Source organism: Gopherus flavomarginatus, chromosome 9 (assembly GCF_025201925.1).
Source record: "Gopherus flavomarginatus isolate rGopFla2 chromosome 9, rGopFla2.mat.asm, whole genome shotgun sequence".
NCBI lineage: Eukaryota > Metazoa > Chordata > Testudines > Testudinidae > Gopherus > Gopherus flavomarginatus.
In genome coordinates, this window is record NC_066625.1 from 69160434 (window position 1) to 69232522 (window position 72089).

General features: G+C 45.1%; 1 protein-coding gene across 1 annotated transcript; it reads left to right on the forward strand.

Annotated features, from left to right (window-relative positions):
• The first annotated feature begins 20887 nt into the window (after positions 1-20887).
• Positions 20888-51104, forward strand: ONECUT1 (one cut homeobox 1). The gene is made up of 2 exons (XM_050966914.1): positions 20888-23098; positions 50619-51104. Exons 1-2 carry the CDS (start codon positions 22021-22023, stop codon positions 50909-50911), a joined length of 1371 nt encoding a protein of 456 aa, XP_050822871.1. The 5' UTR covers positions 20888-22020; the 3' UTR covers positions 50912-51104.
• Positions 51105-72089: the final 20985 nt, after the last annotated feature.

A 72089-nucleotide genomic window follows, 5' to 3' on the forward strand; every position in this document is an offset into this window, starting at 1 on the left:
GGGGAGCAGCTCCCCCGCTTGTTCCTGGGAGGCTCCATGCCCGGCTCTGGCGGCGGCTCCCCTCTCCCTGCTGGGATCCGGGGCGTTGCGGGTGGAATCCCCCCGGGCCGGCAGCAGGCGGGTCCGACCCCGGAGCTGAAACCCGAGCGCTAATGACCGGTGCCCTTCGCCCTGCTGCGCTGGCAGCCGCAGGTCCCCGGCCGCGCCCGGCGCCGCCCCAGCGCACAGCTTGTCCCAGCTGTACCGCTCCCCCTCCCCCGGCAGCAGGACGTTTTGTCCTGGGGTCACTGACCCCCGGCTCCCCCGTCAGCTGCCTGCGAGCCTTAATTGAATGACAGATGGTCAGCTTGGGGCCGCGGCGCCGGAGGGGGGGGGAGCGCCGGAGCCGGGGGTGGGCCCCGCTCCCCGCACACCCACGCGTGTCCCTCCCGCCCCCAGCCTCCCTCTGCCCGGCTCACGGGGCGCCGCTGGCCATCCCCCGCTGGCCCCTGACTCGGGCAGTTCCCTGCCGACCGCCCCTCCTTTGTGCTGCACCCCAGAGGCCACGGGTGCCCGGGGGCGAATCGGGCCAAGCGGAGGCACCTGCCAATGATCCCTTTGTCCATCCTCCCACACCCATGATGAGCTGCCCTCCCACCTCATTATTATCCCCCCCTTGCTGCCCTCCGCTGTTCCCTACCCCCCAAAAACCCCATCACTCGTCTGAAGCTGGGGGACTTGTCATGGAAGAATCCAGAGGCCACCCTGTGCTCTGCGCAGCGAGGAGGCTGGCTGCAGCTGGACGATGTGGGGCGGGTGGGGGGGGCTGTTGTAACAGACTAGAGGAGCTGGTTCTTGCTAAGCTAACCCCTCTCCAGTTTCCCAGCACACCAGCCCGGTGTAGGTAAAAACTCACTGGTCCCAGAACAGGGCAGAGCAAAAGCCCTGCGGCCTCCAGAGCCAAGGCCTGGCCATGCCAATGTTGTGAGATGTTCAATTTTCTCCAGCTTTTTTTCCTCTCTCTCTTCTCCCCACCCCTCCCCCAAATTGAGTAGGTGTGTGGCTGTTGGCCTACCTACTACGTTGGCTTTTTATCTATGTTCTTGCATCATTTCAGCTATTTCCCTTGTGGCAAGCAGAGACTCTTGGGAGATCAGCTCTCCGATTACTTGGGGGATAAGGGCAGAATGTTGCCGGGTGAAGGTGTTCTGGGCTCGCTTTAGCTTGCACTCTTTCTGATAGCTAAGCCAAGCTGGGAGCATAAAAGCCCCTTGGAGCTGGCTTTGTTGGACTTTGGGTGACACCACTGCTCTATACCAAGAAACCTAATGGCAAGTGAATAGGGAAATCCATGTGCTATAAACACCCTTCCCCATAGGCACCGGCATCTATTGGGCATCTTCCCGCTGCACTGAAACCTGAGGCCTGGTCTGCTAGAGGGAGCTGGCAGGGACCGAGTCCCGGGAACAGCAGGTAACAGCATTAGGAATCCATGGGCTTTGGGGATGAAGAATGAAACCCCATTGGGTGGCAAGAAGCAGGGGATTGAATTGAATAATTACAATTACCTGCAGTGGGGTTCTGGCCTTCACAAAGGGGCAGTTTGTAGCAATGTCCATCCGCTGGCAGAGAGCCTGCCCTAGAGTCCATTGGAAAGGCTTGGTCGGGCTGCACTAGAGAGAAGTGAAAGGGTTCAGGTGCTGACAAAGATACATATGTCATGAGGGCTGTAGTTACAAGGGGGGCGAAAGTTCCCTTCATAGGAGCTGAGCGATATGCAAAAACATGTAACTAGCATATTAGAGATACAATAAATGTTTCCTTACCAGAAATCTATATGTATCTATGCAAAACTCGCCATCACCACCACGTTAAAGACTCCTATCCCTTTAAAGTAAAAACGGTGAGTCCTACAATTACTGGGATTACTGTGAAAGGGGTATTGATTTGCAGCCTGCATTGTATGATCAGCACTAGGCAACCTCCCACCCCCAACATCTTATACTGTAAGCACTAAACCATTCATAAATGTTTTATTTCACTGCTCCACTAACACCTGCTGCATAATAATCACTCGCCCAGAATGGCGATACATTCCCGCAGCCAGCGAAAGGCAGCGATGTGATATGCAGTAGACACTGATTTGTGTGCGTGTTTTAATTACTGACTGAGAAACCAGTACACAAGCATAACGAAAGGGAGAGAGGGAAGGCCCACATGAAGCAGGCAAATGCAGCCTAATGCACAGATAGCTGACATCAACTTCCGTTAGGCAGCTACTTCAGATCGAACCTTTCGATTGTAACTGAAACAATTTGCATACTGATTCCCTTTCATAGCCTCCCAGATCCATAACAAGCCAGCCAGCTATTCAAATGCAAGTAGCATCCCTAAATGCAAGGCTAGACTGACCAAAAAGCGCTGTCCAACAAGCAAAGACGAAGAAAAGCCTTTGATGATGATTATTTTTTTAACCTTTAAAGATTTAGCTGAAAGCTGCTTGTTTATGACTGGGAATGTAAGGGAGAGAATTGATCCTTGCCTGGACTTAAAGATGGAGCAAAGGGCGCTGGAGAGATTTTTGACCTAGACCACAAACTGAGGCTCTTTTGAGGCGGGGGAATGGGACTTTGTCCACCCCCGTATACACAAAAAAATCTGCTTGCAACTCAGCTCCTGCAGACCTAAGAAATACACAAATTGCTGTCTGTGTGTCTCGTGTATATTGGGCTGATGAAGAACGTGTAACTCTGGCTGTAATTTTTGCTTTTAAATTGGTCCAATAAAAGGTCTCAACCACATCTTGTGGGGTTTTGTGCTGTATATTTTTTGAACGGGACTGGCGTGACAACCAAGGTGGTTTTTTGTTGTTTTTTTCTTCTCGTTCTCATTTGAAATTATGCAGATAGGGTTTTTTTTTTCTCCTAGGGGGCAAATCTAGGATGCGAACCTGCCTCGGATGTCAGAAAGGCAACTTGCCATGAAATCTGCTAATGTGCCACGGATCACGGGGGTAAGCATATCTAACCCGAGCATGGAGGGGGAGAGGAAAAAGGCTTTGGGGAAAGCTGCAGCCTGTGGTGATCAGAAGGGTTAGTGAAAGGGGGCCGGTGACATTTGGCACCCAGCTGAGTTTAGTGGACATGCAAACAAGGTTTAAAGCTCTGTAGAGGTCAGCAGCAGCGTCATGAGCTCAGAGAGCCTGCAAGCTCTAGTACTGCAGCGCGGAGGCTGCCAGCATCCTTTCCCTGCAACTCGCATTTCTCTCTGTCGAAATTAGCAAGAGATAGAGAATAGATCATATATACTGCACTGTACCAGTCTCCTATGGAGAGCAGTAATGCTGGGTGGGTGCGCGCGCAATATATACAGAGGGCGAAATCCGGTCTGGAGAAAAATTTCTTTCCTATGTTTCTTGAAGTTCCGTTCTGTCTCTTCTAATGGATCCCCGAATGAATCCGCTGGCTACAAACCTGGGTTTCTCAAATTCTCCTCATATATATCTCTAGATAGCTCTATCTAGATAGAAAAGAAGTGGGATTTGACTAGACTATTAGGAACGGCGGATTTATTAGCTATTTTCTGATGCAGCCATGTGTCATTTTAAAGGTCCTTTTTTTTTTAAGGTATGAACAATTCCCTCTTGTCAAATATTATTAATGCAGCAGCATTTTGCAGTTAGGAAAGAAAAAGGTCTTGATCTTAGAAAAAAAAAACACCACCGGGTTTGTTTAATCTTTTGGAGCATTCAGAATCCATATTTGTGTTTTGTTCTTTGCTAAATTTTAAAATCGATCCAGATACTTTTCTGCTAATAATGAGCACTTCTTTATTTTATTTGGACAAAAATAACAATAATACTATAGAGCAAGGCAAATCGATTATTAAATAGTTTCAGGATAAGACAATAAATTATATAAACTAGCGATGCAAATCCTAAGCATATGTTTGCTATGAACATGTATGCATAAATAAATATCTAAGAGAGGTGGATATTTGATTTATCAGCTACCGTTAAGGAAAGGCGTTTAAGATGGTGCGAAGATATTTACCTGTTTTCAGTCCTTATAAAATCCTCCTTTGCCTTTAGACATCACCGAAAATAACATATAATTTTCCTCTTTTGAAAAAAAAACGACAAACCAAACTGACAGAATTATTCCCTTTGAGAGCAGTATTTTCTGTTGAATTATTTTATTAATAGAATTCGGGTGAAATCAAATTAATCCTCAAATTATTCTATGAGAAAGGCAAGTACTGGTACGATAAGAAATGATCCCAGTGTGACAGATTTTCATTTTGATTTTATTTGAAGGCATTTGATGGTTGTAGATCTTTCTCTGGTTTGTTGAGTCACCACAGCTGACTTCTTAAAACAGTAACTCAAGATGTAAGTAAAAGTGTTTTCATTTTTATTGATCCTGCTAACATCTTTCATTACCCAACATGTAACCACAACAAATTATTGCTCATTTGATACAGAGAGTTTTATTGACAATCTTACTACTTCTGATCTCGTATTTACACGTATTAAATAAAGTTACTGTATATAAAATATCAGGCACAAACATGCATATTTTACACATTTTTTTAAATTTCCCTTATTGATGAGCTAGCTAAATTTTATCGAAGGAAGGTGATTTTATTGGAAGAGGCTCTTAACTTCTTTGCTAAACTTTTAGACGGGTTACCAGAGCGGAAATGACGTGTGAAATAATTTGTCCTACAGTATTTCATAAGAGATTTCCCCAAACGCACAAGCCCAGTCAGGAGTGAAATGTGTGGCAGGCTAGTCGATAAAGCAGCGCAGGATGTGTGTCTGGGGCAGGGTCTGATGTGTCCATAGGCAGGGCCCTGAGTTTAAGACCTGCATATCCAGAAAATCAGTGGCTCTGGCCGAGTGCAGAGCAGACACCGTGACTGTGGTGCTAAACTTGAGGCCAGATCCATCATCTCTCACTCTGACAAAACTCTCGTTGAAGTCAGGACTTTTGACGGTATCTTTGCTGGGTAAGGAGTGTAGGGCTGGACCCCAAAGTCAAGGGTGCTTTCTTGACTACAGATCACAGGATGGCTCCTTGGGGTACATAATTCCCAAGCACCTTCTATGCAAATGAACTTGCCTAAGCAGCCTCTGGTGGGCGCTTATGTGCCCTGCGATGGGCTTTGCAAATACAAACACCCAGGCTTCCCAGGAAGGACACTGTGGGGATTTAGGATGAGCTCTGGGAAAGTGAACAATGGTAGAGCGTGGAGTTGCACGGATGCTGATGCTGCTTCTGCCTAGGGAGAGAGCAGCACGTGAGATGTAAAAAGCCCCCTCTAGTCTTATCCCCTCTCCCTTGTTATAAATCCCTCCAGAAAACAGCAGCGCACTTTGCAGGACGTCAGCAAAGACCGCGCGATCCCAGGACAGGGCTGGAGGGGGAGAGCGCTCTGTGCTCAGAGACAGCTGATTGACTGATATCTGCCTTTTCATTAATGAAGGCACCTCACCAACAGTTTTTCCTTGTTTAGTGGAGGATTTCAAGGGCCTGGATTTTGCTACCCATCATTTGTATGTAATGGGAAAGCCGATAGGAGAAATGGTATGCAGACATACACCCACACAGTATCTATTTTACATATACCCGCTGTACAGATATATTACACATACAGCAAGGCATCAAAACACATACACATTGTAAATAGTCTAATAGGATTTTGGGCTTCATTACAATTACAATGTCTAATGTCATTGCAATATTTTTGTTTTCATAATTGTCCTCGAAATGGGATAAAGACATTATTATTCAGTGTAATTAGTTAACATATTGAAAGTGTAAAACTGGTTGATATTGGATTTTTTTTAAATGTAAACTTAAATGTGTCTTATGGAGAAGAAGAGACAAATAAAAGAAAACCTACCAACATTTATCTTGTACTTATATAATGATTCTCTATAAAAATATTATATGAGTAAATGTGTGAGTGTATACAGTGCACATCTACACACACATTATTTGCAAATACGTGTCCATATTACGTTTCCCACCTAGCACACATCTTATATCATGAGTACACGTGCATACCCAATATGTGTGCATAGACACACACATTTTACTGCTCGCACACACAGTGAGAGGTTGACTGCGGCTTGTCTTGGTTCATATATATGTATACGTATAAATGTAACTAGGCTTGAAATCATATTATCTTATAGACTTCCATTGAAAATGATCGCAGCTTCCTAAACATTGTGCGTTGATTACCCTCGTTGTTAAAGCCATTCTCCATGTGCATATACAGATCCTTGGTACAATCGCTGCTACCAGTGCAGAATGCATCGCCTGCTTTACTGAGACGTCCGAAGTCCATTAGGAAAACACAAATATTCATGTCAAGCCTGCTTGCCAGAAGTATGGTGCCATTACTTTAATGAATTGATCGTGTTTGTAGATGGGCCTCGAGGATATCGTTCCTGAGGCAAATAGTTTGTTTCTCATCTGTTCTATACCGTTGAACCCAATACCAAGAAATACAATGAAATCAAATGTTTGAATGACAAGGTACACACTTCCTAGGCACCGCTCTCCAGTTTCTCATCTTACTTAAAAAGAATTTAAAATCTAATGTCGATTCATTTGATGTAATATGTTTGAATATTTCTTTAAAAATAAAACAAAATCATTTTACTGTAGGGAGGAACTATAAGGAGTCCTACTTGTTGTTATGGGCGGTGCAATGTCCAATGTTTACAAAAGTAAAAATCAGGCTCTTTTATTTACATACATTAGTGAACAAGGATTTTGGACTCCTAAAACAAACCCCAATATGTTAATTTTCTTTAAAAACATTGTATTCTTATTACTAAAATACAATGTGATGTTTTCTCATAAAAATTGATGTTTTTTGATGCATGAGACATACGGTCAAATTAAAGTAGTTGGATTCTATAGTAAATTATTTTTAATCTTCCGCTTTTTTATGAAAATAAAAGGCAGCACTTTGTCATTTTTAACAATGTATGTGGCCAATAAATCTAATTTCAACATTGATTTTTGTAGGAATTAAGCGATCTCTGCATTATCTGCTGTGATTTGTTTTTGGAAACAAGCCTGCTGTCTCCTAGATTATGTAGTTTTTATAAATTGCTAATTACCGAAGGATTTTTCATTAATATTGCTTATATTTGACAGCTTTTTTATAGTATATATATATATTTGACCGTACAAATATATCATACCATCAATATACCTCTATAATGGAGTTTTATGAACTGCGTTAGGAAAGGCATGGAATATAACATGTTCAGTGAATGATTCCTATTCCTATAACTAGTTCTCAGAACAGTTTACGAAGTTGTCAGTCTCCTAGTATAAACAGGGGAAAGTGAGTGTTCACATTCGCTCATACATGTAACTAACAAAGATCTCAGCAACACAGAAACTTATTTTAATCAAATGCAGCTACCGTGCAGCCTCCAACTGATTAAAATGCACCTATGCCCAAACTGATTAATGGAGGTTCTAAAACGGCACGTGTTTCTCTCTTGCTTTCTTGTACAATCCAGTCTTTCTTTCGTTCCTTTTTGGGGGGACAGGGTTTTGTTATTTCTTTAAGGATCTGAGGGAGCATCACCTTTTAACAAGCAGAGGATTTTTAACGCCCTCCTTCCCTAACTGATCAAACAGATTAACAGTGTTCATTAAAGTGATATTGATCTCTATTGTATGACAGTCCAGGAGTGTGTGTATATTTGCATACATACATCTGTATTCACTCAGCGATGGTCTGTAATGTAATACTTGAAGAAAGATACATTTCATGTCATGTGATAGAAACGCGAGTGAGAGAGAGAGAAATTAGTGAAGCAGGGTTAGATCTAGATCACCTTTCCGGGTTAGATTTTGTGTAACAGAGTCCTGGGCATTCTTATAATACTTTAAATAGATATGAGTGAATTTACTTTCCCTCCTGGGCGTGGTAATGTAGATGGTGATTGAAGAAAACCGTGATGCCGCAAGCTGCTGAGTTCCCTCAATTGCCATTCAATTCAATAGGAAAAGGTGTTCAGCTCTGCGAGGATCTGATCCTAACTCACGTCTAGGGCGTATCAAAAGTAGGGAAATGTGGCTTAGCTACAGAAGATCTGAATGTGCCCAGGGCTGTTTTTTCCATGTGTTTTTTCTCAATGGGAATGCTTCGGGCCAGATCGTGCTGCCGGATTAGTCGAACCGATCTGACTCCCCCAAATATCTCCGACTTTTCATCTTTGAATGCTTCAAATTCGACCTCGTCCACTAAACAGTTAGCAACGCAGCTACGAGGGTCCAGGGCTGCTCCGGAGAATTAAACACACTCGCTCTGTCAATGGACAGCGGAAGCCGCAACATTAAACTTTAGTCTCGGGGTTGCTGTTTTTTCCCCCTCCCCTTTCAGACTCGGAAATAGGCTGGCGTCTGAATTTATTTTGGCTCAAGGAGCTCCGACATCTCTTCCATTGCAATGTTCACAAAACAAAATGTAACACGGTGTTTTCAACCAAACTAGATTATTCGCTGCACGCGGCTGACTCCTGTCATTGGCATATCAAACAGCAAATAAACCAAGTACAGAGTTCAAAAGGCTGGTGCCAGACAGTTTGCTTCGGTCCCCACCCACCAGCCCTCCCCAAAAGAAAGACCTAATATGTCTTTTACTTCATGGGCCTTAACTTGCAGCCCCTCCACAGCCAAACCTCCCAATGAAACCAGTCGGTAAGGAGTGCAGCATGGGGCCCAGCACTGAAAAATATTGTAATTAATTTTTGCCCTTGTGACCTTAAAGCTTTAATACGTTGACATGAAAGGACTGTGCAAAATGGGCAGCACTTTTGCACAAGTCACCCTTGCTTGGGCTTCATTTCCAGTCTTTTCCTGACTTTCAGTTGGGGGGGATACATTAACCTGAGAAATGTATTCAGTTATTAGCAAACCTAGCTCTCTTCCATGGGGGGAAGGGTCTATTTCAACACAAATGCAGAATCAGAACCAGACAGCTGTAGCTTAATGGCAGCTAATTCTTCAGCCTTGGCTTTAACCCTTTATTGCCTGGATGCCACAAGTTCAAACTTTTCCTTTATATGAAGGAGTTTGGAACGATCTGTCACGAGTTAAAGTTAAATTCAGTAACTTTAATATTTTTAGCTAATATTAATAGTCAGGTAATATTAATAGTATTCATAGCACTGATAACAAATAATAAAGAAGGAACAAAAAAAGCTGCACAAGAGAAGTAAGAAATCAGTCCAACCAGAAATTTCAGAAGCACGATAGACAATGTATTTTGCTGTACAAGCACTCATCACCGTATTTAGATGTTATGCTCTTCCCACCCTAGGAATAAGCGCATAGTTATTGCAATATCATTCCTTTGATCGGAGACAAGGGGATAATTTGTTTCGAACACACAAGCTTGGAGGTGAAACTTTGTAATGGTGGACTGTAGTTTCAGAGGCAGTCTCTCTTATCGGGGATCTTTTGCTTTATTTTAAGAAGGCTACTTGTTTATCAGGTAAACTTTCTTTGTGTGGCTGGGCAACATTCTTTCTTGCTGAATCCAACTCCTATGAGAATTAACTTTTTTCGGGAAAATACGTATGTGTTGGTAGCTTCCGACCCAATTCTATTAGTAATTTAGAATTTTCCAACCTGCGTATAAAATGGTTGGCTCTGACCTCCGGGCACTCTGTCTTCTGTTACGTGGGAGCACGTAGTGTGTGCCCTCCGCTGCTTCTGTGAAGTTAAAATAACTTTTTAAAGAGTCTTTTCAAATAAAAAAAAAACTCCACGTCTTGTTGGGAAACAAAAATCAAACACGTTTTCAGCAAGTATTATTCGTAAAGAACTGGCAGCATAAACCGGAATTTAGTAATGAAAACCTAATGCAACCGGACAGGATTCGGAATGAAATTAACGTTTGATTTGCATACGGGTCGATTTTTGTTGAGTGAATAATCTGCCAATAAACTACACGCAGTGTGAGACAGTTTAGACGTTTCTACAGTCTGTGAATTTGTACTTTCACTTCTAAACACTCAGGGTCTGTTTAACTGTTCATTCTCCAACCGAGGATCATCAAAACATATTGTAGAAATTAAACAACCAGCCCAACCCTCTAGCTTCCCTTTAAAACATTTTTTAAAATTAACGTTAGAGTAGATGTAAGATCAGCTTTTATTCAGAAAACGTCCACCTTGTGCTTTGGCCTGTGGTAACAAAGTTCAACTGGTTTTGCTAGCTGGATTAATGCTTTCATTCTCCACTCCTAGAGATAACCCTAGATGTTTACCATATCATTAGTTCCCATTGATAGATCAGGGGTTTCTTTTCAAATATAGGAATATTCTAAGTGACTGTCGAGTCACGTTGGTTTGAAACCTTCGGTTTTCTAGTTCTTGTCTCGATGGCGCTGAGAACAAAGAAGCCCCAGACTTTTTCTTAGTACCAGCAGTGGCAATAAAGCTGTGATATTATTTTAGTGGTGTCTCTAAGCCCTAACAGTGAAGAGTCGGGAGTAGAGTTCAAATGCATCAAACTATCAGAAGTAATTTATCCGGATTCATAAATAATGTTCTTATTACACTCAGCCCCCTTAATTCATGCTCCTGTCCGCTTTCTTGCGGGGTTTCAACAGATAAAAAGTTTATAAGTTGGTTGGGTTTTTGTTTTCCTTTTTCCATCATTAACATCATTAATATAAGCTATCAATAACCCTGTCGTTTGGAGCATAGCTTCACAGTATTGATCCGCGTAGCTATTCATCTCTGCCATAGAAGACACGGAATAATTTTCGCATTACAGCAGCTTGGATTTGCTTTTAATTCATATTTAAAGCTGCAACTGGCTCTGTGGAGCTCTCTTCGAAAGACTAGAGGCGCCTAATTAATAATAAGTTAGAAACGAAGGAAGGCACCAGCGGATAAATAATTAATACAGACATCTATGTCTCTTTGAATATTGCTACTTTAAAAATTTAGACTTACCAGGGCTATACTGTAAGTCTGCAATTTATATTGAGGAGATGATTTAAGAAAGCTATTTTTTTCTCTGAAATACAATGCTAAATTATTTACAGTGTTTTGCAAGCCTCCATAAGTTCCTTCATTATCAAACACTGCGGTTTGCTCATTCTGGCGGGGCGGGGGGGGGAGCACGAATCTAAAGACAAATCCGAAGTAGCAGCTGGATCTCCGCTTATATTTATGTATATACGGGGATAAAGCAGGCGAAGTCGTCCAAAGAGAATGTTAAGAGAGCAGCCGGGGAGGAGCGCGTCTCTGACAACTTATTTTAAGAGACGTGTCGTAGTGTTACCAAGGCTCTGCTGCATTTACAAAGTGATCTCCAGGAAAATAAACGTCGGGTTCGTATACCGAATGGCTCAGGGCTGAGAAACTGGACTCAAAGAAAATCAAAACAATAATCAACAACTTCCCTCCCGTTTCCCCCGTTTTGGGCCAGTGTCCAAACTCAATGAACTCTTACTTTTAAGTAAAACGATTTGGAATAAAAGAATGGAGGAGAAAAATAATTTGTTTAGCTGGGGGAATGGAGCGTGGGCTGGGACGAATTCCTAGAGATACAAATCTCGCTTCACCTGTTGTTGAGGGGGGGTAACAGAGTGATCCTACATTAAACCCAAAATGGGTGAAGTGATTTGAGAGCCCCTATGCCCATCATCGAAGGAATTAGATTCACCCTCTTGGGTGAAACACAGTGGTGATTTGGTGGGATGGGTGAAGGCTGCACTGCGGGTCTCTTGGTGTGAATACTGCGGGAGAAAGCAATTAACTTTTAGCACAGTATCTCCCCACCTAGCTTCTCCTTCACTTGCGGGTTTGACTGCGCACCCTTTGCGCTAAGCGCTCACAGCGCTTTAAGGCCATTTGCCCCTGAACTCCGACAGGCCAAGGGGAGCTTTGCGACCCGCATCACGGCCGCTTGAGTGCCTCCCAACAAAAAGAGTCCTTTCCCCCCTTGCAAGCCCGACAGCTAGGAGCGTGCAGGACAAATATCGACCACTCTGAGAATGGGAACAGATGTAGCGTGCTCTGCCAGCCCCACTTCGCTTTCATTCGGGTTCCCAGGATGTCTTTTTAAATGTTCATTAATGCCACTTCAGAATATTGACATTGTTTGGGCGGGGGGGGGGGAGCCTAGTGCATTAATGGGATAAAACCAATGGCCAAAATGGCTTTCCCCTCCTCCTCCCGTTTGGGATGGTTTAATGTACAACTGCACCGAGAAGAAGAGGGGTGGAGAGGGCCGGGGGAGGTCAAAAAAGAGTGTGCGCTTTTCAAAGCTGCTCAAATGCCTGATCAACAACCCCGGTGGGGGGGGGATTTGTGTTTATGGGTGGGTATGGATGTGTGGACGCGAGAGAGAATGGGTCTGTGTGCGTGGCCACGCGTGGGGAAGAGAGAACCTCTGAGCCTAGGACCTTCCCAGCGCTCCCTAGCTGTAGCTGCCACTCTGCCCATTTCCATCCCTTCCTTCCTGAAAATGCTCTCGGTAGGAGATTTTAAAGTCCGGAGAGAAATGATAGCCTCTAACTACGCTCCCCGGGTTAACACAACCCTTTCGCGTTTTGCCGCGCCAACAAACGAGCTCCACAAAGTTGTGTGTCGCTGAACTCCGAGCTACTCTGTGTATATCGGGGGCGTTTCATGACGGTGCCACCAGTTGTCCCAGCCTTTTAAAGCGCCCTTTTCTCTGAGCTCCCTATGACAGATGTATCTGTTTTCCTCACCAGGCAAGTTTCCAAGAAGCTCAACAGGGGAAAGTCTAGAAAAGTTAATCTCCTCCTGGCAGCTGTTGGCTTTTGGAGTCTTCAAGCGTCACCTTTGACATGTTCCCCTTTGGAACGGGGCGAGATCTCCATCCACTGACCACTGCAAGCTGTCACCAACACAAGGGGAGCAAAGGGGCCTTTTTATCATCTGACCACGACAGAGAATAAACATCGCTTACAAGGGGGAGAAGCAGAAAAGCCGGCCTCGTTTCAGAAACCTTCACAAAACACAGGCCTCTGTCAAATCCGCCCCAACATATTGTAATGGATTCCGCCCCACAGCCCCCTCCTCTCTGCTGTGCTTCAGCTTCCCGGGTTGTTTGCAATTTGTTTGTGCCGTCTTTAGCTTCGCTTCATTTGCACACACAGCCCCTCCTCTTCTGCCGCGGGTAGGCCCGGCCCCAGGGTCAGACCTGGCTCGCCCAGGGAGGTCGCATAACTGCCTTTTCTCCCTCTTTTCTTTCTCTCTTTTTTCCTCTTCTTAATTGCTACAGTTTACAGGCTACCAAATAATTATTACAACCCGCGCTGTATTTGTTAATGTCAAAGGGAGAGATGATGGATGTTTCATGGGGTTGTTCTCTTGGATTTAAACCACACACACACACTCACACCAGAATTCAAACAAGCAAAGTTGGGTTTTAAGTCCTCTCTGCTGATCAAATAAAGACTTAAGCGAGGTAACGATTTTTCTGTTAAATAGATGGCACTTGGCTACATGAAGTGTAATTGATTAGAGCGCCAAAATGATTTGTTTCCAGGGTTCTCTTGCACTCTTCCGCAAGATCCATCTGGGTTGAGGCTCCCTTAAACATCACAAACTTTAAGCATTTCAAAGATGAAACTCCACAGAGCAGGACTCCCTCAGAGTCAGATTCTGTGGTTTTCATTTAAGCCTCCTAAAGCCAGAAATGTATTCTACAACGTCAAACCCTTGGCAGGTCAGCCAGGGATTGGTAGGTTAGGATCTCCCATACCCAGGCTTTGCAGACCGCTGTAAAACAGGCTTTTGTCAAAGGAGCTGCGTCAGGTGTAGGCCCGGGAAATTCTCCGTTGTTGGTTTGTATGCTAGTCGATGGATTTTTGCGTTCAGTTTCCTTTTCACTTCGGGGGGAGGGGAGCGGAGAAATCGATCTCTGAGATTAATTTACATCACTTTATGATCCTTCCATGAAGAAGGGGACCTCAATAGACCCCCATCCAGCACTACCCGGACCCTAATCCATAGAGAGCTGACACCATACACTGTTGTGTGTTACTGAGAACTCTGAGCCTGTGGATTACTGAGACCAGAGTGGCTGTGTAACTAGGTTGTTGTAATCTGTGGATTATTGACACTCTAGATCCTTGGAGCTGTTTACACTCTCCCATGTTAACAGCACAAACACATGGGGAGTAAACTGTGTCCTGTATTTCTCTGGCACAGAAATCTTCATATAAAAATACTGACTGTACCCATACAGTACCAACCCTTCACAACTTTTAAAAAATCGGGGCCATTTCGTTGCATTTTTTTCACAAGCAAAAGAATAAATGTAGACTATGAATTAATTAAAATGTTCATATTTTAAATTTCAATCATGTTAAGGTATTAGAGTGTCAAACAGTTCTTGAAACCTTCGCACAAAAACATTCTCTCCTTTTTAAGACAAATTTGATCCAATAATTGACTGCAGGCAGGACAGAGTTTCATTATAAAATAGAAAAGTTGGGATCCAGTTAGACTGGTAACATGGCTATAGTGCTGCTCCTGTGAAACATCAGATTCTGCTTTTTTTTATTTATTTCGGCTCTGTTTATTTTTAAATAAACTTAAAAACTTTCTGAAATCATTAATCGAGCTTCAGATCCATTGTTTGTGCAACCTACAGCTTCGATAGTTCTTGTTCTCTGTTCATCAGTATTAGAAATGGAGATAGCTTTTATCTTAACATTACAGGTATTACAAGAGGTTTAGCAGGGGTTTTTTTTTAGCATAGATTCTGTTTTGGGGGGGGAGGAGGATAACAAGGTATTAAAGATTAAGATATTAAAATTATGTAGGACTGAGATGTAGGTACTAGCACAATTTATAAGTGTACGGAGTTTCAGACGGGAAGGAAAAATAAAACTGTCGGAGTAATTGATGGCTTTCCGCCATCTGTTGAAGTAGGGCTGAATTCTGACAAATACAATCTTGTAATCAGTTTTCCAGAGAATTAATAAAGCAGCCCCAATCACTTTGGAAATGTTGACTTTTTCAAATAGTTCTAATATTTGCCTTTGGCAGATGACTATTAAACATGTGTATCAGCTACTTGTCATTAGGAAAAGTTTTCTTCTGCGCTTACTCTGCATTTTATCTTCTCCTCTGTCGTATTCAGAATCAGGCTGTTCTCTCTTTGGGAGGCTTTGCGTTGTAACCGCTCTGCTCATTTGGTGTCCGGCTTAGAGGGCCTTACGTCTCCCCTTTTGAACATCCCTACATGGAACCTCAATGTATCGATAGATCTATGAGCCTGATCAAGGCAGAGGTCAATGTCGCCCGCTCCACCCTTTGATTTCCATGGACCACGGTCTGCGGATCTGGATATGGCCGGTATTATCAGACACTTCTGACAAATACCGTCAGTGCTGCGCTCACATGTGTGTCTGTGTAGATATAGATGTAGGCATTTTCCACTGTAATGGGCCTAACTGTAGGCTTAGGCACCAAAGAGGGCCGGCTCTAGCCATTTCGCCGCCCCAAGCACGGCGGCACGCCGCTGGGGGCGCTCTGCCTGAGGATGCTCCACTGGAACCGCCCGGACCTACGGGCCCTACTCAGGGAGACCTGCCGGAGATCCACCGGAGCTGCCTCCCGCCCTCCCGGCAACCGGCAGAGCGCCCCCCGCGGCATGCCGCCCCAAGCACGAGCTTGGAGCGCTGGGGCCTGGAGCCACCCCAAGCACTAAACAGGATCCTTAGCCATTCCTGTGCTTGACATAACTTAGACCAGCGTATGGGAAGTGTAGATTGCTTTATCCGAAGTGCTCCAAGGCTCATCCCGTTCAGATGGGCTCCTCTAGACAATGAGCTGGCTAAGGGATGGATCGGTTTTCTTGTACTAATGGCCTAGCGCCCACAGACAACGAGAGGCCTGTTACAAAGCAGCGTTTGCATCCGTGCTGCGCCCCTTGCCCCTAACTCATGTTGCGAGACCCCTGCTATACCGTGTTACCCCCCATGGGGTCTCAGGCAGCAGACTATGGCCTCCACCTTTCACACTGGGATGGGTGTCTGCTGACAGATTCCTCCCCTTTGTGGACATTTCTCTGGCGCATCTATTCCTACCCTCCACGGGAAGCGCCCGGGTACTTCCGTAATGGGCTGATAAAGAAGCATGTGTCTGTGTTGTGCAGAGCTAGGGAGCCGAGCAACAACTCCAGAGCAAGGACAAGTGGAGGCTAATCCTTCTGGAGGAGAAGATAGATGTGAGAACCGGGGGGGGGGGGACATGAAAGAGGACGAGATTAGCACGAAGAGGAGAGGGAAGGAAGTAAAACAGGGCGCAGGTGAGATGGAAGGATGGAGTGTGACCAGAGGAGATGGTGGGAGAGGAGGGTTGTGGAAGGAGAGGGGAGAAGACCAGAACGGGGAGTAGCAAGGGACGAGCGAGGCAAGCGGAGCAGCGCGGGGGGCTGCAGGAAGGAGAACAAGACCAGGCAGGCTAAAGGAGGAGACTGTGGAGCGAGGGGCGCCTCAGGAGCAGGGCGAGGGGTCACGGGGAGCGGGGCAGGGAAGAGGAGCAAAGCGGAGGATTGGACGGGGTCGTTTCCACTCCGACAAACGGGGAGATGGCGCCAAGGAAAGGGCGGCCATAGGGGAGAGCGAGAGGAAATACACCGCAGCGGCCAAACTCCGGGCAGCTAGACCAGGAGGAAAGGATAAAAGAGGGAGATGAAGGAAGGAGCCTGCACGCCGGAAAACACCTTTCATCCCTTCCCCAGCGCGGGTTTCCATCCGCCCAGCCACCCTCTCTGCCAGTCACAGGAGAATAAAGCCCGTCCCCTGGAGGGCTCCAGTGTTCAGGCGCGGGCCTGCTGCTGGTGCAGACTTTGAGGCGGTGCTCGGCTCTGGGGTGCCCCAGCTGGGAGGGAAGTTTTACCCCTTCATGCCAGTGTGGCGAGTAAATCACCTGCGGGCCAAGGTCTGAGTCTGAGCACCAGCTTCTGCACCCTGCGGCCCAGAGCAGGGAGCTGTTCCATTCCACGCCTTTGGGTGAAACGGGCCCCACTGCAGTCCGGGGCCAGGATTTCACCTTCACTCCACTGCTGCAGGGGAGCCACTTAGGTGGCTAGTGTTAAAGTAACGTTGCTGGCTATGTCCATTAGATCAGTTCAGTATTGCTGGCTTTATTTGATTACGGTTAAATTAGGGGTCAGTTTTGGGTGACAGCCTTGGGCCTGCGGTGGGGGTCCCAGACTGGGAGTGCGGAGGTCTGGTTTCTAGTCTCAGCTCTGCCTGTGCTTTAGGGATTAGTTCCCTCCTTTGTAAAACGGGATAATAAAGCTTGCTCACCTTTGTAAAGCCCTTTGAGCTGTACAGAGGAATAGCCCTATGTACCTGCAGAACACGGTCCTATATGTGTTTCTAGCTACTTTGTTTTATTATCGTCTTGTGCTTTATTCTTGCTTGAAAATGTTGACGTGCCTGCAGGAACATTGAGCGATTTGCCTTATTGTAGCATCACCCCGCTTTATTTTCGAGGCACCCTCTTTTCCGCCGGCTTCGGACAGTACTTTCAGAATAGCAAATGAAAGGTCAGGTCATTTTCCTTTGTTTTGGCCAAGGATTTGGTCTAAAGATCAAACACAACAAACCTAGGGTGCCTTCTGGTTCACAAAATATGCACTATAAATGTAGTAGAAGGTTCTTTTCTAGGGACACCGTATGAAAGATTTTATCAAATGTGCTTAATATTTGTTTAGCCAAGTGGGTTTGTTTTCATCTTGATTAATATGGTCCGCATTTAAGGCTAAATACACTATTTTGCACAGTTGTTTACAAAATGTTTGCAGGAGAAAATGTCCACAAAACCCTTGTGATAAAGTTCTAGCAGGAGACGTTTCCAAATGATCCTATGATTTACTTTTCAAGTCGCTTCAAAAGAGGGATGGCTTATTTTGTTCTGGGTTCACCCCTATTTCTGTCTCCACATGACCTCTGAAAAATTGTGAGACTGACTTGATTGCATTGATATTGGTAGCCAAAGACTGGCTGTTTAGAGCTGAGAGATAACGTCAAGATTTCACAATATAAAACAGCCTTTGATCTGATGCATTTTCCAGCCAGACGGGTGGATAGGAAAGGATGATGGCAAATTTCAGTCATTGCTGCTACTACAAACTTATGTACACAGTGAAGTGTACTTTGAACAAGAGAAGGACCAGCGATTTGCCCAACAATTCTATCTAGACAGCTTCGTTTTGCCAGCTTAGAACACATCTGTCCGTCATAGAAACATTATAACAGAGCCTCCTGTTTCAGATGAAACCATTTGAGTAGTTGATGTATCCAGTTAAATCTGCTTCATTTGAGTCAACCACACTCCTTTCAGGATATCGCCATAAGAAATGTAGAAAGCCTGTGGTCCTGGTGGTGTGCAGTTTCTGAAGGATGAATGAACTGGGAGCGCTAGTAAACTCAATCAGGGATAAATTTGCATCGACAGGGAGACTGTCCAAGCAATCCACTGGGGCTGGGGGGCGGTGTTTTCTCAGAATTACATATGTGACTCCAAGGGTCTAAGAATTCATACAGAGCAGTGGTGTAACACAGAAATTGCTAGATGACTCTTCGACATATTATTCCAAATCTGTTAGATTAACCCTGGAAATCTGAGGAAGCAACATGTTATTACCACATTTTCTGGCTACACAGAATCGCATCTAAGGGTTGATACACATCGTATATTTATTTTTCCTGTACAAACGCTCACTGATTTCATGGTAAGATCTGTATTGTAACGGTTCTATTGACATCATGTCAGATCAAAAGATCTGTTTTGAAGATAATAGAAGTATAGTATTCATGTACATTACTCCTGCGACCAAAATCCTGAGAACTACTTAACACTGTGTACATTTTAGATCAACAGCCTTCTCCTTATATAACAATCTCGTAGCTTTGAAGGGACTTGATACAAACAAATCTGCACGGCGAGAGACCTTCTGATCTTCCATGGGATCTGCAGGTGCTCAAGCACCTATTGGCCTATTGGTTCTAGCCCAGCGATGGGCACCTCTGATAGGATAGAAATGTCTCCCAAGAAGATGGGCACCTCTGATAGGATAGAAATGTCTCCCAAGAAGACACACTCCGCAATGGGCCATACACATTTACCTTGGCATCACAACCGGGGCCAGTCATGTTAGTGGCACAATATGCCCAGCTAGGAGTAGAGTTTTGTTTAGTTTGAGAACGGCTATTAAACTACATTAATTCAGTGTCCCAAGTCGGTATCGCTGAATTCTCAAGTGAAAAGCCATTCCCAGTTGAGGTTGCTGCTCCTGCTTTAATTAACCAGACGTGGGTTGGGATTGCACTACAGACTATACGGAGGAGCACCCATTAGTCTGGGGCTGGCAGGAGAGGGAGGGCTGACCAGAACGCACTCTCCCTCTTAGCCTTAGCATCGCTCTAATCTGCATGTATTTGTAAATAATGCCGTGCTGTCAGCAGTTCAGGCGTGAAGCTGCTGCTTGCACCACCATAAAACACCCTTCTCCCCAGGTCTTCGTCTCACTCGGCCATTACACCCGTTAACGTCAGCGGGCTGAAGACATGTTTAAATACATTATTTTTACGTGCAGTGAATAAATATAAAAAGTCCCGTTTAAAAAAAACACCTCATACCGGGCGAGGGTACCTTTGTCAGCTAAGCAGGGCTCGGAGCTAATCTGATAGCATGGAAGGAAATCACTTAAATTTCCTTCCCTTAATTTTCTTCCACCCCAACACACGTAAATACTATTGCGAAGCCGAGCCTGGCTTCTCCTAATCAGTTGTGTTACTTCCCCGTAGATCGGCTCAGATATAATGTAGAGTGTCATAATTCCACCCTCCCGCGGCTCGGTTTGGGGAGAGAGAAGCCACATTTTAACTGGCTTGGTTCGTTATTGTTAATGGACGAACAATAGGCACATCTGTCCTTTCTTCCGCTAGAAAAGCACCTTAGCTAACAAGTTTTTCTTTCTTTCTTTCTTTCCCTTTGGAAAAAAACAGCGGCATGTGGTAGCTGGAGCGTCCTTACAAATGCTCGGTTTTCACAAGCCGGACAGTTGACATTTTTTCCTCTCTGCCCCCCACCCAAACTTGCTCTGAGCTCATTCCTTGCAAGGGGGAGGGATTGGGGATGGGCGGGGTGCCTGGGAGCGCGGATCTCATTTAGTCCCAGCAGGTCGCAAGGACTGGAAAAGCTGCCAACTTGAGCTACTCCTGGAGAGCTCCAGTCTGCTTGTCTTGCGGGGTTTCGGAGGGATGGGGGGAGAAAAGATGGGAAGGGGAGAGCTGGGGATTGGGGAGTGAAAGCAGATAATATGAAACATGATCACCAAATGTTTACAATAAGGATGTGTCTTCCCGGCTACTTAAAATAATAGTTTCCCTAGCGAGAAGCAAAGAGCAGCGGGCAACAGGGAGCGAGGCGCGCAGAGAGGCCCCACACAGGGTCGCCTTCCGGCCCCCCCCCCCCCAGTTTCGCCCCCCATCCCCTCTCCCATCGTATTTCCCTTGGGGGAGCGAGAAGGGGACACGTGTGAACAGCCCAGCTCCCCGGGCTGCGGCCCCATCCAGGGGGCGGCTCGCACTCCCGGAGCCCCTGGGAGCGCTGGGCGGCTTTGCCGGTGCGTCCCGCAGCTGCCTGCCTTTTGTTGGTTGGCTGGCTGGCCGGGACGCTGCGATTTTTCACCTTGATGTGTTGACTCGAGGAAACCCGGAAGTTAATATTAAAATTCAATTTAAGGAGGCTCGCTCACTAAAAATGCTAAGTCACCAAAGGGGAGGGACCGGCCGCTTTAATTACACAGGGAAGCCCGCGCGCGTCTCCCGCACCTAGAGGGAAGGGCGACGGGGAGAGGCAGGGAGACCCAGCGCTCTGCAGCTCGGACCCTGAACAGCCTCCCTCCCTCCCGAGCCCAGCTGAGGTTGCCGTGTGGGTGGAGGTGACGGGTTATTGGGGGCGGGGGTGAGGTGCTCGCCTGCAGCGTTCTGAACAAGCTGGGGCTCTACAGTCCCGTGTACATCCCGGGTTAAAGCGCTGTGGGTGCTGTCCCCGGCCAGGGAGCAGCACATCTGCCTCCAGCCCCTGGGGGACAACCTGCAGTTCTGGTACCTGCCTGGGGGTGGGAGACCAGAGCCAAGCTGCAGCTTGCCCTGCTCCTCACCTCCGGCTTCTCTTGGTGGCTGGGGCGCCTAGGGTCAGATCGCTGGAGGGAGGGGTGCGATCGATGAGAAGGGCCACGCAAAACAGCTGGGGTGGGGGGCGCACAGCCTACAGCGCCCAGGGGCGCGTGTGCCAGGCCAGGGTCTGTTTCTGACAGGCACAAGGGCCCCCACTCCAGAACAGCTCCTTTGTGCTCCGCGCAGCCGAGGGGTTGTTCTCGTTTTCCCGTACACAGCCATCTAATCTGCTGACGGTGACATGCAGACTTCTGCAGCTCGCTGCCTGTGGGCTGAGTGCAGGCTTTTCCCCCCACCTCCTTCCCGGGAGGGGCTTCTTCGGAGCTTGGGAGCGGAGAGAGCCGGGCTTGGATAGGAAGGAGAGACGGTCCTGCTTCCTTAATATGTACGGTGATGTCACGGGCAGGAGTGTGTGTGTGTGAATGTAAGGAGGGGGAGGGGGTGTGCATGGGGCCCCCAACGCGCATGCTCGCTCTCTACCAGCAGCAGCAGCTGCAGCAGCAGGAGCTGTGGCCAAAGACGTTGAAACAGTAAGAGACATGGCTAGAGATGGCGAGGGACGCGACCAGATACCTACTGGGGCTGCTGAGGCTGTTTTAAAAGAACGGGGGCCTTAAAATTGATCAACCATCACGAAAAAAATAAATAAATCACACAAAAGAGAGAGCCCAACCAACCCCCTCGCCCCAAGCGCCTGATCCTTTCCACAGGGGGTGGAATCCTGCATGCCTCCAACGTGAAGACCTCCTAGGACTTTCCAACCACAGACCAGATAGATGTGGTGTCCACAAGCCTGCATGAATAACAATGAACGCGCAGCTGACGATGGAGAACATTGGCGATCTGCACGGGGTGAGCCATGAGCCGGTGCCAACCACGGCCGATCTGATGAGCAGCAGCCCCCATCACAGGAGCTCGGTGGCCCATCGCAGCAATCATTTGCCAGCCCATCCTCGCTCCATGGGCATGGCTTCCATCCTGGACGGTGGCGACTACCACCACCACCACCGGCCTCCTGACCACGCTCTGACAGGACCTCTGCATCCCACCATGACCATGGCCTGCGAGACACCCCCCGGGATGAGCATGAGCAGCACCTACACCACATTAACCCCTCTGCAACCGCTACCTCCCATCTCCACCGTCTCGGACAAGTTCCCTCACCATCACCACCACCACCACCACCACCATCACCACCAGCGGATCCCTGGGAATGTGAGTGGCAGCTTCACCCTCATGAGGGACGACCGGGGTCTGGCTTCTATGAACAATCTCTACACCCCTTACCATAAGGATGTTACCGGCATGGGGCAGAGCCTCTCCCCTTTGTCTGGATCAGGCCTGGGGGGCATCCACAACTCCCAGCAAGGGCTGCCTCATTATGCTCACCCGAGTGCCCCCATGCCTGCCGAGAAAATGCTCACCCCGAACGGATTCGAAGCCCACCACCCTGCCATGCTGGGCAGGCATGGGGACCAACATCTTACCCCTACATCCGCCGGCATGGTGCCTATCAATGGGATCCCGCATCACCCTCATGCCCACCTGAATGCCCAGAGTCACGGGCAGATTCTGGGCTCTGCCAGGGAACAAAACGCTTCTGTCACTGGTTCGCAGGTCAACAGTGGAAGTAATTCAGGGCAAATGGAAGAAATCAATACCAAAGAAGTAGCTCAGAGGATCACCACCGAGCTCAAACGGTACAGCATCCCCCAGGCTATCTTCGCCCAGAGGGTGCTGTGCCGGTCTCAAGGGACCCTCTCAGACCTATTGAGGAACCCCAAGCCCTGGAGCAAACTCAAATCCGGCCGGGAGACCTTTCGGAGGATGTGGAAGTGGCTTCAGGAGCCAGAATTCCAGAGAATGTCTGCTCTCAGGCTAGCAGGTGAGCCTCAGCGATTACTGCTGGGGTGGTGGGGGGGAGGTGTAGACAGACAGAGATCTCAGAGCTGTGTAGCTGCTTGCCCAGGAAAAGCCCATTCCAATACGTATGTGCAGATAAATAATATCACAGGTCACAACACACCTTGTATTTTTTGTTTCTTTCCAGTGCAATATGTCTCTCCCTTTCAAGTCTGACATTCCCACTGGATTTCCCTTCTAGCTTCTTCATATGAAAAGGGAGCGTTTGATTTATTTGCACCGTCGTCCCCGTCCCTAAACAATGAAATGCTAGGATGGTGAGGTGCTGTGATGCCCGTGTGCATGTCTGGAGTTAGAGGAGAGAAACAGAGGTGTGGGGGGTCATGCTGTGTACTGTGACACCCACAGGATCAAAATCTATCCAGTCAAGTCTTACTATATAGACATGTAAAGCCTATATGTTTATACCTGTGAACTGTACACAACATTGCATGTATATGTACATGAACTAGCAGGTGCACACAGGAGCAAAAGCTAGTGGACATTTTGGAGTGCCCATGAAATACGGATCAGGCCCCGTATTAGATAGATATTTCCTGTTATTGCCTATCTCCATATTAGTATATTTGCAAATACTCTCTGGTGTGAGGTACAGCCAGCTGATCAGCACACAGAACGGGACTAAGCTGTTGTATATAAAATTGCTTTCAAACTTAACATTCTGTGTGTGTGTGTGTGTGTGTGTGTGTGTGTGTGTGTGTGTGTGTGTGTGTGTGTACTGTCTCTGCCTCTTACACACACACACACACACACACACTTGAAGTGTTGAAAACCCTGTAGTGGAGACTTAGGGGAGGCTTCACAATTTTTCAAGGACCTCTCTGTTAAATGATGTTATCCATATGTTTGCATCTACGTTTTCGTCGCGTTTCTTTGGGTTTATTTGCTTGTATAAGAAATAAGAGCATAAAAGGCTGCCCAGAGCGAAATATTCATGTTTGTTTGTGTGATCGTGTTGTAACTGGGTTTATTACCCGGGAATTGTGGGGTTTGTTAACCGGGACTGTGTAGATATTAAAAAGAAAGAATCAATTTAAATGTTTCGGTGAAGTGTTGGGGAAATTGAAGCTAAGACCTCATAATAAATCGTTTTATATACTTCGGTGGATCTACTTTGTAGCAAAAGTAGCCTTGTGACAAGGGTGAATAGATAATAGCTAAGTTGAAAAGGGAGCAGATGCTAGTTTCCTATTCTGCTTATTTCGGATCGGGCATTTTAGAACTTTGCTTTTTGACACAAATGATACAATTATGGAATGTAACTTGTGGCTAAAGAGAAGGACTGGAACTGGTCAAAATTTGCAAATGATCACAAGTCTCATTAGTCCGCAGAGTTTTAATTTACATAGTTCCAGTCTGTATATGCATGTGAGACTAAGTATGCGTTATGCACAATTTATGCACTGGCTCCGTAATCTGTGGTGAACAGAAATAGCACCTGGGATTAACGTGGCCATAATTCGCTAGTTCAGTTTCTTCCTAGGGAATGGCTGGCTGTATTGTCTGCTGTGACCCGAACAAGCAGAGTAAGAATATTTCAATCCATTTCGTTTGTCTCTCTCTATTTTGTGCCCCAGCCCCAGCTTGTACTCAGTCATAGTACCGAGCCCGCGTTTAATATGATGGTGGTGGCCTTGAGTGAAGGTTTGTTAATTAACTGATAGGTCTCCATTAATTTGTCCCTGGAGAATGCGAGACAGTCAATCCGAGTTGGAGTCAGGGTCACTGATCCGTTTCACAGGCAGAAATAAAGGGAAGGGCCAAATCTTCTCTTTCCAGTGCACAAATGGGTCTGCGCCTCTACCTAAACAGTAGAATGAATACGATAATAAATGCTCTCGGGCTCTTCGGAGACCTCAAACGGGCTATACATTTGATTCCTCGCCTCCTTTTCCCATGCTTATGCTCGCTTGGCTTTGAAGCCTGCACTAGTGTTAGAAAGTGGGTCTAGCAGTGATCTTTTCTCTCTTAAACTGGAGATGTTCTCTCTACAGATAGAGGGGCGAATGAGGCGGGCTTTGATGGATATTTTCTGGTCTTCTCACTCCCCCAGAGTCATGTAGGTTTCACAGGTCTTATCTGCCAGAAAATCCCATTCTCTCTCTCTCTCTCTCTCTCTCTCTCAATAACAAACCCCCTGAACGGTAAATCCCAGTCCTGCTGCGGATGTCCAGGCGGGAGGCGCGGGGAGGGAGGGAGTTGGTGCCCGAGATCTCCCCTTAACGATTGACAGGGCGAACTTCGATTTGGAGCGTATTTTTAGGACAATTTGGACGACCTGAATTTCCACTTATTTACATAGATCGATACTGGAAACAACCACTCGAATTAGACTATGTTGGAGCCCCCTTCTTGGCATGAGCTGGAAGGAAATTATGCCAAGCCAGGCTGGGCTGCTGAAAAGAAGATAGACGGGAGCTGGGAGCTTACAGCAGGGCCGATTTCTGCAGTGTAGGATTGATACGCTATTCCCCGCACTTCCAGAGATTCAGAGAAACAGGCAGCATTGTTCGGTACTGCCCCAAATCAACCCCCTTCCCCACCCAATTCCTCCTCCGGCCCACCCCATCAGGACAGCGCTGGGTGTAAGTGGATCTCCATAATCTCTTTAGGAAGACAAAGACTCATTATTCCGCCCTCTCCTTCAAATCCAACCTGAATGCTGGATATTTGCACATGAGGGAAACAGAGTCCCATCCCTAAGGGTAATTTAAGCAAACATGGACATGGAGACACAGCATCTATTCTGACCTGGGTGGGGGGGACGGGGCTCTGGCTGTACTGTTTATTTTTTAATCCTTCTGGCTTTGTAACAAGTTCCTGTATTTCCCCTATAAATATTGTAGGACCGTTAGGATCCGAAAAACAGATCCGGATCCTCTCCTGACCAGTCACCGGGCCTTTTTTGTCTAGTGTGTGACCCTGGACGGGCTGGCGATTGGAAGCGGCTGAGCCTCCTAATTATCCGGGTCTCTGTTGTATGCTTGTTGCCACTGCTCGAGCGCCGGTCCCTTATGCAGGCTGCTCTGCCGGACACCCACCCTCTGGCTCCAGGCTTGCGGCCTCTCTTGTGACCCCGGGTTACAGCTCCTTAATGGGGGGTCTGCTCAGCGCCTAGCCCTGGCATTGACCTCCGGGGCCCCTGGCCGGGCCACTCCTTGTCTCCAGCACAGCAGCCACCGTGTGGGATGGGGAAGGGGGCGCAGGGCGGATTCACACGGACCCAGGGCTGCAGCCGGTCCCGGGCACTAGGGGGGGGATCCTTAGCAAGGACTCGGAGCCTGGAGGGGGGGAGCAGGAGGAGATAGGGAGGGATAGACCTGGAGCCCTGGGCCATGAGAGGCCCTCGGGTTATCCTGCCACCTGGGAGAAGCAACAATCGCCGCGGACTCAGGACAGAGCAAAGCGGCAGCAGCCTGGAGGAGCTCGGGCAGTGGGGGTCGCTCGCTCCCATTACGGCCAGGGGCCGGACTGGTGGGGGACCCCAGGGGAGCAGGAAACGGTGCGATGCGGCACCGCCTTAGGCCCTGCCCCTGCCCAGAACAGAGGGTCCTGGGCAGGTGAAATCCGCCGGAGATCCCCGCACCTGCCTGATTGGAGGCGAAGCCCGGTGCCAGCTCGGGCCTGCGAAGGGGCAGCTCGGGAACACGTGTCTGTTTACATGGAGCTGATTCCCGATCGATGGGGCCCTGGCGCGCACACGCACCGGGCCGGGGCCTTCTCCAGGGCGGACGCCAGTCACTCTCATCCCCCGCTGTGGGCTCCCGGCACAGCCCACGGCTGCCCCCGCACCCCGCCGGGAGGGGAGGGCGCTGGGTAGTTCTCGGGCTGGCCCCCAGTAATGCGAAGTGCCCGCGTCCAGGGCAGGCTGCCATGCGCTGGGAGGGATGCAGGCGTTGCTAGAAAGGCAATCTGCTGTAAATGCATAAACTATCGATTTTATTTTGTGCAGGTTTTAAATGTGTGATGATCTTACTAAGTGGTAAAAATCTGCCCCGATTGATATTGATGTATGAACATCAATTCGAAATATCATAAATTACTCCAGCCAACGCAAATTAAATTTCACGTCCAAATTATAACTCACTCTCGGGCATTTAGAGAATTATCAAGCAGATTAATATCCCGAGCAGGCTGTCAGACTCTTTATTTATTTTCTACCCGTTTCTTAAAGCCAACAGAAAGAAGGCGACATGGAGGAAAACAAAACCCTGGTTCTTTTAGGCTTCACAGTCTTGTCCAGCACTTTATCTTGAGTATTTGCTCCTTCCAGCGATCCCTGGGGGTTTCTTACCTCCCCGATTACACCGAGGCTCCGACAAATAAAGGAAAAATTGGTAGTTACATGGAAGCTGTATTGAGGGCTTGACACTTCCTGGGCTGTCTCTCGAAATGTAAGCAGAGCTGCTAATTGCAAAGCTGACCTCTTCCAGCCTCCATTTTATTCACCTCATCTTCCTTCTCCTCTCTAGTCTCTTTTCCTTTGTCTGTCCCACTCCCTCTGCCCTTCACTTTGCATATTTATAAATTTACCCGTTTTTCTGCTTCCCTCTTAGAAACATTCTTTCAGGGATGATTTCTTTTTTGCCTTCGTGATGTTTCAAAGGGAAAGTTAAGGATTATTATTATTAATATGAATAAAAGGCTAGAGCCCATCTACAATCTGTTGGGATCGGAATGTCGATTTATTTTAGCGTGCAAGGTACATTTGAAAAAAATAGTTTTGAGAAGAGTGAAGGCTTGAAAGGACAGAGCTAGCCCAGAAAAAAAAAAGTGCCTACTTCACTTTGAGCTGGATCTAGGATCTGAAATGAATCTGGCCAAATGATGCTTTCAGAAAGGTGTCTTTTGAAAAGAACAGCATAGTCACACACACATATACACTTGCCCAGCCAAGGTAGACTCACTCCAGGGAGCTAAGAAAGTAAAACGTTAAGGTGAGATCAGATTTCGAAATAACTGGACAATACAAGAGAAAGCTACAAGTGTACAGGACTGGACCAGAGTTTCCCTTTGATACAAAACTCCCCACATGTATATTGTATAACGAAGCGGTCAGAAGAGCAGAGAATTTATCAAACGGCCGCTTCCTAGCAGCATGTTCTCAAACAGACTCTTTCACCGATGCATTGTATTTCCAATTGCTAGAGAAAACAAAGTCCAGTTCTCCTCTGAAGGCAGCAGGTCCCCAGTGCTACAGGGCCCAAGGAGGGAAGCTGAGCGCTTTCGGATGTAGGGAACATTTCCTCTGCAAATGGCTCACCCTAAATTGCAGACGCAGGATTTGCCCACGGGCGCTGCCCGCTGCTGCATGGCACAGGGTGACTTTGCTTCCTATATCAGGAATCAGTCAATATCTTCCGGAAGCCTAATTTTTAAAAAAAAAAAATCGTTGCTTTGCCTTTCCCCCGCCCCCCCTCGAACTTGTTTTCCTCCATAAGAAATTAAATCTCAACTCAACTGAAGCCTGGGAAACCGGAGAGAAATTCTCACCAATTTAACTGTAAAGAAATCAATACTGTAATCAGGGCAGTTTTCCCATTAAATATAAAATCTAATGAACGCCGTTTGCAACACTTACCCTGAAGACTACTGTGTGCAAACTCACCGCGTGCAAGGAAAAGTCGATGCATTTCTGATATTAGCAGATCGTCACACGAGCAGGCAATTAGTTCATCATTATAGATCTGTTTAATATTTACACAGTGGAGATTATGCATAAATATATTTGCATCAGAAACGATACATTAATCGATTTTCGGTTTAACATGAATGTCTTGCTGCTTGTTTTAGTTATGGAGAGCCCATCATTGTAGGGTTTCTAAAAGACTGCAAATCTCCCTTCAAGGAAACTGAAAAGCGACGCACCTGCAGTCTGATCATTAAACAATCCATCCCACGCCCATAGGCCTGTGCCTTGCGAAGTAGACATCTATTTACACATCTCTGTGGCTTGTACAAGTGCTGCTTGTTAGAGAGGGAGCTTTGGGGAAAGGTTTCGCCTCCTGTGTGTTTGTTTTATAAATTAATTGCTAAAGGAAATCAAGTGCATTAGGACCTTCCAAGCCTAAAACAAGCAATGAGATTAGGCGATTATTTTTTTTAAGTTCACGTTTCTTTTCTGATCTTTAGGGAGGGCAAAGTTCCCACCCGTGCATTTCAGAGGATGCCTCTGCTTCCCACCAGGACAACTCATTAGTTGCCATTTACCTACAGGTCACGTGTTGTATCAGTTAGCAACCAGCTTTGTGGTTTCGCTGGGATTGCTGTGAAGTAGCCTTTTAAATAAGATAAAGTTAACTGCATTCGCCCTAGCTGGGTTGGCAGAGAGCAGCAGCCGGTGACTCAAAATGATAAGGGCCGAACCAGAAATCCCATTCCCCTGGCAGCTAGTAATAAGTGCTCTGAGAAAGTCCTCCAGTGAAGAATCTGCGCTTGTTTGTTGTCGGTGTCCTTGTAGCCTGATTGATTTATAACCCGCTAATACACAGCCTCATTTGCTTTTTGTTAATATTTATCCAAAGGAGGGACTGAAGGACTGCTTGGCTCTCTGGTAGCGTGTCAACAGGTGATCGCGTTCCTCTAGGCCGGGCTTGCAGAGGATTCTGCAGTCACAAGCGGGGGCGGCTAAAATGAGATTAGAAACACACGCAGTGCTCTCAGGGCATGGCTCGACGGGTTCGTGGCTATCCGGGCCACGCTGCCTCTCTGATGGGCGAGCAGCCCATGGCATTTACACAGCAACGCCAGCATGGCTCCCTGAAATGACCTATACCAAGGCATCAGAGCGGTGGGTTTGATTAGTTACCCCGTTGTATTACTGTCAGGAAAGGCAGAGAGCTGCTTGAGGGGCCCAGGAGGCTCGAAGGGGTGCAATTGAAGGGGGTCTCTTCCAATCCCGAAGTTTGACGGATGTGATTGATTCTTGTGACGTGAGCTGGATTCAGTTAAGGGCCTGACTTTCGCTGGGTTTTCATGCACTTTCCCCAGGGAAAGTACCTTGCTTCTGTAGGTGCATTGTCTATTTCTTATGAGCATTTCTGGCTTGTCTGTCACCTGAAAGGGACAGGGCCAGCAGAGAAAAGGACTTGCCTGGTTCCAATGCGCAAAAGCAGTGTAAGCCGGAAGCAAGATAACTTGCAATGAGTGGCAAAAAGGGAGGGGTTCAACATCGGTTAACCTGGCTATAGCCACAGCCTGCTGCGCTGGAGCTCTTCCATTTGAAACTGGTCTTCCCTGTCTCTTTTTAAGATGCTGCCATAATGTAAATGTTTCACATCTCTGGTTATTTATTTGGCTTGGCAGAACCCCTCTGAAATCACAGCGTGCTGGGAGTGAAGCGCATTGGGATGCGGGCCCGGAAGCTATGGGAGATGGGGTGGTAAACAGATAAAGGAGGATTTGGGGATTACCTTGCTAGTCAATAACAACCCTTAGTTGCCACAACAGGTGTTTAAAGATGTTTAAACATTACTTTTCCCCAAATGACATTTTCCCAGGGTTTCCTAGTCATTATTCAGTTCTGATTTTTGTTTGTTTGTAATTAATCACGTGTTATTTGAAAGACACAGTGGGGCCGGGCAGGGAATGATATTTTAGAAAGAAACTGTAAGAGGAAGAGAGATATTAAGGGGATGTGATTGTCCCTGGTGGGTCTCTTCTGGGCTGCCATTTTGATGATGATGATGGGAGAGTTCATCAAAATGGGAGCTGCTCCTGGCCTTTTGAGGGAGGCCTCTTGGCTAATGTGAACCTGGGATTGTTTCCTTCCACTAAAGAAATGGGATTTGACGAGGAAATGTGAGCTCAGGGAAATCCCAGCCTCACGCAATGCAAGGAGAGTCAGCTGCAACTATTCCAAAAAGAGGTGTCACAGATTCACATGCAATTGGAGGGGCTGGGGCCCTAGCCTGGTTGGGACCCCAGTTTATAGATGCAGCCTCCGTACATACACAGCTGAGTGGTTGCGTAGTCTCACCGTTTACGAGACCTCTGCTGGACTTTGCTGCTTGTAATTTCTTCTACAAAGTAATCCCCAATAGTTGTGTTGTCATATATATATATATATATATATATATTGCTCATTTGAAGTGTGTGCAAGACTATCTGCTAATCTGAATGGAAAGCAATCAGTTAATTTCATCATATATGTCCGCAGATTTCTCACATCTCCTCTCCACAAATTAAAGAACGATTGTATGCATAATATTGACATGCTGCTCTACATTTCAACGGACATTTTACTTCCTTGTTTGAGCCGTGCTTGTTATTCAGAAGCCATGCGCCATCTACTGTCCAACAGTAGCTAGTGCGAAAAACTGTAAAGTACCAACTGGTCTTTGTACTAGTTGACAGTGTCTAATTGATGGGTGCGGGGTATTTTGGAGAAGCATCTGTTATTTCTGCAGCACGTGTCATCGCCTCTGAATTTATCAAGTCCTAATTCAGACACAAAAATACAAAGAACTTTCCTGAAACTTTGCAAACATCTGGTTGCCAACGAGTTGCTAATGAGAGGACATGTTCATTTCAGTCGCTTGAAAGGAAAGTTTTTCAGTCTTTTCTTTAGGGATTAGTGTTCATGTGAATAAGAATCTATGAAATGAAGACTAATTTTTGAAGCAAAACAAACGCTGCGCCTTCGGTTATATGTGGTGGAGGAGTCTATTGCCTTTTTTGTTCTAAATTGGGTTTTGATTGATAAGCTCATCTGACCAGAATTCGTGCACAGGTAGGATTCTGAATTTCAGCACTTTGGACAGTTACCTGCCTGCTCCCCCGCTGCGATTTCTATTCGCAGATCTTTGTCTTGTCCCTATCCTGCAGGCTGCATTTCCTGAAGGACTCACGTGGGAAAGGTTGTGGGTGACATGGTAAGCAAGAAGGGAATCTACTAATTTCGTACAATAAAGTCAAAAGAGGTAAAGAACAGGAGGGGTGAGCTCACGACCTGCCCTGCAGCATGTTGGCCTCATGCTTCCAATGAATCATACAAGTCTAGTGAACTTTTATTCGGAAATCTGATGTTCGCCTCTTCAATGCAGGAGCAACAATAACATCGGTTATGTTATAATCCCAGCGCGCAACTACCCGGCTGCGAGGATGTCGCACGCGCAAACTCCTTCCGCATCTTTCCCTCCCTTGCCGCCCACATTAGGCCTGGCGGCTTTAGCCATGATCACTCCGGAGGAGGTAGAGCGTGTCCATTGCTGTGACACCTGCAGGAGCGTGACACCGCCATGCTTGGCGAATGCCTGTCGGTGGCTGGTGGGGGCAGGGACATGCTGAAGAGCCAGTGGCTAGGAAGCGGTGCTGGTACCATGCGAATTTGACCATGAGTTCGGGGGTGAGGATAATAGGAGACGGATTAGGAAAGGGAAAGAGAGAGAGAGAATTCTCTAGCTAGAAAGTGGTGATTCCGGTCCCAATTGGTGCATGGGGCTGTAGGAAAATTTGTCACAATGCTGCAATCGAGCGCTGGACACTTGCAAACCACGGTTGTCAGATAACTGAGGGAATTTCTCAATACTCGCAAAGAATGATGCTAAAAAGGCACGGATAGTGAATCCTTTCCTATATGTTCCTTTGTTAGTTCCTATTTGAATGACCCCGCGTGTTTGGGCCTGGGCAAGCTGTCAGATGCCCTCTGGTGGATCCTCAAGGTAGCACATCACAAAAGCAGCTCATACTTTGGGACAATTAGTGGGTTTAGGACTGAAGAGGACATTGCTGAGGTGCACTAGGGGCTTCATCAGAAGCCTACTGGAGTCTTCAATGGGATTGGGATCAGGGCCTATCCTAGGCTGCATAAAGGCCTGGTAGCATCATGCCCAGGGCCACATCATCACAACACCTGTCATTTTCATGACCACTAGATTTATTTATGAGCAAATCAACACATGTCAACATGACAGAGAGGGCAACTTCCTGCAGTATCTTGGCGAGATCATACTGTATTAAGTGTGTGAATGGTTTGTGTATAATTGTGTGCCAGGGACTGTGTGCACTCCATGGGGGAAGGGCTACCACAGCTCCTCCAGAAAGGAAAAGTAGTAGGGGATGATCAAGGCAAATCAAGGGGATGATCAAGGCAAATAACACCTCCAGGGAGGCATCACCTCCTGGGGAGGCTCTCCTATTCTGGTTCTGACTGGAGTCTCCAGAGACCAACAGACAAAGACAGGACTTTTGGATAAACAGCCTGAGCTTAAATTTACTTGGGGCCTTAGTTCTAGTTCTTAATCTAAAAAATGATTTGAATTTGTAACCAGAGGAAAACCCAGTTGTGAGGTTGGAAGGGCTGACACTTACCTACCAGAGCCCAATATGGAGTTGGGGGTGCTCTGGTAAGCTGGTTAGCATGTGGATAGGTTGTTTTATTGTGTCTATGTTTTTGTTGTAATGCTTTTACTTTAAGAATAAATGTGCTTGCTGAGAAGGAGCTGTGATATAACCACAGGAAATACGCTGGTTGTAGCCCGTGAAGTAAAAGCAAAGCACAGGCATTGGGCTTTTAGACAAACTGGCTTGCTAGGGCTATCCCAGTGTGGATCATGGAGGTTTGCAGCCTTTAAAACCCCTCTCAGAAGGGAATGAGATGTAGGTCTTCACCCAGTGGAGGTGATGGCCAGGAGCCAGGAATCTTTTAGTGGATGCTCTTAAGGGACCATGGAGGAGAAATACAGTGCAGTTACCCTACAACTATGACAGTCAACTCTTACTTTAGGTGAATATAAACTTATTTTCAAATATCATATCTTGATAAAACAAAAATGATGCTTCCTGGATTTGTTCCAAGATGCATCATTTTTTGGCCAATAAGAAAACTGATTTTGGTTGTGTAATGGCAAAATAATCATTTGTGGGAAAATCTTGTAGGAACAAGAATAGTTTTAATTGTATCCCATTTTAGAGTGATAAAAATCTTCAATGCTGAAATTAGATATGTTTCCATAATGTTAAAATAAGGGTACATTGGTTATTGTTCAGCAACTTTTACACACAGTATTACTGGCTAACTCATAATGCTAAGGCCGAGATGACCTAAGGATTGTTAATTTTTTTAATGATTTTTTTCTGTTGGGCCACCAACCTGCTGCCACTTCAAACTGAACTTCAAATATTAGTGCACCACATGTGATTCCAGCAAATTTTAAATAAGAAGACACAAACTTCTATTCTTTAGTGATTTTGCTACAAAAAAATTGCAAAGAACCTTAAAGTCATAGACAGTTTTAAAGTACAGTGATATTAACATGAAATACTATGAGGGTTAGTCTGAAATGAGAGTCAGAAAAGATTAGTGACTTTTAAAAAGTCTAGCTGCTGATTTGAATGTTCTTGGCAAACATTCTGAAATACTTTCATGAATATTTGTCCAACAATGGAACTGTTGGGAAAATGCATTTTCACCACAGTTTCAACAGAAATCCTATATCAATGTTTCTATAATTTCTACAAGAGAGAGCTCTTTTGTATATGCTGAATGAAATCTGTGATGTTTTAAAAGCAAAACGGATACTTCACAGAGCTTTAAAATTCATGTAGACTGAAATAGCTACATTTTATCATGATGAGTCTTTGATTATCTTGTTTAATCTTGAAACTTGTTAGCCACCTACTTTTTAAAATAATAATAATCAAAATTAAGTCTCTTTGAAACTGAGACGTTCATTTATCCATATTACGACTATATTCAATTTTATTAACCAATAAGAAATATTTGTCCTATGTGATGCTCAGAATGAGCTAAATATTTCAGTACTTCACTCTGGAGGTCACAAAGGCATGAATAACTGGGGCCAGGCCCACATCAGAGAGAAATTGTTACAACAATCAGACATCGTATTATTAAATATCCAATTTTGCTCAAGCAAAGGCAGAGATTGAGTTGAGTATTTGTATCTTTGCCTTCTTTCGACGTCACAAATGAGGAAGAGGCGCCACCTAGCGTCCGCCTGCGCTAACAGCTACCTAAGCTGGTTAGTGCGATAGGAATGGTGAGCATGATTCAAATATTGATGTAGTCACAAGAACCGTTCATTAAGGCAATTTAATCTTTGCTATTAATGTCCCTTCAATTCATTTGGGGTAATTAAGATGCAGTTAAAGTGATTACATTCTAATTACTTATGCTAGACTAAGGAGCGTTTGTCACGCTAATGCGGTTACCTAAGGACTTGGCTAAAGAAAGTTAACATTTACTTTAGATGATGTAACTGGAAAATCAGGTCCTTTCCCTGTATTAATCCAGTTAGCAGCATATTCTGTAAAGGTGACGTCAGCTCATTGGAGCAGTTAAGGATCCTTCAACATTGCCACGTGGGGTAAGCCCCTGAATCCCAGCTCTGTTGAGTCAGCACCACTCAGCCTGGATCACTTTATTATTGCAGTGGAAGCAAATTAAGGTCACTAATTTTCATACAGTGCCTATAACTGGGATGCTTACAATTAAGATTCTCCTTTGGAATCTCCCTGGCCAATCTGTGGACATTCTACCTTGTTTCCCACAGAAAGATGCTTTTCTTTCAAACTGTTCTTTTATTCGGATATTAAATAGCAACAAAGTTAGCAGAACTGGAATCCAATTTGAGTCAGGTGAGAGATGAACTAGGAGGATATATCCTAGCACTCACTTTCCAAACATCTAGAGTGGACTAGGCTGACAGTGAAATACTGCACTCTAAAGAAGTGTAAACCTGAACAATCATTGAGTTTTTATAGGCAAACATGATTGATCTATGTCAAGAGTGGAAAGAAATAACATGATGTCGTTTAGGATGTACCTGATGATTTTAAAACCATTAATATACTTTTCTGCTGGTGTGGGAGAGAAAGAGACATTCCTTAGTGAACAGTGCTGAGCGGCACTAATGTTTTACTGGGCTGGGGAAGTTTTGGTCTGCTAAGCTGGGAATGAGTCCTGGTGTGTTTGTGCTGACCTAGCCCAAGTGTAGGCCTGACGTTGCTTGCTTGGTACGTGTAGGCACTACCATAGCACTCCTTTTGCACAAGGCTAGGTGGGGCTGCACAGTAGAGCATTGACAGAAACAGCCACATGGCCTCCCATGTCCTAGTGAACACCATTGAGGGCAGTGTGAATGAGATAGGGCAAGTCAAGGACAGGGACCACATGGACCAAGTGGCCCTAATACTATGTGTAATGATACAGAGGGACTGGGCCTGTCGCTTCAGGCCAAACAGGAATGTTTGGCTTTGTGAATGAATCGCATTAAATGAACATGAGTCGTATAAGACCCTAATTACATTCTTATACACGCTATATTTTAAGAGTTCTGTGAGAATGTCATGTATTTCTATCACTATTCCTATCTCTTCACACTCCATATTTGTGTGGAGATGATATCCATGTGATAAATTAATTTACCATACACTTTTGACCATTGTGCCAGCAGTATGCCCACTGATTCATATTTGCTGGGGCTACTTTTAACACCCCAACCTCCTAAGCAGCTTAAAATAGATGCCATTTAAATAAATCAATCTGTTAGTGAAATGTTTCCTCCTTCTCTGTCCAAATGTGGAATTTCTCCAAGAAATCTTCCCTCAGGATGGGCGAGATACAGTCCTGCTCCACTCATGGGTTTTCTATACATGAAGATGTCACTGCATATTTTGTGATGCTAAAAGCAGGATCTTTGGAAAGAGATTGTTCCCAGCTTCACAATGTGGCTCAATCCCTTCTAGCGCTGGATGGTCCCAAGATAATGGGGTTTTTAATCGTGACATGTTTAGGTTTAGAAAAGACATTTAAGGTCAATCTAAAGGGGTCTGTGGTTCCATCTAAGACCTGGAGATTTGGACTTGGGGCTAGATTCACAAAAGTATTTAGGCCCCCATATCCCAGACTTAGGCACCTAAGTATTGGGTTTAGGTGCTTAAATCCCCATTTTAGACTCTATTGCAATTCACAGAACCACCTTTGAGCCCTGTAGATACCTAAACTCACTCAGCCCTTGCATTTTTGCAGTAAAAAAGTGCTTATGTTTCTGCTCTCCACATGCACACTGCTGCCTCATTCTAGGTGTCTGGTGCTTATCTCCCACCCATGCACCAGAGTGATTCACAAACTGAGGAAAACAGGCATTTGCCTGCCTAACTCACGTGTGGCCCAATCCAGCAGGTGTGCTCAAACCATGTCTACTGGATCAGGCCTCTCAGGCAAATTCAGACAAAATGGAGGAGATCCTCCCTAATAACTTTTATCCTAGTGGTTAGAGTACTTACCTGGGAGATGGGCACTGTGGATAAATAATCAAACAGTCATTGGGCAGAGAGCGAGCAAGAGAAAGTGCAAGCATGAGAATGACTCTATAGCCTGGTGGTTAGTGCACTTACCCAGCAAGTGGAACCAGTCCCCAGGAGCTAGTGACTCTTCAATTATTTTTCCACAGTGGGAAAGCTTCAACTGGAGAGACTGAAGGAGCCCCACATCAGAATGTCCCAAAGCCCAGTGGATATGGCATGCACCTGAGCAGTGAGGAATCCCTGTTCAATTCCCTTCTTCTCATCAGGTGGAGTGGAGAACAGAGCCCAGGGTCTCCCACATCCCAGAGAGTGCTCTAACCACTAGGATAAAGGTTATAAGGAACCTCTTCTCCGCCCCCCTTCCACCAGCTTCTTGCAACAACACACCTTAGGCACCTAACTCCAAGAGATGGGTTCACAGCTCAAAATCACTAGCAGAGGGAGGTGCCTCCCTGGACTTAGATGCCTATCTCCATGAGAGGGGTGGGGCTTAGCACACATCTCTCTCATTGGCATCTCCCATTGGCTAACTTAGGTATCTTTCCACCTAGCGTGCTGGCTTTTGTGACTTGCAGTCTGAGAAGCCTGTTCCTCATATAGGGAATCTCAGCACCTGACTCAGGCTTTGTGAGTTGCAGTGTTGTTCCTGTGATTTTCTAAGCATCTAGGTACTGTGAGGTGGAGTGCCTTCATGAACATAAGCCAGGGTAACTAAAGGATCTGGCTTTACAAGCGGAGGAATATGAAAAATTAATTCCAACAAAACATTTGCAAACTCTCTAAAACATTCCTAAAATAATTTTTCCATAGGATATGCAGATAATGTGGGATAAAGGGTTTATTGGCATTAGCCCTGGATGTCATGCAGAATTCCACACTCATGAGTAATGTGCACAGAAAAGCACATAGATACAATTTGTAAAAGTATCTTTGGAATCTTCAGGATCAAAGGCACCATGTAACAGCACATTATTTATCCCAAAGTAGGGAAAGCTTGCAAGACTTCCCAGTTTTGCTCCACTAAGGTCTTTCAGGAAGATTATCTAGAGTTGATGGGGAAGTTTCAGTTTCCATGCTTGTTCAATCCGTAGCATATTGTTGAAACTTCCAGCCATGCTGCTAATTGATATTAAGTGCCCCCCCCCACATGACAAATGCAATGGAAATTAGTGTGGTGTGAACCTCCCAACCAGGAACTGAACTGAGACCACTACTTTATTTAATATAGGACACAAACAACCATCAAACAATAATGATCTGTGGTCACTGGGCCAGGTTTGAAAACATGTCCTATCACCTTGAGGTGAAAGACACTATATCCCACCACCAGTCCACTTCTACTTTTTAAAAAAACTAAAACATTTTCGATATATGAAATCACCATATTTGGAGCTGTATATCTGCATACATCTATCTACAGTTGCATTGATACATACATCTCAAAAAGTAAGCAGACAAATAAATAAATCCACCAAAACATAAACCAACAATGTGTCTTGGTTTTTCTATTTGCTATGTGCTAGAATCAGGCTATGATACTCATGGAACTGCAAGAGTTTTTCAAAGAGAAACAGCTGAGCAATAGAATTCCGTTTGCTGCCATGTTGTGTTGCACTCAGATGGAAGAATTACCCTCAGCGCTACATCCCTCAGGGCACAGCTCTGTAGGAAAATATTTCCAGAATCCTTCCATTTATTGAGTTGTTGAGAATGTGACACTTTTCCATTTTATATCTGAAAGAGCGTGGTCACTGCCGTTAACATTTTTAGCCATTGGCTGATCAACTTTTCTTTCAGTGGCAGCTCACCTGTGATTTCAAAATATTTCACAGAAGTCAGTGTAAGTTTTGTCCATATAGTTTATTCTGTTCTACATTTTGACCCTGAGTACCAAATTTTCAAAAGGAGAAGCTGTGGTGAAGTGGAAGTCATGGTGTTGTCTCTTTATAACATGTCTGAAGCAGAAGGAATATTCCTTTTGATATTATCTGTCTTCATGTGTGTTGTTTCTGTGTATTTAGGAGTTGAAAATCCAGAAGGAAAGGAAAATTGTCACTTGTGTTTATATGTTTTAGGTATGAGAGAGAGAATGAATTGTACTGCTCCTGAAAGTGGGCAGTAACTAAATAGTTCTGTTTTGTTTTTTCTTAGACTTTAAAAAGGTAAATTTCCCCTTACAGATGATCTTCTGAGTGAGGCAGTGCAGTCAGCACAACATGTGCCTACTGAAGTTTTGGCTTTTGGACCCACAGAAAAGTTTAGTTCCCAGTGCAGATGGAAAAAAATATCTACTTCTCTACCCCTAATCCCATGACCTGAGAGTGATCAATCTCATTACTGAGTTTTCATATGGGGTTTGATTCTTCTCCCACTGAAATCAATAGGCACTTTGCCATTTACCTCAATGGGACCAGGGTTGATCCCACTGTGTGGGGTACAATCAGCCCAACTCCTTGTTTAAAAGGGAGCTTAAAAGAGCACTGACAAATGGTGTGATGCTCCCATTCTAGTGAGCAGTAGGTACAGCAGGAAGTTCTGTACCATTCACAGGCAACTGGGCCTTAAGAGGTACCAAACTTGGCAAGTTACGTCAGCCAAATCCCCAAGGCAACTTAGAAGGAACAAAGGAGACAAAAATAGATGGATGGACTGAATCAGGAGAATTGCAAGTGTCAAAATATCTGTTGCTCAGGGCAGAGAAAGATGGAAGTGACTAGAAGAGGCCACAGTTCAGCCATGGATTTATAAGTCTCCTTGTGACGCTGATAATATTACATTGTCCTAGCTACACACACAGAGTGTTAGAGTCAAAGTGACTTTCTTTCTATATTCTGCTTTGCCTTTTTCTTAAACAGGCTTTTTTCAGAATCTTTCAAATGGCAGCTCAAGGGGTATCTCTCAGCTGCAGGCAATGCTAGAAACAAAAGGCACTGTTCTTTTTATTGGTTGACATGGGGAAATGGCCAGCTATGCTACACATGCTAACATTGTGATAAAGAGATACAATTGTAGCGTGATCATCTACAAAAGTGCAACATCCTAGTGGTTTTAAATTGAAAGCATTTTTGTGAATTCAGGATCTGTCTGGTTGGAACCAATCAGACAACTCAAAAACTTAAACTGCTTCTGGGTAGGTGTATGTTAAAGACATGAATCCAAATTAGTTCTAGTGTTATTCTCTGCTACTTAAAAAAAAATAGTGCTCATAAAGATACAGGATTAACTATCCAGGAGACTAAGGCCTGATGGTTGTCCAGAAAGGACCTAATGCAGGGATCCCCAACGCGGTGCCCGCAGGCACCATGGCTCCTGCAGGGGCATCTAAATGCACCCGCGTCCTGGCCATAGGTGGAGCATCCGCCTAAATGCCGCCGAATTTCTGTGGCATTTCGGCATCGACACCTCTTGATGACGCCACTTGCCGCCAAGTGACATCATCGAGAGTGTCGCTGCTGAAATGCCACAGAAATTCAGTAGCATTTTGGCGGATGCTCCACCACCACCATGGTCCTTCATCTGGCGCCCACCAGACGAAAAGGTTGGGGACCACTGGCCTAATATATCAGTCTTTAAGCAAGACCTGACTTCAGCAATTAGCTTTGCCTACTTAAAGAAAAAGAACTCTGGCCCAGAAGAGAGCGATGCAGCTGCTTCCTCTTCCCACTACCTTGGACTGGAGTTGAACCAGTGACACACAGGTAGAAGATTCCATTTACCATCACTCATGTTAGGAAACAACCATCCTCCACTCCTGCTTTTGACAGACTTTCATTTTGGAGCATTTGTTTCATCCCTTGTCTACGTTTGTGCTTTGGCAATTTGAGAGCTACAATTTATTATTAAAATTGATTGATTGGCTATAAAACAGAGAAAATGGTCTCAAGGAAAACCTATTATTGTTTTTCATTATCTCTGTTATTTATTGTTAGTGCTAGCAGTGTTCTTGGTGCTGTATAAAGCTCAGAAAATGAGAGTAGTGCCTGCCCCAAAGAGCTTACAAACTAAGTGGGTACAATTTTCAAAAGGTGCTTCCAATGGAATTTAGGTTCTTGAGTCCCTTAAGCACTTCTGAAAATTTCAACCCGATCTGTTTTCCACGGAAGTCAATAACAGTATTTCCTCTGACTGCCATGGGAGTTGGACCGATCCCTAGGAGACCAAGAAGACCATGTTAGATTGTCTAAATGTTTGTAAAGTTATAGTTTTAAAGTATATGCTTGTCTGAATAGGTGGGAGTAGCACACATGTTTAAAGTTAGCTGAATTGGAGGCCTAAATGCATTTGTTCTCTACTGTGCTTTTTAGGTCAATCAGTTTGCAAGTTTAGACACATTTGACAAACATGGACCATCATAGCATATTGCATTTCTGAAAAAGAAGGCCTATGTATTTTTGTCTTTAGAAGAAGGTCATAGCAATGTCACCAGCAGGGCAAAGTATCAGCACATAAGTGCTTTGCTGAATAAAATTGGGATTACTCACATGCTTAAAGTTAAGCACAAACTGAAGTGCATTGCTGTATCAGGACCTTTGTTAGTACAGCTAATGGAACTTCCCTGCTGTAGTTTTCTAGCTATACCATGAATTTACAAGATATTGCACAGGCATGAGAGTTCAGATTTTTGCAGTAAACATTGGAGACTTCTTTTCAGTACAGTTGAAATGTACGGACATTCTTTTGCACCAAAAGATACAGAAGAAAAGATATTTTTTTTAAAGTAATGACAAAAAATGTCCATCACCTTTTAAAATTGTCTTATGATTTAGGATATTTCCACTGATGTCAGTGGGGCTAAGATTTCATCCTGCATTTCTGAAGTAGAAATAAGTAAGATCTGGTGGTTAAGGCACCGGAATGGGAGTTCTGGGTTCAGTTTCTGGCCCTGCTACAGATTCAGTGTGTGACCGTGGGCAAGTCATCTAATCTATATGCACTTCAGTTCCTATTCTGTAAAATGGGGATAACAGTGTTCCCTTTTATTTCACCACTGGCCTGCTTGGTCTAGTTAGAGTGCAAACTCTTTGGGACACATTCTGTCTTACTCTGTGTTTGTAAAGTGCTTAGTACAATGGGGCCCTGATCTTGGTTAGGCTCTCTATGTGCTACTGTAATACAAATTATAAAATAATAATAATAATTAATAATAACATGAGAGATCCATCCCCAGCAGCACTGAGAGGTGTCTGGTGGTAGGCTGGGGAGGTATGGGACATAGCTGGTGTATCTGCAATTACAAGGGCTTGTCCTCACTACCAGGAGATCCATGCCCCCAGGGTTGATTTAGTGGGTCTAGTGAAGACCTGCTAAATCGATGGCAGAGCGCTCTCTGGTGGACCCCACTACTCCAGCTCTCCAGGAAGAGTAAAGTAAGACACTGCAGTAAGTCGATCTAAGCTACATTGACTCCAGCTATGTTATTCATGACTTAGGTTGAACTTACCCTGGTAGTGAAGACAAGCCCCCAGGTTCAACTGGACAAAATAGTTAAGGAGATGACTGTAAGTATATTTACTGAGAGTTTTCCTTTCATATGGACTGGAGAATACATAATACTGGGGAACAACTTGCCTCAGCAGTCTGTGACACGCTAATGTATCATTTCAATAACATATCAATACTATGATGTGTTACACAAAACAATCTTTATGTATTTTCATTTCTTGCAAGTGCCCATCCCAACAGCTCAGTTAAAGCCAGAATCTCTCACTAAAGCCAGAATTTTCAGAAGGGTTCAGCACGCATAAGCAACATTAGATTTTCAGAAGTGCCCAGCTCCTACTGGGGCACCAAAAGGAGTTTCACATGAGGTCACCAGATTTTCACATGAGGTTAGTATGTAGGAGGTTGAGTTCTTTTGTGGCCCTAAGTTCCACAGTAGGAGTGGCAGAATGCTGAGCACATGAGAGCTGAGCACTTTTGAAACTCTGGCCCCATATGTTTGTATAGCAGCTAACACATTGGGAATCCAGTCTCATTTGGGCTACTGTAATACATTTCTTGCAAACAGTGCAAGGCTTTTCTGAGATCATTTATACTGAAAGATGAAAAACACAAAATTTTACTCGTACAGCTAATCCTGACTAAAGCCAATACACACTCAGACAAAAATATAAAATCTCTCTCTCATCTGACCACCCTCTTATATCTCAGTCCACACCCTCAAAGATTGGAGAAAAGTGGTGAGTCTTTCAGGATGCCCAAAGATCAAGAGATCCAGAAATGAGTTCACTTCACTAATGTCAAAGCTGCAAAGCTCTCGTTAGCTGCCTACGCTACCAGTGATTTTGCAGTGAGATCTCCAAAACAACACAGTTTCGCACAAAACTGGAAAAACTGTTTGTTTTTAAAATTAAATGTCTTGAATTTTAAAGCAAAATGCCACAAATGAAATACAAACATCTAGAAATCCCAACGCTGGTTTATGCACCAGTATAGAATGCATACGCTGCCCCTGTCCATGCAAACACGTTGTGTGCTGGGCTGATAACTTGTCCTGGGAATACCAGCCCAGTGTGCAAGGGGAGGAGGGGCAGAAGGAAAGGATGACACTAGTACCCACTCCTTGGATTCGAATGGATGACGACTAGAGAATTCATATACAGCCCCTATCTGGAGTAGATCTGTGTCTAGCTCTGGCCCTCTCTTTTCCTTTCCTTGGCTGGCAGATCACCTCTGGGAAGGGAGATGAGTTAGATGGTGATTTAACCATTCCACAGCTGCTTCAGAGGACATATTTGTAGCTTCAGGCTCCATGCACTAGATAGATAGTCCTAGTGTTGGGTCCTATATAAACAGATGAAATTATGTAGCTATATTTACACTTACAATGCATGTTAAAAATCAAGCATCAGTTATTAATTAAGAGCATCCTCTCATAAAAATTTAGCTGACAGTTCTGACAATTATAATATAGGTGGAGCTGGTAGCAACACCTGTTATTAAGGTTGGCTGACACATCGCATTATAAGATTCTGTTTTCAATTGCTTATAACTTTGCCAAACAGTAACCATTCAGGATGAAATTCTCTATGCTGGATGCCTGTTTCAGAATGACTTTTTTTAAAAAGCTGCATCAAAAGCAGCTGATTCCAAGAATCAGAATGGGGGAAATATGCTGTTTTGTTCCTGTTTAAAAAATTCTTACAACCCTTTAATTGAAAAGATCTTGCACCCCCATGCTTTGTAGCCAATCTTTGAAATTTGACTGGAGTAGAGAGAGGCTGGCCTGCTGCAGGGATATGCCTTTTGCCAACCCTGTGAAAAACTACCTTTAAAAAGCCTCTAAAAATAGTCAGTTCACACATGCTCAGTAGAGTATTGTTAAAGTTTGGCAGCTAAATTCTCTGAGATTCCATCTGTACTGAGCATGCTCCATCCCTCGGCTACAGGGGCCCTGAAGAGCAGGACATCCATGGGTGGCTCTAGGGATTTTGCCCAAGCACGGCAGGCAGGCTGCCTCCAGCGGTTTGCCTGCGGAGGGTCCGCTGGTCCCACGGCTTCGGCTGACCCCCCACAGGCATCCTCAGAAGCCGCGGGACCAGCGGACCTTCTGCAGGCAAACCACCAGAGGCAGCCTGCCTGCTGCCCTCACGGCGCCGGCAGAGCCATGCTGGGGCCTGGAGCCGCCCCGAGGACATCTGTGGGCCACTGTCATGCTGGGCACTGGACAGAGTGGAGATACTGTCACTTCTATGGTCTTGATGCCCCATGCTGTCACCCTGGTAGTGGAGAGGAAAAGGGCGAATCAGCTCAACTAAATGCGGAAGGGATGAAAGCTGCACCAAAGATGGGAGGGAGAGGGAGTAGATTGGGAAAAGGATCTGGGGCTGGGGTAGAGGAAGCCATGCTGAGAAGATATTGGGATTGTCTGGGCAAAGAGCCTCAGTGGGGAGGCTGGAATGAGGAGCTTGAGGAGGGAGACTGAGACTGGATGAGAAGCTGAGGGCATAGAGGAAACTGGGATGCAGTGCCAGATTAATGTATAGGCAAACTAGACACATGCCTAGGGCCAAAATTCTTGGGGGGAGGAGGGCCATGCACAAAGTCACAATGCCACTCAGGTTTGGCCTGGCTGCCCCTGTGTCATGACAGAGGTGTGGCCAGACCAAATTTCAGTGACTGGCACTCACATTAGAAGTGTATGTTTACCTAGGGCCCTGTGATGGGTTAATCCGGCTCTTCTGGGATGAGTAGTTGTGGTGGGATGGGGAGACAGGACTGGCACAGGGTCAGGCTGGAAGGAACATGAACAGGAGGGGTCAGACTTCAGGGAGGGAGGCAGAAGAGTTTGTGCCCTCTAAAGCATGCTCCCCTCCGAAAACATGTATTGCACCCAAAAATTCTGAGATTCCCCATACCTCTGCTGTCAGCAGATATCTGTGAAACCTGTCTGGCAAAGTGTGTGTCTGATTCTTCACTAGTCGAGGTCCACATAGAGGATGACAACCTACTACTGCTATCAGTTACTCTGTTAGCTGAAGTAGCAGAGGTCTGTGTTGTAGATCTAAAAGTTCTAACTCTGATGCCGAACCACATAGGAGTCCATATAATTCAAGTTATGTGTTTTTATCTTGGTTTTTTAAAAAACCTAGGAAATTACACACAAAAATCTACATTTGAAAGAAAGATTAATGTTGCAAAGTCAAGCACTCAAAAGGTAGGAAATGTCAGAAACCAGATTACCCTTGCAACCTTAATTCGGCCTCCTTGTGCATATGCAATATGATACAGTCCTTAATTACGTGATCATATACTATTTTTTTCACAGGACCCCTGCCTCAATCAGTGCACAGGATGGACTGTGGTCTGGGGATTAATCAGGGATGTGTAGTGAAGGAGGCTGTTATTTCTTGAACACCAGCCTCATTTATTGCAGAAGCTGGAAGGTGTGTAGTGAATGAGGCAAGGAACTGCAGGAAGAGAAGGGACAGTCCATGGTCAAGGCAGTTGAATGCTGCCCTGGCAAACTGGATTCTATCAGTGCCTCTGCTACAGAATTCCTAGGTGATTCTGGGCAAGGCACTTAAATCAAACTCATCGGAGATGATTTCTAATTAAGTGTTTCTCATTTTCTGAGAACCTGAATTGAGACCCTGGGTTTTGATTTGCAGAAGTGCTGAGCACTCACAGCTGCAGCTAAGGTCAGTGGGAGCCAGGGCTGCCCAGGGGATTCAGGGGTCCTGGGGCAAAGGAATTTCTGGGGCCCCTTCCATAAAAAAAAAGTTGCAATATTATAGAATACTATTTTCTCATGGGGGCCCCTGTGGGGCCTGGGGGTAAATTGCCCCACTTGCCCCCTCCCCCTCTGGGCGGCCCTGGTGGGAGCTGTGCTTTGAATGTAGACCGTGCAATAAACATACTAAGTACTCTGAAAAATCATGTCCTAGATGTCTCAAAATGGGCACCCAAAATTAGTGGACACTTTTGACCTTAATCTTCAGTACTGCAACTGGAAAAGGGGGATAATACCTCCCTGTCACCTCACACGGGTATGGGGAAAATAAATTAATATTTGTGAAGCGCTTGGATACGATAGTGATAAGCTCCAGAGAAAAGCCCCTGAGGTAATTAATAATTTAATATCCAGAGAAGGTTTGAATAGCATGCCGTAAATAAAGCATGGGGCCACACATTGAATAATGAGACTAAAACAAGATATCGAACAGCTGCTCATTCAGTAAGTACTATCCGGCCTGTCAGCATTTAAACTGGCTTATTTTTTGGAGCAGAACCACACTTTACTCAGATAGGAAGAATGTCAGAAAAGTTTATATCACTTTCCTGAGAGGACTGCAACTGAACGTTGCCTTCTCTGATGAGATAGTTTTTTCTCAACTTAAATTAGGAAGTATCTGTCACATGATTTCTGTGAGAGTTCCCTTGCTCTAGAATATGTTCTCTTCCTGATCCATCACACTCTAGATTTCTCAATCATCCTGCCATTGCAAAGCCTACCATTTTTCCTGGGCACTTAGATGGGGATTGATCTGAGGGGAGAGGCTGGTAAAATATGGGGTTATTGTTTTGTTGGTTTTGTTGGCAGGTCTGATGATGTATTATGTGATCAGTCTAATTCAATCTACAATATTGTGCCGCATTAGGCACTTTTTTATCATTTTGATCAGTGTACAGCCAAGGTGAGGCACTTTCAATTAAACTGAACAAAATTAAATTAATTTTGGAAGCATTGGTAGCAGCCCCATAGTTAAGGCTGGGTTTTGAATTTGGTTCTAAGCTCTGCTTCCAAGATCTCTTACAACTTTTGAAGGGAGTAACCAATTTGTTCGCAGATTGAAATGCTGCCTCTACTGGGACATAAGAAGAATGTTCTAACAATTTGGAAAGTGACAGATGTTTATTGATCTTTAATCACAATTTTAACATTTTATGTTTTCTCCCCAGTACCTTAAACTTTTTGGATCCCTGTGTTCTCAGCAGCGATAGGTTTTGAGAACCTCAGGTCTTGTGCAGATGCTGAGGTCCTCAGGAACAAGGTATTTTCAAATCATGGGCCATTTTCTAGGGAATTGTTTAGGAATCTTAACTTGTATGGGTTGGAGCCACAAAGGTGAAGAAGATGTCAAGCTTTACAAGGCAGATTCGCAATGTATGTTTATTTTCTGCTATTCTTCATGTTTCTGGAGAACTGTCCTATACTTGTTTGACCTAGAACTAGGAGGTTTATATATGCAGATAAACCAACTCTGTATTTACTGCTGTGTGTCTGTCTGGTTGTGATTCTAATGCTATTTGTCCAATCAGGACAAATTATAATGAATGATTATTTCAGCAGTGAACTGTGCATCTGTGCACAGGTCAGAATTTGAGCAACCATTGACAGATTAGAGAGGGGGCATTCTGAGGAAATGAAATTGTTTTTAATTTTCTCTCAAAGTTTGTTTCCCTGACTACCCTCGGGGTATCACTACAAGGGCAAAGGTAAGGATGGACACTGGGGTCATTACAGCAGCAGTTTAGGTTCTTTGGATGCCTTTACTGTGAATTTCCATACTTTCAAATATTTGAGGTTTTGTTAAAGTTTATTCTTTACTGTGAATTTCCTTGCTTTTTATTGTTTGTTAATAGATAAGACAACATTCTTGCAAGGGTATTTAAACTCTTAGGTTACCAATATATATTCTCAACTTGAACTCCAGCTTTTGTCCAGGAATTAATTAATTAATATACAAAGCATAACTTCACTGAGGGTTTGCTTGAATGAAAAACACAAGATTTGACATATTAATGGTATATTATCATAGAGGACAGGGAGTTTGGATTTTAAATGGTTCTTTAGTTCAAAACAGCTATAAACATTTTTGAATCTCTGTCCATTTGATTAATGTGTCATAACCAAGCAAACGTGCTGTAACTGGAATAAATATTGGCAAGTAACTTCTTCAAAAACTTCACTGCTGAGAGAACTGAAATGCCCTTATCCCCTGCCTCATACACAGGTTGCTGTGAGTGACGATACATGAGATATCTGGGAGTCTTAGTGGAATAATTTGATCTCCTCAATCCAGTACTAAAGGAATGGGTGGCCATACTGAGACAGCAGAAATGAGGACTGAATGGGCATGGAGGAGGAAATTTAATTTTCTCTTTAGAGGTGGTCCCTCCAGGTCAGCAAAGAGACATAATTGCTGGGGAATGAAAGGGAAGCTTGCATTCCCACTGCCCCTTCTGTCTCTGTCCAAAGGATAATCTCCAGGTCTTTCAATACAGCATTTTCACAAGTGCTATGTTCACTTTAAAAGTACAGAACAAAACAACACCAAAAAACAAGAACGGAAAGAGAGATGGAATTAAATGGAAATGTTTTAACCAAGATTTACTGTGTCACTGTTCTAGGTGTCACAATGTCATTTATTTTGTTCAAAATATCTAAGTATCAGGCCTGCAAGAGTGTAATACAACCCTGTTTCTTCTCAGTTCTTTGTTCCTCTGCTAATTAAAAGATGCTACAGAAAATGAGTTGACAACAAAAAAAGAAAAATTAAAAAAATGTGGAAAAGTTTGACTTGAAAAATCAGTAAATTTCCACTTCATCTTACAGGGATGATACATAGGTATACACCCAGCATTACTGGGCACTACAAAGGTTAAATGCCTCAATTGTAGCATTCTAACAGACAGTTATAGAGTGCCTCTCCCTCCTCAGATGTTTTCTCTATACAACAAAGTAAAAGAGGACAGTAAGTCTGGGTCAACATGGTTACAAGCATATCTGTGACCATCACAGGATGTTATTGGGGAATAAAAGGCCAGATTACCCCTTCCCTGGGAGAAGTCAAGGGTATGGGAGGATTTCCTCCTGGTGTTTCTTTCTTATGGTCCTGCCAGGGGGATGAGGTTTGCTCCATGGAATGGAGAAGCCACCCTCACACATCATGAAGCCCTAGAGATCTGTAGGATGCCAGGCAACTGTGAGGTGCCTCTGTGCTGGCTCCATACTCCAGCAGCCTCCTCTCAGCTCCCTGGCATCATGGCTCTGGACCCACACTGCCGGGGACTGCCCCTAGATGTGGCTTCCTCAGGGCCACACTCTTCCCCACTTGGAGGGGGATTCCATGGGTCGAATTCAGAGATGAACCTAAGGTAGACTAAACTAGTGTAATATACTAGGTCCCTCAGTATGTATGGTACACCAACTCTGAGTCCCTCAGAAGTCTCTCAAACTTAATTAGACTCTGACTTCCTGAGACTTACTTTGACTCACATCCACTGACCACCCTGCAAGCTACACCTCACTCCAAACCTTACATATCATCGTTGAATTTGACCCACTGAGTCTGAGTGTAAGGGAGTCTTTGGGAATATAAATTAATGTAACTCACAGTCCAAAGGGCCATAAGAGATGAGTGAAATGAGTTGTAAAAAAAAATCAACTAGTGGGTGGATGTAAGAATGTACAAATTCATGAAAGAATGCCAGACCCTCCTCCATCTTACACCTTCCTGTATTGTTATCTAGCTGTTCAGCATATAAATTACACCAACACAAACTCACTTATATATAGATAAGTGAATATAGGTAGGTCCAAGTGGGGCTGACTGTAGAAGGATCTGACTTACCCAAGCTTAGACATCATCCCTAAATTTGGAAAATCTAAGGTGAAATGAATGTTATTTCCAACTTGTTTACTACATTAGCAACATCTTCTCCAATGCCCTCTCAGTCCAAACTCTAACATCTCCTGTGTTTTATTGCAGCATGCAAGAGGAAAGAACAAGAACATGGGAAAGATAGAGGGAATACACCCAAAAAGCCTCGGTTGGTTTTCACGGATGTCCAGCGTCGAACTCTACATGCAATATTCAAGGAAAATAAGCGTCCATCCAAAGAATTACAAATCACCATTTCCCAGCAGCTAGGGTTGGAGCTGAGCACCGTCAGCAACTTTTTCATGAATGCACGGAGGAGGAGTCTGGATAAGTGGCAAGACGAGGGCAGCTCCAATTCAGGCAATTCATCATCTTCATCAAGCACTTGTACCAAAGCATGAAGGAGTAACCACGAACTAAACCTCGGTGAAAAAGCTTTAAAAATAAATAAATAAATAAAGACCAGGACCTCAAGATAGCAGGTTTATACTTAGAACTATTTGAAAAAAAAAAGTTATTTATAAGTCCAAAGAAACCAAAGACTTATTTCACCTGCATTTTGACTTTGTTCTGAGACACACACTTTAGTAGGATGACGACTTGCAAAAAAACAGAAAAGAAAGAAACAAAACAAAAAACAGAGAGAAATGAAAGAAACCACTGGTCTTACACCTTCATCCATGATCATTTTCACCGTATTTGGCTTGTTTAGTGGTTTGGAGCATAGTGATTTCTTGTCATTGAATGGACACCTTTTCAGATATGGCTCTTCATTTCCACAGATATTGCCATGAAGGTGTATGGTGTATCCGTACTGTGTACACACCAGTGGTTAGGGACTTAGTCAGGGTTCGTCTTCAGAAAGGGTTGTGCCATAGCACAACCAACATAGCATGGAGTCATCTGAATTCATTGAACGGTGGTGTGATTTTTTGCTGTTTTATTGTTTGAACTTCGCCGGTGCGACACCTGGAAACAAGTTCAAACTAGGCAAAGAAATTTTGAATGATACCTAAACCAGTGCATTCTCTTTGTTTGTTAAGGAATGTTCAGATTTTAAACAAGTGAAATAATATTCCATCCATTAAAAAAATCGACTAGCTACCAAAGAATACATTTAATATTATATTGCAGGTATTTTATTGCAATGATTTTAATATTCCAAAGCTATTTTTACACAAAATACTATGTAGAGTTATAGGTAGAAACTAATCTAACTGTATAACACACAAAACCTGTCATCAAGACTGTTGTTTGTAATTACTAAACCACTTTAATATTTGTTTCCAAGACTGGCAAGAAAGAATGTCATTTTAGGAGTCACAGTGTCAGAGCACAGGTGCTGATAGTGGGATCCTGCTTCCACCGAAGTCAGTGAGTTTTGCCATTGGCTTCAATAGGAGCAGGATGTGGCTTTACAGCTGTGTGAATGGCTGATGTGATATTTGCCATGTTTGCATACTTTTAGTACACTGTCCCTCCTTGGCTGACATTGCTGAAGGCTCATCTGCTTGAAGGGTGTCAAAAGACCATCTTTCCCTACCAATGTATTTTATATTCATCTCCCAGCCAGCAATATCAGCTAGATTCCAAACATTATATTCCATTCTATTTAATTCATTTTGTACACAAAAATTAAAAATCTGAATAAATTTACAGCGTCCAATTCTGCCCCATTGACATTGAAGTCTATGGATAAAAAGTCTGTTAATGAGAAAAGGAGTTGAAGGAGACATGTGAAGGAATGTGCTTTTGGGACCAAATTCTTTTTCCAATGAAGATTATGGCAAGACTCCTGCTGACTTCAGGGGGAGTAGCTTCAGGAAGATTACGTTTGTGCTTTTTTGCTTTTTTTTGGGTGGGAGGGTGAGGGGGCACATCTTGAAGTCAATAGCGAAACTTCTATGGAGCTCTATAAGAGTGGGATATGGCCCTTTGTTTTGTATCTGCTTACTAGGCTACGTTTTTATTTCAGTACATTCTTTCTTGTATGTCTGTTAACCAGGAAAATGCATGAAATAGTTTACAATTTATAGTTGAAAATCTTTAAGTGCTCTGTTGCAAACAGAACTTTCAGAGGAATGAAATTGTTCCATACTTATTGTGATAAAATCAGAAAGAAAGCAGTGCAACATCTGCATATAAAATTCTAGCGTAGAGGGGGAAAGATTTTACCTGTGCCTGTTAGATCTCTAACTGGTATTTCAAATTACTGTAGCAAATCTCCAAAGCATACCAAATTCTAAAGTGAGCAAATATGCAGGTATATGTCCCATTGCTAGGATAAGAAATCTGTAATCTTTCTTATACCTGTAGCTTAAAAAAAAATCAAGGTAAACTAGAATCCAACATATGTTATCATGGCAGGTTATATTTTCTTGTGATAAAGTCCAATTAAAATGCTAAAGACTAAGAAATTAAGTAACTTTGCAGCACCATCTATTTCCCAAGTTAACCATGTTTGGTCAAGTTTCAGGCTATCCAGTTATAATTACAAATAGGTATTTTAAAATGCAAATGAAATATCTCCTTATTAAAACAATGTTAAATGAGAACAGGGTGTTTGTCACTAAATATTTCTCAATTTTTTTCCTATGTTAAACTCTTTTTTTTAAAACTGACAATGCAATTGTCTAACAAAATGTGTTCCATGAATATTAGAGTCTCTAGTTTACCTTAAATTCTAGCACGGTTTCTTTTTAAAAGCTCTGTTCTCAGCTAGACATAATTGAAGTGGAAAAGTTAATAGGAAGACATAACCTCACCTTTAAGAGATCTTATAAATGCGTCTCATTAATGTAATAAATATGAGGACAACCATAATTAACATTTTGCTTTCTCCAGGAGAACACTGCTTTGTAACTTACTTATAGTTTAGAAAGAAAGCCTTATTTATTTAAAACTTGAGAATTTAAAAATGCAGGGAAATTCAAAGTATATTACCACATTTTTTAGTATTTCCATTGTAATATGTCTTGAGACTATTTGCTGAAACCAAAGATAACTTTCATACCAGCATTGAATTTGCACCCAATATGCAATTCCAGGATCTCTTGCTATGTACACACACACACACACACACACACACACAAATTGATGCACAAGTTAAAGCCTAAAAGTGGTTTTCTTACATCTGTTTAAGCATGCTTTAACCTTTTTTGTTTTTATAAGCCATTACGAACAAAGGCACCCTTCCTGTAAGCAATATGCTAATCACACTTGGAATATACAGAGAACACACAGTTCTCTTTAGTTGGTTTCTAAATATGAAGCAAAATAAATGTGGATACCTTCATCCTGATTATGAAGTTATTTTATCCCTCAGGAGACTGCTCCATTGCACTGACTGAAGCATAGACAGTAGATCTTTTAGTGCACCCAGATTCTTATTATTTCTTGTCTTTAGTAATGGTCATCCATGAAGGTGATTTTTTTTCCCCAAAGTTGCACTTAAACTTCTACACAAAGGATAAAAGCCTGGCCTCACTGAAGTCAATGGGAGTCTTGCTACTGACTTCAGTGGGGTCAAGATTTCACCCAAAGATTTCCTGGAAGAATGGAAGTTAGTGTTAGACTCAAAAATTACCACTAAGTCACTGGCTCAGGACCTAAGAGTGACACAAAACAGTTCTGAAAGGAAGCAAAGTGGGAAAAGTTTGGAAACATCAAGAAATTGGACTTCAGTTAAAGTTTAGTTAAATAGCTATTGCGGATTAGGAATGTGCACTCAATTCCTGAAGTGAATCCAAAAATTACCATAATAACCCAAGAGAGGGGGTGTCAAAAAGGTTGAAAGTTTTAATCCATCCACATCATAAACTGCATTATCAGATTTCCAGAAAAAAACAACACTGCTACTTTTTTGGCTCCCATATTGCTGTCCAAGGGCCTCATCCTACTGTCCTTACTCAGAGTAAAAGCAAAAGTAAAATGAAAACACCTACAATGGGGGTTGTTGCCTAGCGTCTCGGTCCTGCTCATTTTGAAGTCAATGGCAAAATTCCAGTTGACCTCAGTGCACCAGATTTCACCATTCTTATCCATGTTGAGTGGAATCTTACTCCATGAGTAGTCTGTTGAATTCAGTGGGATTGCTTCTGGAGTTAGGTGTTACTCAGTGTTCAAGAGCTTCACAGTTTGGCTTATTGTGAGCAGGGTCAGGCCCTGAGAAGGACTTCAGAATCAGGCTTCAACATCAGTGGACATTCTGCCCAAAGGGGACTTCTTGTCCTTGGAGGGCAAGAAAACATGGCTGACCTTGTTATACCAAAGAGTCCTAGGACACTTCTCCTTGCCCGAGTTGTAAAAAAGGTATTTTTTCCCAGGAAAGGTGGTACTTCCACCTCCTTCTCTTTCTCCTATCCTCCTCCTCTTCCTCCTTCTTTGTACATAAGGATGAAAACTATGCATTTAGCAAACAAAGAGAAAGCACTTATTCTTTTTCTATCTAGCTGTGTTTAGGGTGCATTCAAAGGCCCAGAGGCTAATTTTGAGACTTTGCTTGGCCTTCTGGTTTATTATTGTGGTGTGGTTAGCTTTACAATACATTTGGTAACTATTTCCTAAAGACAAAGAAGCAAAAGGTAAGGAATAGCTACTTCCATGTGTTTAAAAAAAAAAAAGTGTGTAAAGATCTACTATTTATAGTGTGAACCAAAGACGCTACCTCACTCGATTTCCATTGGTGATTTTAATCACATTGATGATACCAAAGAATACCAAAGATTTTTCATGCACGGCCTTGGTCTGTAAAGGGAACTCATTCTCCTTCTTAAATACCCTCCACCATCCCCCTTCCTCAATCTTCACTCAGTGTGTAAACTTGTCTGCATTCTTAATAATAATAATCATGAATACTACTCTTACTACAACTGCTATACTGATGATAATGATAATAATAATAATAAAGCTCTAGGCAAACATGTTGCAAACTTTGTAAACTCATAGGACGAGTGCCTTGCTTGAACCAAAGTGTTAAACCGCTGTTGACCTCTTTATCTCTCACCTTATACTCTTTGAATACCTCAGCCTGTTAGAAAGGCCACTAATGAAAAAAAAAAAAGGAATAATTCTTCACCGTGGTGCTTTTTGCCGTGCAACCATGCAATGAAACTTTCTTTGATACCAAAGGAAAATGTTTTTTTCCACTTTCTTGCTGACAAACCAAAGGTTCCTTCTTCTTTCCCCTTGAAAGCAGCTTGAGTCCCTCCACCCAGACAGGCCGTGCATTGCTTTTACCAATTTCTCCAAATACCTCATAGTAATAAATCGTTAGGGTTATGTTGTATAGAGAGTTTATGTGATAAGGCAGAACTTACTAGTTTGATAATTGTTAAGGTTACTTAAAAAAAGTTTTATAACTCTTATTTATTTTGTAGAGGTTGTTTTGTTTGTATTTTTATTATTATTATTATTAATTATTATTATTATTGTTTGGGTTTCTTTCTTTCTTTCTCTTCATTTTTTCTTTGGCAGAACTGCTCTGTTATACTCAAGGAAGATCTTATTCCTGGAAATATTTCAAAGGTTGAGTAAAGATTGTTGTTTGCAAAGAATGCAAGAAAGGGAGAAAATATATATATATATATGGCTTTGATTCCTTTTGTTTAAATTAGGAAGCTTTTTGTGTTTGCTAGTCAATGTTCTTTTTACAGGGTAAAAAAATATTCTCTGCTGTGATAAATGGGTTCCTATTTTTTCTCTCTAATGTGCTGTGATTTTTAATTTAATTACATTTTGTATATGTTTATTTAATCACTGCTTTAATTTATGACTGTGTAGTGAAAAAATTGTATATAGTAGATTCAAAAATGGCCAAAGCTTTGTGTTCCAATCCTTTTGTTCCTGATGCTGAGATAAACTGAAGGAGAGTGCTTCTCTTGACTGCAGGGTGTATCTTCAGACTTGTCTTAGCACGCACTTCAATGTGTTACAAACACTGCCAGGTCCCCCACCTCCCAGAAAACAAACAAACAAAACTTGTACATGCCAAAATAAATGTTTCAAAGTAGTACTTTTGTCACTTAGAAAGCAGAAAGGCAATGTTAGTGTGCTTTTTCCTTTAATTTATTTGTCTTTTTCTAGGAAGGTTATTTTTGTGGGTAAGACCTGCATATCCAAAGAACTTAAAAGTTGTTTAATGTTTAAAAGCACTGGCATTTGTGAGAGACTTTGATTTGTTTTTGGTTTGATTTGCCATTCGCACGGGTATAGCAAGTAGAGGGCGTAAAACTTTGGAGAAAAGCTAACTTGAATTTGGAAATGCTCTTCAGTACATGATCCAGTCTTCATCAAGCTTTCCTCTTCTCCCTTCCCCACCAAAACTGCTTCAGCTGGGACAGGGGGAGGATGCTGCAAACATGATAAATACACCGATGTGGTGATATACCGAGGGCTGGCTCATGCTGCCATTGAGGTCAATGGGAAAAGTTTCACTGAATTCAGCTGGGCAAAATGGAGCTCTGAGAATCCACTATGAAGAGCAGCTGGTCTGCCAGACACTGATATTGGGTGTGCATTTAGGAGCAGAACAGGATAGTTTCTCAGTTCCATCAAGCATGGAAATATTTTCATAGGGCATGAATTTTTCTTCCCCCTCCATCCTCAATAAAACTGGCAGAATACATTTGTAGGCTCTAATCCAGGCAAGCCCTTATGCTTTGAACACAAATTTAGCACCATTAAAGGCAATGGGACTACTCCCACTCTTAAAGTTAAGCATGTGCTCAAGGCCTGGCTTCAGGAAAGCACTTAAACAGAGGTTTAAGAGCTTTCCTAAGAGGGAAGAATTTAAATGGATGATTCAATGCTTTTTAAACTTGGGGCTTATGGCCCAGGCCCTCAAAGGTATTTAGGGTCCTAAACAATGGAAGTTAGAAGCCTAAATACCTTTGTGGATCTGGACGTAAGTGCTTTGACAGATCAGGACCTTCAACATTTGAGGAGAATGTCATCCCCCTGCAGAAGCCCAGCATAAGGCTGATCCAGTCACTAAGTTAGACTTACGGGATGGATAAGTTTTGCCCAAGGTGAATTCAATCCATGGCTATCTATTTGGTCACTCTGCAGAAACAAAACAGAATAGAAATGTATTTCCCCCACACCCTTAGAACTGGAAACATGTACTTTATTCTGTACTTCCCCTACGCCTGGCATCACTTTGTACATCTTTAGAGAACAAAATTAGTTTTAATTGAGAGAGAAAAAGAAATGACAATGATAATTCTGCAAAGCTGATGGTGGCATCATGGCACAGAATATACGATGCCATTTACCTGTATTTTGTTTTCCCTGAGTGATAGATTCTGTTTCAACTAAATGCCATGTACCAACATGATTTGTGATGGGTGTAAATATTTTCTTTTCACGCACACTAGTTAAGCTCAAGGTGTACACTGTTTTCGTTTTTGGGGATAGTTGAAGGGTTCAGAGAGGGAAGGACAAGGGAGGGTTTGGGCTTTTGGTCAAAAGTTACACTTTCTTAGATAAATTTTTATACTTCAAGTATTGAAATGGGGCAATAAAGATGCTCTGAAATGCAGGATCATTAAATGGTCTGTTAGTAAGCATTGGCTAATTGTCTGTTTTTAATACGTAAACTAATGCCGTGCAATGAGTTATGTTTCACCTGGGGAAGGAGACAACATAGTAGTCTATTAATCCAAAATAGCTATTAAACACTGGATGGAACTGTATTTAGAAAATGTTTTCTGTTTAGTATTTTGATTTTTCTTGGTATGTTCTGCATTTATTGCATAATCATTGTGGAATCATTTTAGTTTTGCAGTATGACCCAAACAACAGTATTAAAAGAAAATAAAGTTTAAAGCATTGTCTTTCGCTTGCTTCAGTAGTTGTCTTCATAACCCTTGTGTCTACTGTCCAGTCCAAGCTAAACAACCTTCATTCACCTAGATGCTCCCAAATGATCGAGGTTTTTTTTTATTAACCTCTTCCCACTCTTCCTCTCCTTTTTCTGCTTTTCCATTCTTACAACACCTTTGACCTTTACTCTTTTTTTCAGTGCAAGTCAGTTTCCACGTTCAAGTTAGCTTGATTGTTCATAATGTAAAAAGGGCGCCAAAGACAATCATCAGGTTAAAGATCAGTAGAGATAGGAAATCTTCCAAGAGCGAGAGGGAATTCTTCCATAGCAATGAAAAAAAAAAAAAAGAAAAAAAATGAAAACTTAAGAGAAGATTTTGATAAAAAGACGACTTTGCTGTCATTTTTGGTTTGCCAATTAGAAAACAGTAGTAGTTTATGCGTTGCATCTGCATTTCATACTAAGTGATTATTGTACCTAATTACAGCTGATTGCTAATATTTCCTCAATCTCTTTCTCTTAGTCAAGCGCTTCTTCTTCTGTATTTTGTGTATAGCAACAAATGTAATGCACTAGGCATTATTTTGGTTTGTTTATGGGTATCTCCTGTACTGCGTTAAGATTGCTTTACGTTACTTTTTTTAAGCTTTGCTACTGTTCTCACTTTATGCCGTGCAATATCATCTGCTGTGTTTGCTAAGCAAAAAAAAAAAAAGAAAAAAAAAAAAAGCAAGTGATGATGTCATCATGCTTTTCAGTGTTAAAATGTTTCAGCGTTTATGTAGTCACAAAAGTGTAGTAAATAAAAGGTTGGATTTTCCAGCACTTTAAATTTAGACATTTCTTGCCTTCTTTTGTTTTTCCATCTGCAATCACAACATACTAATCTAACCCTTAGGTTTGCTTTGGGAGAGGAATGCGGTCTTTCATGTGCAACAGCGGTTAGATCGTTCACAGGATAGTATGTGCCAGAAAGACACAGCTCATAGAAAGGGGCAACATATTGTTGTATCACCTCAGGAACATCCCAGGGAAGAAACTGTGGCTCAAGGAGACAGTTCCCTACCTTCTCCCCTCTGGATACATGTTAGGGAGATTATTGGCCTAGACTAGCAGCAAGTAATTACCTCCTGTCCCCCTTCACAATTTCACCTCTGCTGCCTGCACATTTGAGGAGCTGGAGCCAAAGCCCCACCGGTTTCCTGCCCACTGCAGTTTGGGGATTACCCCATGCTGCTGGATGTGGCCCTCACAGAGAAGAAACGAGGGTTAACGCTCCCCCACCCACCCCTTATGTTCCTACAATAGTGTACAATGCTGGGCACAATCTAGACCAGTGGTTCTCAAACCTATTTGATCGTGCCCCCCTTCTTTGAGTCTACACAAAGTACTTTATGTCCCCTCACTCCCGCCACACAAGTACAAAAACCAATCTATGCAGTGGTGCTTGATCACTTGAATCTGTTTCAGCTTCTTTGGTTTTCACTTGAAGTTTGTTCTGGGTTTTTTTTGAGCCAGCGATCCATTGTAATAAGAGCAAAAGCAAAACTGCGATTTGCAGTCGATGCTCACAATTAAATGTGCACCCCACGTCGTAACCAATGGATTAACGTACTGATGGCAATGGCTTTGTATAATATTATGCAAGCTCAACAGAAATCCAGCAAAATCCACAGCACCATCAAGAGACAAATGCACATCACCAGCTGAGGACCTGATAGGTCTGGACTGGAGGAATGTGCTTTGCTAGTTATTCATTGCTGTGGGTAAAATGTGCACAGTAAGGGGTTCCCCCCTGCAAAGCTTCTCATGCCTCCCACCACACCCAGGACAGCCTGCCGCCCCAGTTTGAGAACCTCTGATCTGGACCATAGTGAGAGACAAAACATGAGAAAAATGTCAACATGGAGAAAAAACACCTTGAAGTACACATGTTATTACTCTTATCAAACTGATTATTGGAGGGCCACAGGGCATGTAGACTAATTAATAACTGACTTCATGCTACAGAGAATGTTATATTTCCAGAAAGAATATGAAACCTGGAGAAATGTGGAAAAAAATAGTGACAAACTTTTATTCTGTGAGAGGTTCACTAATCACCAGCTGAGACATTTTGGGAAAGCTTCTGTTCTAGCTGGAGTTCTATGCATGGGTGTAACAGATATATTATAAGGAGTATACTGCATTAACTCAGCAATGACCTGGATGACTAAATAGCTGTTTTCTCTCCACTCTATGCTGCATGAATATCTGAGTCAAGATCCACTGTGAGGCTCTTGGAGCACAATTTCACCCTTATAAAATAGGCAGTGTGGGAAAGATCCTGTGTTATTAAGGCAGTAGGAAGGCCAAGCCTTGTACAGTTCTGTAGCAGATGGCATGAAGGGTTCCTAACAGTGATCTCCAATCCTGAGCACAGAGGTTGGAAAGATAGAGTTAGAGAGATGAGCAACTCACACATAACAGGAAAGATGCAGGGAAAGAAGAAGATCTTCAGTGAATTCAAACTAAATGGTCAATCCCCATTCAGGTTTGAGGACCGCAAGAAATATAGTGAAGAAGACCAAGAAGCAAACAAAGGGACAGCTCAAAATTAGTCACCACACGGGCAGGTGCCAGGAAGTCTAAATTGTGGACTTGTTTCTCTCCTAACAGTCCTGCTCAATTCAGTGCACTGCAGTTGGGTGAGGCCTCTGGCTGACCTTGCTTGTAACAGCGCTTAGACGTTACCACCATCAAGGAGACAACATGCTTCTGCTGGCACCTTTTCTTGGAAGTGAAAACCTAAAGTTTGATGGAAACTCCTGTTCTAATTCCCCCATCTCTAGACCAATATCGTCTCATTCCAGTTTAGTGTGGCACGCTAAAGACTTTTTGTCACGGCAATGTGGTACGTTACCCCAGCTAGTACAGTGGAAGCTGTACCTCCTGGATCTGTCTCTTCAGGAGGATACTGACAGGGCAGGAGCTAAAGCTACATGCAATGTCCTTCGTTCTAGCTGAACAACTGTTTCACTTTGGGAATGGACGCAATAGGAAGAGCACCTTTCAGGAATCTAGGTCACTTATTCTGCTAACTATGAGTACCATGTTACATATGAAGGTGCTATTTTGGGGGGCAGGAATAGTATTCCTTAAGGATCTTATTGTTCTTTTTTATATATGTTATCATATTATAAGGATTATGATCTAGTTAGATTCAGCAAGCATTCCATTCCTTACACTGGTCCACAATTTTTGAGCAGTCGTCTGCTTCAGAGATAAAATGTGATATTTACTATGTATTTTGATGTGCTGAATTCAAATATGACAATTAAAACAACTGATTGGCTACTGTTTCTAAGATATTTAAGCTTTTACATTTTATGTCTATGTATATTGTGTAGATAGTAGAGTTTTAATCATAAATTGTAAACCGTCTTTTCATGTGTTTATGGTTGCTTTACATGATAATATTTCACCTGTCCTGTTTATGTAACACTTTAAAAATCAGCAAAAGGGTTATATAAATAAAATTTATTATGAAACAAAAGGCAAAAAACTATTCTGTACATACTTTAGTCCTATTCAGCATCTACTCAGCGCTTCTTGGCTTGTCTCTTGTATTCATTAAATGGAGCATCTCTTGTCACTGTCCAGCAATAGTCTGCAAGCATTGATGGGCTCCATTTGCCCTGATAGCCTGCCAGGAGATTCCACTGCTGTAGTCTGGAGCCCAACAGCTCTACCTTACTCTTGGGTAGTTCCAAATCCCTGACAAGGTCATTCAGTTCACCTTGTGTTATGAGGTGTGGTTCCGAAGAGGAGGATGGGAGAAAATGTGGGTCCTGTGACATTGATGGTTCAGGACCAGAAGTTTCATCCTCTTCCTCTTCCTCATCTGACTCAAGTGAGAATGATTCTGGTGCATCAGGAACCGGCAGTCCTTCTCCGTGGGGTACTGGGCGTATAGCTGATGGAATGTTTGGATAATGCACAGTCCACTTTTTCTTCTTTGACACACGTTTCCCAACTGGAGGCACCATGCAGAAGTAACAATTGCTGGTATGATCTGTTGGCTCTCTCCAAATCATTGGCACTGCAAAAGGCATAGATTTCATTTTCCTGTTCAACCACTGGCGAAGATTTGTTGCACAAGTGTTGCAGCATATGTGTGGGGCCCACCTCTTGTCCTGATCTCCAATTTTGCAGCCAAAAGGAAGGTGATAGGCTTTCTTAACCATAGTGGTTATACTGCGCTTTTGTGATGCAAAAGTCACTTCACCACCAACATAGCAGAAGTTATCTGCACTGTTCACGCAAGTACGAGGCATCTCTGCTCACTTTGGCTAAACAGAAATGTGTCTCTTTGCAAAATCAAACACTGACAAATAAGAGAGCACGACACTATATGATTTCTGGAGCTGATATAGGGCAATTTGTTCAGCAGAGTGATGTAAGCTTCGTTATGATTGCACCATCCATGACTTCTAGGAATAACATGATGCAATTCATATCCTGTATGATGCAATACCAGCTTCAGATTGCATCATTCATTGTTTTGCCTAAAAAGCAAGTACTGTCCAAAGCCAGTCATAGATTTATTCATAGATGCAGTCAAAGGTGTATTTTAGTCATTTCTGGTTCAAATTGAGATCCCTTCCCTTTATAACTCACTTATCCTCCGCCATTCCTAGTCAAGGGTCGTATATACTGACCCAATAGCATATCTTGAAAACTAGAGCCAATCAACAATTTTAAGCATCATTTTTGTTCTCAGTGACCTAGAATTAGTAAAGTTGGACTACATTTATTTCAGAAGCATTTTGGCTGTAGAGCAGTGTTATATATTGTACCTGGTTTTGAACAATAAAACTAGCTGAAATTTGGGGGGTGTCTGATTCTGCCTGGCTTGCCTTATATGATAGTTGCATAAAGATGCATATACTGGAGCTGAAGAAATTCAAAGTGCCACAGAGATGTTAGCCATGGCTTTATGATCCGCAAGGAAATGAGTTCTATGTATCGATCCAGGTTTTTACATTGGTACTGTTAACACAGGGTCTGAGACTAGGGCCAGCTGCCAATCAGAAAAGGAGTAACACCAAAGCAAGGCTCTTCCCTTTAGTTACTATTTAGAAACAAGTGTAACTGGTAAGCTAACCGGACCTGTGCAACTGTGAGAAACTTTCTTCAGCTTCCTTCAGTTGTCCTGACGACCAGCAAAAAGTCCTACTTTGCTTTCCTTTCTATTTGTTTCTCTTTCTGCAGTATGACCTCTCTTGCCTCCCTGGGCCCCTTTCTCATAAGCTAGCATCATTGTTTGTTTAAGAGAGGGACCCAAAACACAAACTGGCTGGAGCCACACTTTCCCAGAGTCCTGGGGTGTTTGGATCAGAGTTTGTTTATTTATTTATTTATTGTAATGAACTGTTTAAAAATTGGGTTGGGGAGAGTTGAGGAAGAAATCAAAATAATAATTCTGTTACTTTTGCAGAGTCATTGCAGCCATAGCAGTCCCAGGATGTTAAAGAGACAAGGTGGATGAGGTAATATATTTTATTGGACCAACTTCTGTGGGTGAGAGAGACAAGCTTTTAAGTTTACATAGAGCTCTTCTTCAGGTCTGTGCACTGTACTTTGAGCATCCCAGTTAAATACAAGGCAGACTAAATTGTTTAGTGTAAGTTATATATTGTAAGAGATCACTCAAGGTGAGGAGGCTGGTGAGCACCTCTCCTGTCATAGGACAAAAAAAAGGAGGTGGGGGAGCAATTCTATTATGGGCATTCGGTTGGTGTTCTGCTTCTGGGGGGGGCGGGGGCTTTAGTGACTAGCACAAGTGAGCTGGGCTCTGCGCATAGGACTTGGATCCAGAAATTGGTGACTTCTAATCTCAGTTCTCTGTAACCTTGGGCAAGTCACTTTCTGTTTCAGTCTCCCCCCTCTGTGAAAATGGGACAAAAATACCTTGCCTCAGAGAGGGGTTTGTGAGGCTTAGTCATTGTCTGTAATGCACTTGGAAAATGGACAGTTCCGTAGGCGTGCCAAACAGGAATAGGTGAATTCATTTGACCACATTTCAAACTCACTGGAACAATGTGGATGAAGCTGGGAAAACAAAGCAAAAGGGAGATGGGGTGACAAGCTTATGATTTCAGGGGTCTGATGGGAATTCAGGGGCCCTGTCCTGAGGAAAAGGTGCAGTCTGGGGAAACAGGGCAAGATAAATGCTCATAAAATGGTAATGAGCAGATGCACAAGGAGCAAGCACAGAAGCACCCGTGGGTTCCTGCCCTTATTTATAAAAATAGCACAATATTCCCCAGTACTGGTCTAAAACACAATAGTGGTATGACAGCATTTGGGCAATCGCTCCAGCCTGCTGCATTATTAGTTACACAGCCACCAGCCTCTCCAGTTAGCAAACAGCATGAAATTACCAAACCAAAACGTCATCATGAAGGCACTAGGGTGGTGATGACAGCAGCTCCCCACCTGTATGTGAGAGAGAGAGAGCAGCAATTGCCCCTACTGGGAAGTGTGGGCATATAGCCATACAAGTTACCACCATTCAAACTCTAGCTGCAGCAGGCCAAGGACCCACACCACTGGTCAGATGAACCCCCGCACACAGCACAGTGGGTGGCAGCAGAAGGTACCTACATTGCTTTGCATACCAAAATCTAATACACCGTGAGAGACCACAGCTGTCTGTTGTGCATGTCCGGAACACGGGACACGAGTGCCGTCTGTGGGGTTACTGCTGGAAGCCAATAGCTGTTGGTCCCTCGTCCCTCTCCATTTATTCAGGTGATGTTAAAGCCTTGGCAACGCCTGTGAATTCCTTTGTGTGCTGCTCATGTTGTGATTCCAGAGCCTCTTCCCCCCACCCCCACTTTGATGACACCTCCTTACCAATCTGTATGAAAGCTCCATCTACTGACATACCTAGCATCTTCCACCTTTGCAGTGCATTTCAGAGCAGGTTGCAGCTGCGTTAATTTTCACATGCGCCCATAACCAGAATATGCGGTACAGCCATGAAATCTGTGATTGTATCCTCATTTGCATACACCCCACTCCCTTTCCTATACTTACACGGGTTCTGTGCACAGCAACAATTTTCCGAAGTCTCCATGCACTGCCCCTTTGGGGACTATGCCAGCACTAAGGAGGCTTTCCGTGTGGCCTTTTCCACCTGCTGCATACAGGAGCGGCGCCAGGGTTTTTGGCGCCCTAGGCGGGGGTCCTTCCGCGCTCCCGGTCATTGGCAGCAATTCTGCGGCGGGGGGGTCCTTCCGTGGCTCCCAGTCTTCAGGGCACTTTGGCTGCGGGTCCCAGAGCAAGTGAAGGACCCGCCGCAGAATTGCCACCGAAGACCCGGAGCGCAGAAGGACCCCCCGCCGCCGAATTGCCGCCGAGGGTGGCAAAATGCCGCCCCCACAAATCCTTGTGCGCTAGGCACCCACCTAGGTCACCTAAATGGAAGTGCCGGCCCTGGCTGCATAGCGCACTACTGCAGAAGATAGATTCAGGGGGTGTCACGGAGTGTGGGGGAGTCCGGCCCTGCACCTCTCTTCCTGGGACCCACAGTGACTCTTAGCCAGCCAGTAAAACAGAAGGTTTATTGGACAACAGGAACACAGGTTACAGCAGGGCTTGCAGGCACAGTCAGGACCCCTCCATCAAGTCCTTCTGGGCTTTCAGGGTGCTTGGATCCTAGCTAGGATACCCTGAATTCCGCCCATCCAGCCCCAAGCCCAAACTCAAACTGCTTCCCTCCTGCCACCCCCTTCCTTTGTCCCCTTCCTGGGCAAAGGTGTTGACCTTTCCCCTCCCTTACCTAGCTCAGGTTACAGGCCCTGGCATTGTCCATCCCCTAAAGTCCTCCCCTGCTCTCCCACTCCCCACACAGACAGTCCCTACTGCATCACATCTCTCCCCCCTTCGAGACTGAACTGAGCAGGGTCACTCTGCCCAGTGACCAGGGGAAGTTCAGGGCCCCCTCTCCGGGACAACGCATCCGCTGTCTGATTGGCACTTCTCTTCACATGGACCACGTCCATGTCATAGTCCTGCAGAAGCAGGCTCCACCTCAGCAGCTTGGCGTTGGCTCCTTTCATCTGGTGCAGCCAGGTCAGGGGAGAGTGGTCGGTGTACACGGTGAAGTGTCGCCCAAAGAGATATGGCTCTAGCTTCTTAAGGGCCCACACCATGGCCAGGCATTTCTTCTCGATGGCCGCGTAGCTTTGTTCCCGGGGTAGCAGCTTCTTACTCAGGTACACGATGGGGTATCTCTACCCCTTTTCATCCTCCTGCATTAACACCGCCCCCAGTCCCGTGTCTGAGGCATCAGTGAACACCATAAAGGGTTTGTCAAAATCTGGGTTTGCCAGAACTGGGCCACTAACCAGAGCCTCCTTCAGCGCCCGGAAAGCCTCCTGGCACTGCTCAGTCCAGATCACCTTGTCTGGCTTCCCCTTTTTGCACAGTTCAGTGATGGGGCCGGCTATGGCACTAAAGTGGGGCACGAACCTTCGATAGTACCCCACCATCCCAATAAAGGCCTGGACCTGCTTTTTGGTTTGGGGAGCAGGACAGTCTCTGATCACCTCCACCTTGGCTGGTTCCGGCTTCAGGCAGCCGCTCCCCACCCAATGGCCCAGGTAAGATACTTCAGCCATCCCCACCTTGCACTTCTCAGCCTTTACTGTTAACCCAGTCTTTCGGAGTCGGTCCAGGACTTGTTTAACCTGGGACATGTGGTCCTCCCAGGTCTGGCTGAAGACGCAGATGTCGTCAATATATGCCACAGCAAAACTCTCCATCCCCCTCAGTAGCTGATCCACCAGGCGCTGGAAGGTGGCCGGTGCTCCCTTGAGGCCGAAGGGCAGGGTCAGAAACTCGTAGAGCCCCAGAGGGGTGATAAAGGCCGATTTCAGCGTGGCATCTGCGTCCAGCGGCACTTGCCAGTAGCCCTTGGTAAGATCCATAGTGGTGAGGTACCGAGCACCTCCCAGATTGTCTAGGAGCTCGTCAGGCCTGGGCATGGGGTAGGCATCAGATACGGTGATGGCATTGAGCTTTCGATAGTCCACACAGAACCGGATTGACCCATCCTTCTTGGGGACCAGCACCACTGGCGAGACCCAAGGGCTGGAAGACGGCTGGATCACCCCCAAAGCTAGCATGTCCCTGACCTCTCTTTCAAGATCCTGGGCAGTTTTACCAGTGACCCGAAAAGGGGAGCATCTTATAGGGGGATGTGACCCGGTCTCCACCAGGTGGACAGTCTAATTAGTGCGTCCAGGCTGGTTGGAAAACAGCTGTCGGTATAGATGCAGCACCCCCCTGATCTCAGTGTGCTGGCCCGGGGTCAGTTGATCAGAGAGGGGAATCGCCTCTAGGGGGGAACCAGCTTTTGTCCCAGGGAATAGATCCACTAAGGGGTCATCTCCCTGCCCCTCCCAATGTCCACACACGGCCAACACCACATTCCCCCTGTCATAGTATGGTTTCATCATGTTCACATGGTACACCCGACGGTGATGTGCCCGGTTTGACAGCTCCACCACATAGTTTACCTCATTCAGTTGCTTGATAACCTTGAAGGGCCCTTCCCAGGCGGCCTGGAGTTTGTTTCTCCTCACGGGGATGAGAACCATCACCTGATCCCCGGTGGCGAAGGCACGGGCCTGTGCCGTGCGGTCATACCAGACCTTCTGCCTCCTCTGGGCTCGGGCCACATTCTCCCTGGCCAGGCCCATGAGCTCGGCCACTCTTTCCCGGAAGGTCAGGACATACTCCACCACTGACTCTCCTTCGGGAGCGGCCTTCCTCTCCCATTCGTCCCTCATCAGGTCTAGGGGCCCCCTTACCCGCCTTCCATACAACAGTTCGAAAGGTGAAAACCCCGTAGATTCCTGGGGTACCTCCCTGTACAAGAACAGCAAGTGAGGTAAGTACTTGTCCCAATCCTGCGGGTGCTGGTTCATAAATGTTTTAGCATCATCTTCAGCGTCCCGTTGAACCTTTCCACCAGCCTGTTGGACTGGGGGTGATACGCTGAGGCCCAGTTGTGCTGGACCCCACATTTCTGCCATAAGGACCGGAGCAGGGCCGAAATGAAGTTGGACCCCTAGTCCGTTAAGACCTCCTTGGGGAACCCCACCCAGCTGAAAATTGTCAGCAGCACATCGGCCACTGTGTCTGCTTCGATAGAGGACAAGGCCACCGCCTCGGGGTAGCGAGTGGCAAAATCCACCACCACCAGGATGTATTTCTTCCCCGACCGGGTCGTCTTGATGAGGGGTCCCACTATGTCCATGGCCATCTTCTGGAAAGGTTCTTCTATGATGGGGAAAGGCCTCAAAGCCGTTTTCCACTTGTCCCGGGCCTTCCCCACCCTCTGGCAGGGGTCACAGGATTGGCAGTACTGTCGGACATGGGTAAAGACCCCAGGCCAGTAAAAGTTCTGTAGCAGCCTCTGCCTGGTACGCCGGATTCCCTGGTGCCCTGCGAGAGGGATGTCATGGGCCAGGTACAACAGCTTGTGACGAAACTTCTGGGGAACCACTAGCTGCCTCCTGATCCCCCATGACTCTACTTCCCCTGGGGGAGCCCATTCTCGGTACAGGAACCCCTTCTCCCACAGGAACCTCTCCTTGCAACCTCTCCTCATGGTCTGTACCGCACTAAGGTCAGCCCGGTCCCTGGGCTTCCGCAAGGAGGGATCTTTCTGCAACTCGGCCTGGAACTCAGCAGCTGGGACAGGGATGGGGAACGGCTCTCTCTTGCTGGCTGGGTCTGAGGCCGCAGCCCCTCTGAACCGTGCCCCTGGGCGTTCCCCGCTCCCTGGGTTAGGGTCCTGCACCTCGGGTCGAGTACCTTCCCCATTGTCGGGGTGCAGTGCCCTTTGCCGACTCTGACTACGAGTCACAACCAGGGCACTCTGGGTGTTACTAGGCCAGTTCTCGAGGTCCCCTCCCATTAACACGTCAGTGAGCAAATATCGGTGTACCCCCACATCCTTGGGGCCCTCCTTGGCCCCCCATTTCAGGTGTACCCTTGCCACGGGCACCTTGAATGGGGTCCCGCCCACGCCCATCAGGGTCAGGTAGGTGTCGGGCACCATCCGATCTGAGGCCACCACCTCGGGCCGGGCCAGCGTCACCTCTGCGCCCGTGTCGCAGTACCCAGTGACCTTCCTCCCATCTACCTCCAGGGAAACAATGCACTCTTTCCGGAGGGGCAGCCCCCCGCCCACCCGGTAAACCAAAAACCCAGAGCCTGGAGCATCCACAGGTGGTATGTTGCCAGCGCCCCTTTCCTGGGAATGTAGCCCCTCCTCCGATTGGGTTTTTACCCAGTCCACCCTCTGCGGGTTGGGTCTGCTTGGTCTGTCCCTGAGCTTGGGGCACTAGGCCCATATGTGGCCTCGCTGGCCACAGCGATAGCAGCCCATGTCTCATGGGTCCCCTTGAGTGGGTCAGAGGGACCTGACGCTGGATGTTCCCCTTTTGGGGGGGTTCTCCATAGGCCCCCTTTGGGAGGTCTCATGATGACTCTCTCTCTGCGTTTAGGCAGGCCTGCTCCTTCGAGACTCCTCCCTGCCATCCCCTGCCCGACTGTCCACAAATCGGTCGGCCACCTGGCCTGCATGCTGCGGGTTCTCCGGCTTCTGGTCCATCAACCACAGCCTCAAGTCGGACGGGCACTGCTCGTACAGGTGCTCCAGTATGAATAGGTCAAGCAGGTCCTCTTTAGTTTGGGCCCCAGCTGTCCACTTGCGGGCATACCCCTGCGCCCGGTTGACCAGTTGTAGGTATGTGACCTCACGGGTTTTACGCTGGCTCCGGAACTTTTTCCGGTACATCTCAGGAGTCAGCCCAAACTCGTGGAGCAGGGCCTGTTTGAACAGTTCGTAGTCCCATGCCTTCGCCCCTTTCAGTCGGCTGTACACCTCCACGGCTGTGGAGTCCAGTAAAGGGGTGAGAACTGCGATCCTGTCTGCAGGGTCAACCCTGTGCAGCTCGCAGGCATTCTCAAAGGCCATCAGGAAGGTATCTATGTCCTCCCCCTCCTTACGCCGGGGCAGCAAGTGCTTATCAAAGCTCTTTGTAGGCTTGGGTCCCCCCTCACTCACCGCAGCTGGGGCCTCACTTCTCCTCAGCTGGGCCAGGTCCAGCTCATGTTTACGCTGTTTCTCCTTCTCCTCCCGCTCATGTTTATGCTGGTTCTCCTTCTCCTCCCGCTCATGGTTACGCTGTTTCGCCTTCTCCTCCAGCTCTTGCCTCTTTAACTCGAGCTCCTCCCGTCTCAGCTCCCTTTCATATTCCAGCCACATCCGCTCCATGGATGCCGAGCGTCGCCGGAAGGATCCTCTGCTGGGGGGTGAGCTTCGCCGAGAGGATCCCCTGCTGACCGGGGGTGTCACGGTGCCCTCGGTATTCACTGGGCTCCTCCTCGCCCTTCCCCTAGGCCTGGGAAGGGGGGGTCTCGGGAAGCCCTCGTCTGCCGGCTGACCACTCCCAGCGGGGACAGACACTGGTGCCTGCGCTGCATCTGCCCGGCTGCTTCCCTCAGAGACAGGGCTCCGTTCATTCATGCGGTCTCCCTCCTCCAGCTGGGCAATCAGCTGGTCCTTGCTGAGCCTCCCCGAGCGCAGCCCCCTCTGCTTGCACAGCTCCAGCAGGTCACACTTGCGCAGCTTGGCATACATCTTCCTGCTGGCCACCCACAGGCTGGGGTGCTCACCGCTCGCCACAGTTTCCAGGGGGACCCCTAGTGCACCAGCCCTTCTTGAGGTCACCACCTCTCTGCCAGGGTCGAGCTGCAGAATCCTTCGCCCCTGGGACCGCTCGCTGCAATCCCCCGGGGGACCCTGTTACTGCAAAGTCCTTCTCACTGGGCACACACTCCCAGGGGTTAATCACCCCTTCGTTTTACTGATCCCCAGTCACTTACTACAGGAAGCGCCGTCCACGGGGTGCAGTATCTCCCGCCGCTGCCACCAGTTGTCACAGAGGGGGAGTCCGGCCCTGCACCCCTCTTCCTGGGACCCACAGTGACTCTCAGCCAGCCAGTAAAACAGAAGGTTTATTGGACAACAGGAACACAGGTTACAGCAGGGCTTGCAGGCACAGTCAGGACCCCTCCATCGAGTCCTTCTGGGCTTTCAGGGTGCTTGGATCCTAGCTAGGATACCCTGAATTCCGCCCATCCAGCCCCAAGCCCAAACTCAAACTGCTTCCCTCCTGCCACCCCCTTCCTTTGTCCCCTTCCCGGGCAAAGGTGTTGACCTTTCCCCTCCCTTACCTAGCTCAGGTTACAGGCCCTGGCATTGTCCATCCCCTAAAGTCCTCCCCTGCTCTCCCACTCCCCACACAGACAGTCCCTACTGCATCACAGGGGGTTTATGCTGGGGTGAATATATTGAAAAAGTAACTGTAACATTGCAATGCTTTGCTATTAAGGTGTGTAATAACCTTAGTCCCAGATTTGGACCTTAGCGTCCAAAATATGGGGGTTAGCATGAAAAACCTCCAAGCTTAGTTACCAGCTTGGACCTGGTACCTGCTGCCACCACCCAAAAAATTAGAGTGTTTTGGGGCACTCTGGTCCCTCTGAAAAACCTTCCCTGGGGACCCCAAGACCCAAATCCCTTGAGTCTCACAACCAAGGGAAATAATCCTTTTTCCCTTCCCCCCTCCAGGTGCTCCTGGAGAGATACACAGACACAAGCTCTGTGAATCCAAACAGAGTGAATC

Coding starts and splice junctions, on each gene's coding strand:
- ONECUT1 (XM_050966914.1), top strand. CDS start 22,021: ATGAACGCGCAGCTGACGATGGAGAACATTGGCGATCTGCACGGGGTG. Junction 23,099..50,618: donor GTCTGCTCTCAGGCTAGCAG/GTGAGCCTCAGC, acceptor GTTTTATTGCAG/CATGCAAGAGGAAAGAACAA.